The 72,089-nt window shown below is 41.5% G+C and overlaps 1 protein-coding gene across 4 annotated transcripts; it reads right to left on the bottom strand.

Annotated features, from left to right (window-relative positions):
* Positions 1-25,439: 25,439 nt before the first annotated feature.
* On the bottom strand, positions 25,440-60,386 carry PCDH10 (protocadherin 10). 4 transcript variants are annotated; one of them, XM_059843785.1, is made up of 7 exons: positions 56,716-60,386; positions 55,225-55,283; positions 54,560-54,666; positions 45,139-45,468; positions 31,533-31,628; positions 29,317-29,391; positions 25,440-27,046 (listed from the first exon to the last, which is right to left on the bottom strand). In XM_059843785.1, exons 1-6 carry the CDS (start codon positions 59,311-59,313, stop codon positions 29,357-29,359), a joined length of 3,225 nt encoding a protein of 1,074 aa, XP_059699768.1. In that variant the 5' UTR covers positions 59,314-60,386; the 3' UTR covers positions 25,440-27,046; positions 29,317-29,356. The 4 variants fall into 4 exon arrangements, with proteins under 4 accessions (XP_059699768.1, XP_059699770.1, XP_059699771.1 ...); XM_059843787.1 differs by having other exon boundaries at positions 45,139-45,444; positions 56,716-60,385; XM_059843788.1 differs by lacking the exon at positions 31,533-31,628 and having other exon boundaries at positions 56,716-60,385.
* Between the last annotated feature and the right edge of the window lie 11,703 nt (positions 60,387-72,089).

Genomic DNA, 72,089 nt, shown 5'->3' with positions numbered 1-72,089 from the left:
TACAGGAAGAAACAGAATATACTATCTAGACTAACAATCTTCTTCCACCTCTCTCCTGGCTGCAATAAATATTGTGTCATATGCATCATATAATTGTGGTTAGAATTAATACTGATATATTGATATAATAGTAGAGAATTAATTACTATAATAATAAAATCAGCCCCCTTATTGTTATCTGCTCTTGGTTGACAGTGCTGAGGTTGATCAGAAGGGCACCAGGGTAATGAAAAAAGGTCCTTCAAGGCTCTGGGTTAATTGGTTGGTGGAGCAGGAGCTCCACACAGGTGATGTTCTGCTCAGTCCCTTCAATAGCAGGGATGAATGATGAAAGCATCAGGAGAACCCACACTATCAATGAACAGCTGGAGTCATCAGCGGAATTCTGGGTTTTTTTTGATCATGGGGCAATTTATTTTTTGGCACCAGGCCTGCAAGAATCAGATGGCTCCATCTGCCTATCAAGGTCAAAAAGATTCTAGCCCACAAGTTGACTGAGAGGGCTTTAAGATAGGTTTGAAGGCAGAAGGGGATGCAAATAAGCTCTCCAGAGAAAGCCCAAGGGTGGCAAAAGCCAGAGTCGGGGTGAAATCAGCAGCCCAACTGAGGTGCCTGTGCACTACTGCACACAGCATGGGTAATGAACAGGAGCTGGAAGCCATGGTGCAACAGCAAAGCTGTGATGTAATTGCCATCACAGAAATGTGGTGGGACAACTCACGTGGCTGGAGTGCTGCACTAAATGGCCACAAGCTTTTCAGAAGAGACAGGAGAGGGAGCAGAGCTGGAGGGGTGACTCTGTATATTAGGGAGGCTCTGGACACTGTAGAACTCGAGGTCAGTGACAATGAGGTGGGCTGCTCACAGGTAAGAATCAGAGAGAAGGACAAAAAGGTCACCGTGCTGGTGGGAGTCTGGGACAGACCATGATTTAACCCCAGCAGCCCCAGAGTAGCAGGCAGGGGACTGACTGTCCCAGGGACTGACAGACAGACACATACAAATCCCTATTTCCTGGATGAAAAGCAGGCAGTGGTTCTGAGGCTCCAAGCAAACTGAGGTTCAGTGTGCTGAGGAATGCTCATAATTCCAGCACCTGGAATTCTGTCCTCTCTACTGCTCAGAGTGCTGCACAGTCCATAGCGTGGAACCTAAGTCCTTCAGAGAACAGTGGAACAAACTTGCTAAATCCTCTAACTCTCACCTGCAAAGGGATGTAAATTCTTTCATGTGATTATTGCCCAGGATCTGAATCCCTAAGTACCAGTTTATCTCCTGAGACAGCAAAATCAACAAAACTGATTGATCCCAATATAGAAAAGGGGGCAGCTAAGCGAGGTGTAGGCATCCCACAACCTTGTTTGCTTCTGGGCAAGCCCTCAGAGGGTACCTGGTTAATCCATGCAGCTGCATTTGAAGGGAAATGTTGGTTTGGGAATCAGTGGGTGCATGAACCTGCCCCACTACTCCTGCCTCTCACTAGAGACACAGCTCTCATGTCAAAGATAAGCCAGCCTTACGAGTCAAAGTGAAAGGAAGGATGGTTTGTCAAAAGCAAATGAGGATAGGAGAGATGAAAGGGATTCCAGACCTCAGATCTAAGTTTAATGTTGCTAAAAAACAGTCAGAAAAATCAGAATGGATAAAGATAGCTTAAGAGTTTTATAACTGCTTCTTCTGCCTACAAAAATCAGTCAAACAGTAAAATTACCAGGGTTTCACTTCAGTCATCCAAATCCAACTCTTGCCCATTTATTCTGCAGCATCTGTAAGAAATGGGAAGAAGTTCAAAGGATGAACAGCACACCATGTGCTACAGGTCAGCATCTTAAGCCTTGGGTGCATTTGAAGTTAGTCATATTCAGAAAATTATTTTAAACTTAAGTATCTGCAAACCCTGGGACTGAGCCCATTGGAGACATTACCCTGCAAGAGGGACCTGCCACCCACCTGTTCATATTTTGTTGTAAGAGGGCAAGGAATGAAGAGCTTCAGTCTTGACACCTTCCCTTCATATCTACACAGTCAGTTCTCCAACACTGATTTTTCAAAGAAATAAATCACTGGTGAGGGAGATACAACATACCAGCCCACACAGCCATCAGTGTGGCATCCCCAAAATATCAATGTAAAGCAGTCTCAACAACGAAAAGGGTGGAGAAAGGCTGCAATGATTAAATCACTTTTGGAATCTTCCAATGGCGGGCTTGTTTACCTACATCTGAGTTCACAAATGTAGTGAAGGAAGACAGATATTAAACAAGAAGTGGGCACTAGGGAAAATAATTTCCTTCCCAGCAAAATTAAAGGCATTTTTACAGAAAAAAAAGATTTATAAGAAGAGGTTTTATTGTATGCAACAACAATAATGAGGTGCCTTATAGACAGCAGTATGAAATGCAATTTCTTTCAAATTAAGTGAGGCTATTTCCATCAGAAAAGTTCAGAGACCTCACCATCTATGAATAAAAAAAGAAATCTGTAAGCAATTTAAAAGTAGTCTTTTTCTTAAATAAAAAATACAGGATTTTTATGCATCAAAAGACACAAAGCTGCCTACATAAAAAAAAGTGAATGGTTACGTATCTGTAAATTAAATTTCCAAGAAAGAATCTTTGCTATTGAAAGAGAGAATCTCCCATTCCTCAAATCAAATTTCTTTTCCGCATTAAAAGACCATGTTGAAACAAAATCCATGATCATACAAGGATTTGAGCTCAACAAACCTTGGAAGCGTGGCTGCCTCATCCTTTTATGCTTCTTCCAAGAGAACAGACTCACAGACTCAATACATTACAATACAATACAGTATTGTATCAGAATGCACCCAGTTATCCTTTTGCAAGGCAACACATAAGCAGAAAAGAAAAAAAAAAAAAAAAAAAAAAAAAAAAAAAAAAAAAAAAAAAAACCCAGGGGGTTAGGAGAAACATTTCTCTCCCTCTACTCAGATATGAAATAGGGGTTGGGGTCCTTCAGAGTCCTGATTACCAGCCCAACAGCTTTCAGCACATTCTCAAGTTGAGCAGCCATCAGACAAATCTCTCTTAGGTCTTTAAAGTCTGTCCCCTGCTGCAGCTGAGCTCCCTGCTGAAAGCAATATCTCCACTTGCTGCCTTTCTCATTAGCTCACCACTTCACTTTGTCCTCCAGAGCCTTCCTCAGTCTGAGAACACCAGGAAAGGAGCAGTTTCCCCCTCCTTCTTTGCCATGGAAAGCAAAATATGTCCAAGAGTGCAGCAGCTCCCAGGACATCAGTTATAGTTTCCCTTCCCTGTGCAGCCATGACTTAATATTACACACATTTAATATTACATTCAGCTTGCCTGATCAGCAATGTATTTGTCATGCACCCTGATTGCATTTCACTCCAAATGCTAAGCAACAAACCTATTCCCTGAAATTCCACCTGAACTCAATGCCAGTTTGCATGATAATTGTCTAAATCAGAACCATGATAATTGTCTAAATCAGAACCTGGGTAATGAATAATAAATAATTTTAAAAAAGAACTGGTATCCTTGTTTCAGTCAGCATTCCCTGCCAGTTGACTGGAGAGCTCTGCTGTTCAGGATTTCCACTCTGGAATCCAGTTTTTAACAAGCTCTACACACTATATAAAGACTTTGCAGTGAATAAGATTTTGCTTATTCCATGAAGCAGAAGCTGTCAGGAGCCACACAGTCTGCAGGCATCAGCCTGTACACATCAGCTGAAAGATCTCAAAGAGGTCAATAGGAAGAGTCAGCACACTGTAGTGCCCTGCAAAAACACTAGTGCAGGTCCCAGAAGTAAAACAGCAGCCACAGCACTGGTTTGGATCTATTTTGGGGAGCAAGGAGGAAAACTCCTCACTGAGGGCAGGATTTCATGCTGGAGACAGCTGAGCTAGGCTCAAGGATCCCTACATGTGTTAGAGTGGACATGCAGTGTTTTCCCTTTTGATTCCAGCCCTCTAAAGCACACCCTGACCACACCAGCTGGGTTTTGTGAGGTTATGGAACCAATGAGCTGCTGAACATGGAAATACTCCTTTTAAATTCCTCATCTTTCATTTGATAGACTGAGGGAAGCTACTACACATTTGCTGGGAGCAAGAATTCACCTGCACAATTAAAACACACTACCTATTTCCTTCTCATTTCCATGAGGATTTTCCTATGTGTTAATCCAAGGACACTTAAAAAAAAAAATTTCCTTAACTAAAAGCAAAAAAGACAAACCAAGTATTTCCAAGATATGAGATCTTTCCAGAAAAATATACTTCTCACTAAGCGCCCTCTCTCTTCTTAGTGCCAGAAATTTGTTGGTTACAGGGTATTGTTCATGGTGTTCTTGTAACTTTTTTCACTGCAAAAGAACAGATAGAAGCAGGGAAAAGAAATAGCATCTAAAAATGCAAGCAGAACATATGCCTGAATTTCACCAACTTGTGTCCAGTTTCCCAGAAATTAACAGGTCTTGATCTCAAGATCCCTTCAAAAAAACTTCAAATATTCAAGATTTCAGCTATTGCTGCAATCTAAAAACTTCATTAAAACTTGTCTTGCCTTTCAGAACTCCAGAAGCAGTTGCAAGATAAGATCATAGCAAAGGGTAGAACTAGGTTCATTGAGTACTTCCAAAAAAAATTCAGTTCTCACTGCCAGAGAATTTGAATTAAGATATTTATGACCACACGAAGATGATAATCTAGTGAAGAATTTGAATACAGAGAAAGAGGAGAAGGACATGAGCATTTCAGAAACAGAACAATGAACTGCACAGTCATAAAAGCATTTCAAATTGTGCCATTGCTTGTTTCTACCACACAGTTGTGTTACTTGCTCAGCTATAAAGATGCTCTAAGTCAGGGGTCCCCAGAGTGGGGTGCATGCACCCCAGGGACTGTGCAAGACAATCCACTGGTGTCCAGAAAAATATTTTTGTACACCTAATTTAAAAAATATCTTTTTTAAATAGGATTTTTTCTTCTTTACCTCATCTTTTGCCCTTTCCATTTTTGTGTAGATTTTACAATGTCCATAATAGCACAGTAGTGCATATGTATAATTTATAATACATACATTTTTCCTTTTTACAGACACGTAGACAAAACATTTGGGGAGCTGCTCTAAGTGGTTCATCCACCCAAGAGTAGCAATCTTAATATCTGTAGGGTATTTACACTATTCTCAAACATCCAGAACTACCACAATTTTCTATTCCATCTCCAAGCCATTCCAAACCACAAACAATTCACTATTAGCACCATTTAAACACATACAGCTATAGCACAACTCAATCCTAGCTCATGTTCAGTCTTCTCACTGATTCTTTATAACCTCTGAACTGAGATAATCCATTTTCAAGTACTTGAGGAAAATGAAGCTTTCTGTTATAGTCTTCAAACCAGCTAGATCAAGGCAGTGGCTTTCTGTGGATATTGAATGAAAAAGGGGGATATTTCTAAAGCTTCTACACAACCATCACCACTCAACCATGGCAGAGAAAGTTTCTCAAATTCTTACACTTCAGCCGGTCTTTAGCTGAGGCAAATCTCCTACTTCTTCACCCTTAAAAAAAAATAGCATTTATCAATATGCATAGAGAACTTAAAGATACTGAAAATATTACCTCTAGAGCAGCTGTTTTCTGCTCAGCTTTATTTCATCATTTATTATACCTTGATTTTTTTAGTATTTTTTTAATACTAAAAGTAAGCAGAGAACTGAGGCTGGCTTTTGTCAATCAAAAACAGTATCCCAGTTTTGAGGTTCAATATTTGGTACTGATTTGAAGGGATATGCATCCACAGTAATGCTCCAAAATACCATCCTACAGTGCTCCAAGCCTGCACCAGCCTTCTTGAGGCACCTTGAAGGGGTTTTGGTGGTGTTTTGGGAGGTTGTTTGCAGGTTTTAAGGCTTGTGTAAGGACAGGGAGCCTCTGCAGTGCATGAGCACAATGATCTGGCTATGCCAGACACAGCTGACCCAGCCTCCTCAGCAGGGGAATTTCTAGCCCAGATGCCATCTCATCAGCCCAGATTTCCTGCTGCCACTCTCTAACCAGTCTTAATTGCCTTTGAGCACCAACACACCACAAAAGAGCACAAAATTTCATCCACAACAGCTCAGCACAGCTGCCCAGGGACTCCAGGGATCTCCCCGTGCCTTGTCCCAAGCCCAGCCCACAGCCACAAGCTCCCTGACCCACCACCAACTTCACTCACCTCTGCCAGACCCATAAGTTCTTCATAAGTTTAGACCATGGCTGCAGCAGACTCCCCACCAGAAATTTCCTTCTCCCCCTGCTTTAAAGCCCTCACCTCACCTCCACACTGCCCCTGCCCAGGTGAGCCATTAACCCTGCCCTGCCTGGCTGGGGCAGCTCTATTGAACCAAGGGCTGGCCAGAACACTTTAGGTGCTACTCAAAGTAGAGTCACTTCAAGTTAAGTTTTTAAAAAGCTTCCAGCAGAAGAATTCACTAGATCAAGTTGCTCTAAGCCCCATCCAGCCTGGGGCTGAAACTTCCAAGGATGAGACACACACAGCTCTTCTGGGCAACCTGATCCAGTGTCTCATCATCCTCAGAGAGAAGAATTTCTTCCTAATAGTTAGTCTAAATCTTCCCTCTTTCAGTTTAAAGCCATTCCCCTTTGTCCTACCCCACACCCTTGTAAAAAATCCATCTCCACTTCACTCCTTTAGGTGCTGGAAGGTCTCCTCAGAGCCTTCCCTTCTCCAGGTGGAAAAGTTCCTTCTCTCTCAGCCTGTCATGAATGGAGGGAAAAACCCCTCCATCTTAACAAGGGCTTATAGGGCAAGAGCAAATGACCTCCAGTTTCTCCAGGAGAGGTTTAGATTGGGTATTAGGAAAAGTTCTTCACTGAAATGCTGGTCAGGCATTTGAACAGTCTGCCCAGGGGAGTGGTGGAATCACCATCCCTGGAAGTGATCAAAAATGTGTGTATGTGGTACTTTGGGACACGTGGGTTAGTGGTGGATTGCAGCTTCCCTGGAAGTCTCCCTCTCCTGCCTTACTCAGCCCCTGCTCACCTTTTGCTATTAAAAAAGGAAAATATAAGGTGATAAGCTGTCCCCAGGCAGTGTCCCTGTGCCACCCAAGTTTTCCTCTGTGGCTGCAGAGATCCTTCTAAAAGTTGCCAAGAGGTGTTGTGGCTGTGTAAGGAGCTGTTCATCCCTACATCTAATTTTAGGTGGACATACATGCCATTTTCATTTCCTTCAGCTCAGCCTACCATTTGTCCTTTCATGTTCTCCTTTAAGCCACTGGGAATTCAAAGCTATTTCAAAGCATAATTATAGCAATCTGCATATAAAAGGCTGTATGTCCTACAGAGGGTTCAGCTGCATTAAAAAAAAAAAAACAACTTCTTCCATTGAAGAAAAAATCAGGAGTTAATCCCACAAGTAAGATTCAGTAAAGTTACTATATTTTTCACCTGATGTGAAGAGCCTGTGGATTCATAGAGCCACCAGAAAATTGTCTAAGCCAGTGCATTAAGTCAGTCTGAGTGGATAAAGGAATTTTAGGTGCTACAAGGGAACCGTGGCTCTAAAGCTTGCTGCAGGCTTGGCTGCTCAGCCAGGCTCCCAGGTAAAACCCAGTAATGAATGGCCTGACAGTATCATATCGTACTACTGTTTAACAAAATTGAGATACAGGAATTATAGCCACATGCTGTATCACAGAAATCACCTTTTCATCATATTCCTTACTTTGAAGATGCAGAGTTAACCTCAAAAATGCTGGAAGTCGTTCGGGTGTTTTTATTCACCTTACTCTATTTACATACTTAAAATCTCTCTGATAGTTAGGAGTACTTATTATTTTAAAGTTGAGCTGCAAAGGGTCGCAGGACTTGAGGAACATCATCAACTGAAATTGAAATATTTTCAACATGAGGGCTGGTAGTATTGATTTGCTGGGGTTATTTTCTACCACATAGCTTGTCTTTCTAACTTTCCCTAACTTTTTTGGGGTTATGCTTTTTGGGAATTATGTCTCTGGGATTAGGTTTCAGAGGTGTTTCCCTACCACACATCTTTTTCTTCTAATTTTCCAGTCTCCTTCCCCACCTGCCCCCTACTGAACTGTCATCAAACTCCCCTTCATGCCAGTCACTTTTCAGTTCTCCTTAGGATCACACTCCTTCATCACCTCCTCTTTTCTTCATAAGTTTGGACAGTCTGTAGGGACTGTTTGCAGAGGAGAGTAAAGGCAGTGGGAAGGCAGCTCCAGCTGAGCTGCCTTTTGTCTTTCCCACTGCCTTCTGCCAAAGCAGCCAGCCAGGCCACCCTCCCCAAGTGACACACTGCAGGCAAACCCCTGCCTTTCTCTTTTTTTGGGAAGAGCCTGGTAATCAATGTTTGGTTAAGAAAAGCATTGCAACAAGTTAAAACAAATAATATGAATTATACCAGAGATTCAAGAATTTGCATCATGGATATTTAGAAATGCAGAGATTTATGACTTTTCTATAAAGCTTTGCTGTGAAGAGACAGGAACAGAGGATTTAGTTTTAAAAATGGAAAAGATATCACAACAACTTAGGGAAATCAGTACAAAAAAAAAAAAAAAAAGCAGGAACAGTACAACTAGCATTTCTAGCATAGTATTTATTGCTTCTTAGAAATAAAAGGCATGTCCATTAACGTTTATCAATTTTCATTTTTCCGTTCTTTGAGAAAGATATTGCATTGATTTCTAAATTTTAAGTAAGGTGTTTCAATACAGGTTCATCTCTAATTAGTTTTTTCTGGGCCAAACAGCAGTAGTGAAATTAATACAAATGCTGCTTTACTTATAAACAAACTTCAAAACATGCTTCTGATTATAGGCAGTTCCAATGTGAGCATGTATTGGTAAAGTTGTGTAGTGGGCTGACCACAGCCCCTGGCTCTATGCCAGGAACCCACCAGAGCCACTCCATCACTCCTGTCTGTAAATGGACAGGGGAGAAGAGTATATGAGGGTTCATGGTTTGAAACAGACTGGGAGAGATCACACACCGAATATTGTCCCAGGGAAAACAGACTCCAATTGGGAATATGAATTAAATTTATTAATAACAAAATCAGCATAAGGAAAAGTAAAATATTAAAAACACACCACCCCTCCTTCCTTCCCCACTCTACCTCCTCCCCTGCAGCTGAGAAGAGAGAAGGAGGGAGTTTAAGGTCAGTTCATCACATGTTGTTTCTGCTGCTGCTCAAGGAGTGGAATTCTTCCCATGCTCCAGAATGGGGTCTCTCCCACAGAAGACAATTCTCCACTAACTTCTCCAATGTGAGTCCATCCCACAAGCAACAGTTCTCTGCAAACTGCTGCCACATGAGTCACTCCTCCCGGGGGCACTGTCCTTCAGGCATGGCCTTCTCCAGTGTGGGTCCCCCACAGGGTCACAAGTCCTACCGAGAAACCTGTTCTAATGGGGACTCCTCTTTCCAGGGGTCTGCAGGTCCTTGCCAGGAGCCTGCTCCAGCATGGGTCATCAGGGGTCTCCAGGGGCTGCAGGTGGATCTCTGCATCCCTGTGGATCTCCATGGGCTGCAGGGGCACAGCTGCCTCACCATGGTCTCACCATGGACTGCAGGGGAATCCCAGCTCTGGTGCCTGCAGCACCTCCTGCACCTCCTTCTGCACTGACCTTGGTGTCTGCAGAGCTGTTCCATAAGCTCTCACTCCTCTCCTCTGGCCACAACTACAACTGCACTATAACTTTTTTTTTCCCCTTTCTTCTTAAATCTATCATCTCAGAGGTGCTACCAATACTTCTAATTGGCCCAGCCCTGGCCAGAGGCACATCCATTTGCAGCCAGCTAGCAATGGCTCTGCTGATCATGGAGGAAGCTTCCAGCAGCTTCTCACAGAAGCCACACCTGTAGTGTCCCCTCCTCCCCCCACCCCACTACCAAAACCTGACCCAATACAACAAGTATTACAAAAAATAAAATGCTGGGAAAGTGTTTACAAGTAGGAAGAGAGGATTTCTCAGAAGATTATGACAGGCAGCATTCAGTCCTGATTAAAACTGTTTTCTTGCTTGTTCTTTGCAAATGCCATAATTTCCCTCTATTTTAGAATCCCGTATATTAAAAAAAAAAAAAAAAAAAAGAATGACTTCAGGCTTTTAGCACAGAGACATTGAAGCATATGGTAATCCCAGTCCCAAACACTAAAATGTGCCTGTCTGTGCCAAGTCTTAATTACCAGCTCATTAACACTCAGGTGTCAATTGCTGATGGCAAAGGCAGTACTCAGTTGGCCTGGTTTCTGTCATGCACAATGTAATTAAATTGACCTCGGCAAAAGGAGCCCTGTAGTTGCCTGATACCACTTGGACACCCATTGCCTCACTAATCACAATCGTGTAATTTAGTGAATCACAGAGTGTAATGAGGGAAAGGCTCTGGAGAGTACCAAATTGTACTTGCATATGTAATAATGACTTTAAGGACAATTAGGGAAATAGTGGCTGCTCTGTTTTCTTCCAAGCTAATAATGAACTGCAGTAACTACTTGAGTTTCTATTGTTGATTTAAAACTTTAGCTGCTATTTTCTGGTTTAAAATAATGGTTAGGAGTAACTAAAATGTTAAAAAAAAAAGAAATTAAATTTTCTGCTGCTTTTGGTTGGGGTAGAGTTAATTTTCTTCATAGTAGCTGGTATGGGGCTGTGTTTTTGGATTTCTGCTGTGAACAGTGCTGATAATTCAGTGATGCTTTTGTTATTGCTGAGCAATTCTTACAGAGATGGACATGTCACTTCCCCTGGTAAGGGCTCCAGCTGTGGCACCAGCATCTGCATGTGACTTCACCTTGAGTATTGTGTCCAGTTTTAGGCACCACAAGGTAAGAAATATAAAAAGCTTTGTCCTGGTTCTGGGTTAATTTTTGCAGTATCCAGGAGGGGCCATGGCTAGGATCCTGAGATTATTTATTCTGTACCACTATTTATTCTGTGTATTTATTCTGCACAGGGGGTGGGGAGGAGGAGGAAAAGGGTCCCTTTCAGTTGTCCCAGTGGTGAAAAAAGCAGCAAGGGTAGCCCTGGGTTCTGCGTGGTGAAAAATCACATGTGAGTTTTCACCTCTCTTCTACACTCTGGTATCATTATTGTTTCTCTTATGTTTGGTTTTACTTCATTGCTGTTTCCAGCAATTGTTCTCATTTCAGTCCATGATCTTTGCCTTTTGTGTCTCCATTTTTTCTCCCCATCCCGCCACAGGAGAAGGGAAGGGGCAGTGGGGAGCTGGCGAGCAGCATGTGGTTGGAAGCGCTTCACTGGGAACACTGCATTGGGGAATATCATTGCTGAAGCATGATCAGCTATGAGAAAATATCCAAAATATGAAAATGGTGAAGAGTCTTGAGGAGAAGCAGCTGAATTCACAGGGCTAACTCTCCTGGAGGAGAGGAGGCTGAGGAGACTGCAGAAGAGAGGGTCTTGTAGCTGTCTACAGTTTCCTGACAAGGGAAAGAGGAAGGGCAGGCACAGATCTCTTCTCTCTGGTGACCAGTGGCAGGACTGCTGCAAGCCACCTCTGGGGCAGGGCAACCAGGTTCATTGCTAAAGGATCCCTGGGATGGATTAAAGCAAAATGATGTTAAATAACAGAGCAACAAATTTTATTAGAACTGCTTTGAAACTGTAGCTGGGAAAGGAGAGTAATGGATTGCAGAAGGAGTGTATAGCCATCCTGGGATGTATGGTCACCATAAGAGAGGAAATTGAAAGGGAGAAGTAGGGAAAGAGAGGTAGAAGAAGAGCTAGAGGGATATCCCCACCCTTGGCACCAGCAATGAGTGGGTGATTGTTGTCTGGGGTTGCAACACACCGTCCAGGTCCATTTGGGGTGGGGATCGATGTACACATCAAAAATTGGGGTTTTTATAACCCTGGGGTTTTTCCAGTAAACACCCCAATACCTACCCCAGAAACATTTCTGGGCATGCATCTTCTTGGGAGACTCTGGGAGTCTGGAGGCATCAAGGGGATGGGGGGTCGTGTGCACGTCCATGTGTCCAGATGTGCCTGGAAAAAGCTTCTGAACTGCCACTGTCATATTTTCTGAAAAATCCCTTTGCCAAGATTTCGTCTCCTGGGAAGCTGAGAAGCCTCAGAGAAAAAGGAAAACAATAATTATCTGATTTGCTTCTCCTGTGTTTTGCTGCTTTGGAATGTGGTTGGAGATTGTTTATCCAACATGTGAATTGTTTTTACTTAATGACCAATCCCAGCCCAGTTTTGTCATGACTGTGGAATGAGTCACAAGTTTTTCATTATTATCTTTTAGCCTTCTGTAAGTATCCTTTCTCTATTCTTTAGTTTAGTTTAAGGGTATCATTCTTTAATATAATACCATAAAACAATAAATGAACCTTCTAAGAACATGGAGAACATTCATCATTTCCTTCCTGCCATGAAGGACTCTGAAAGTACCACACTGAACAAAGTTCCTGAGTAACTTCCTGAGTTTTGAGGCTGCACAGTGCTGGCTCAAGGTGTGGGAAAGAGACAGACATGTCAACACTGCTGCTCTTCTGGATCTGTTTCTTAATGACAGTTTCAAAACCAGCTGGTTCAAAGCAAAGTTCAGCCATAAAGTCCAAGTGGATTATTGCAAGGACACAAGGGAATGGCATGAAGCTGTCAGGGGAGGTTTAAGCTGTTTCTTCACCCAGAGGTTGTGGGGCCCTGGAAGAGACTCCCCAGGCAGTGATCCCAGCACCATGCCTGACAAGGTTCAAGAAGCATTTGGACAATGCTTTCAGGCACATGATGTGATTCTTGGGGTGTCCTGTGCAGGGCCAGGAACTGGATTTAGATGATCCTTGTTCGTCACTCCCAGCTCAGGATATTCTGTGATTCTGTGATCTGAGTGATTTGTAGGAACTCAATTACTTGGTTAAGCCAATATTTAAATAATGATGCTTTCTCTGGCCAATGCAGAGCTTCTGAACTCTTCAGAGAACTTTCTGCCTTAGGAAGATGAGGCTTTTTAAGACTGAGTTCATTGTATTGAAGTTTTTGTGCCTAAATGAAGCCATCAGCAGTTGAAGTCTATGTAATCTTGACCTGCTTCTTGGCCAGGAACCAAGCAGCACCACCAGTCATTTCAGTGCTTCTTCAATTTTAACTTTCCCTGATACAATTTTCTCCTTCCCTGTATTATTTAGCAGCTTACTGCCATATCCTAATGGGGTCATCTAATGCTGATGTCTAAACTTGAATGGGATCAATCTAGGCTACGACATGCAGCAATTTAAACTTGCAAAGTTCCAAAAGGTCAGACACACCTAAACTTGAGTATTTTGTCTTCATTAGTTCTGAAGGCTAAGAGTCCCCAGATGGATCTTTGTTCTTACACAAGTAGTGGAATTGCAGAATTTCTATTTTGGTGAAGAAAAGCTCAAATTTTCTGGCTTTCTCCATCCCTGCTTACCCTCTGTCACTGGGCCATATTTCCTACACATCTTTTATGAAGTACAGTTGTAATTTCAGTGCCTCATAGATTGGGTTCCCACTTCTCATTGTTGAGTTTTTTTCCCCTGTAGTCCTTTTTTTTTGGTTGTCTAAATCCTGCTACTGCCTTTAATAATTAAACTGTTACAACTGGGTATCCTATGTACTATTTTTTTACAAAGATTGAGAAACAAAAATCTGATGTCCACACCCAGAATGGGTAAGAAAGGATATTTTGTCTTTGCACTGATTCATTGAATGCATTTCATTAATCAGCAGATCACACAATATGAAGCAGAATTTTTATGATACAAGTGAATAACCTTTTTATATATACTACAAAATGCCAAATGTATTTTTAGGGGGAAATTGAAAGGTGTCAATTTCTAACACATGCTGAAATGTAAAAATTCAAGACTCTGCTGCAAGTATTTTGCATACAATAAAAAATTTGCATCTTAGATCTTTCTTTTACTCTGACATCAGTGGGATATCTGAGCCCTGGGCTTGTGTATGATTGATTCAGTTTCACAGTGAATGGTTAAAAAAACACCACCAAAGAGTGCAAGCCATCAGATGAAGAGTTGCTGAACTGGGAGAAGAACAAAGGGAAAGTAAAAACTTCAGTTCTCCAAGAGTGAAGTAAATACATATGCTGACAACTTTATGCAAAAAGGAGGAACAAAATTTCTAGAGATGTTACAAAATCTAAAGAACAGATGAAAGCATTTTGTGTGATGATGTGTTTATTAAAGATTGTGAATTCTGGAGAAGTGATCCAGCCAACAAAGAGAAAGCAATGCTGTGCAGAGATTAGGAACAAAAGGGAAAGATCCTTCTTGAAGAGTGGCAGGCCATCAAGGAAATATACTTCCCAGTGAAGTGCTAACAGATGTAACACATGAGACTCTATCAGTTGAAAGTTACACAATCTACAAACAAGTGGAATTCAACATTGTTTCATGCATAAGTTCCTACCTGCAAAATAGTGCTCAGCATGGATTGCATAAATATGCAGCTAAGGGAGACAGAAAAATTCATGGTGCCCTCCCAGCAGACACCTGTAAATGTGCCTTGTGTTTGTCGAACAAAGAAATCTTAATGTTGAAATAAAGATGATGGAAAGGCTGCACCCATAATCGTGGGAGAAAGGAAGTCAGGCTCTTCCTTAATGTAGTGACTTGCTTTTGAGAAACGTTGAATATTCCCAGCACCCTTTGACCTGTGATTGCTCAGAATTTTTTAAATCATTGTTCAGGGACAGTGCCCTGGTTCCAGCCAGGACAGGGTTAATTTCTGCAGTATCCAGGAGTGGGGCACGGCCAGCACCCAGAGGGTGTTCCATGCCACCTGGCATCATTTTCAGGGGACCCAGGGGAGGAGCTCCCTTACAGTTTGGGGTAGAGGGCTGTGGTTGGGTGTTGTCAGGCTCCACACGCTGCAGTGGTGAGCATTTGCATGCAATTCTCAGCCCCTCCCCTCACACTTCTGTTATTAATATTGCTGTTGCTGTTTATTTCCTTATTTCATTGCTGCTTCCAGTAAGTTGTTCTTATCTCAACACATGATCTTTTCCTTTTGTGCCTCCAGCTCTGCTGTCCATCCTGCTGCAGGGGGAGAGTGAGAGGGAGCAGAGTGAGCAGCACAAGGTTCGGAGCGGTTTCAGTGGGAAAACTAAACTGGAGGATACCCCCCTTTAACTGCCATGAAGCACTTTTTGATAAAAATTACTTTCAACAGATGATTTGTTTTTGGCTGTGAGTTACGAAGGATTCACTCTTCAGCCTGAGTACAGACCAAGGGATAGTTTTGTCAGAATAATCCCTTTTTTTCTCACCTAGAGATGGAGCAACTGAGAGGCATTTTAAAAACTTTCATTCCATTTTCAGTCTCATGAGAAAGGTGAGACAATGCAGATGTTCTAATTCACACCACCACAATCAGAAGCCAACTATTTCCTAGTTACAATACACTATAAGTGTTTCTTGGCCTATCAGCTTTAGCCACACCATGCTATAAATGCATTAAAGCCAATCATCAAAAATTAACCCTCGTGGGTCCTACTACAATGCATCTTTCATAGTTCTACTTGTCCAAAGTATCCAGTCTCATTTGAAAGGCCATCCTTTGAAACTTGTTTCCAGCTCCATTTCTCTCTCAACAGTGTTTGTCCTATTCCATGGCATTTCTAAGTCAGCATGTCTTCTCTCAAGGTTTGCATACAGGTGCATACTCTGTGAGCCTTCAGTCAGGCTTTGAGAATTTTCTACAAATCCATGTCCCACACAGTTCCACAGCAGGAATGGCCTGCTCCCCAGCTCATTCAAAGAAAGGCAGCCAAAGGCAGGCTCCATGCTGAAGTCCCCGCCAGGTGAGCTCACTGTGCAAACAAGTGGATGGTGTTATCCCCCAAACAGGAGAGTTAGCTGCAGCCTCCTGAAACTCCACACTTCTGGTTATGGTTGTACCTATTGCATGACATAAGCACACATAAATAAACCTAATAAAAATGCCTAATAAAATGGCATTTAAAGCACTTTCCATTCAGTTTTTGAGAGGCAATACGCTCCACTGATGCAGACAGAAGTACTGAGATGTGAACGCAGAATTTTCCCCATATTCCTCAAACAACATTGTTAGTTACTCATTCACCACCTGTACTATCCATACCACTCCATTTCTACTTTGTTTTGCCTTCCCTTAAGGAAGTAAGCCCTAAATTTTGTCTGTGTATGTTTATCCCCTCCAACCCAGACTCCCACACTTTCTGATCATGACAGCTGCTGGTGATTTAACATACAAATGGCAGGCAGAAATGAGCAGGCCACAGGGTGTCATTTTTTATGCCATTTCATCTTTGATTCTGCCCATTCTCAGGGCAATAAAGAGAAAGATGGTACTGATATAATTCAGGGTGATAAGCAGACCCTTCTGACTTGAACAGGCTTCTTGTGATCTTCCATATTATTTAAGGGTTCAAAGCCTACTACAGTTTTGATCTTTTAAGAAAGACATTTTCTCCCAATTTAGCTCCTGTGTGTTGAAAAAGTGCAGGGGGAATACAACAGGGTGTTAAAATACAAGATCAGTCCAGAGAGACATTCTCACCAGCATCAAGACAGAAGTGTCTGTTGCTCTCCCCTTTCCTCTTTGAAAGCCCTAACGGAGCACAAATCCTGGGAATAGGATGGGAGCAAAAAGAGACCTCTACTTCTAATAATACAATCTGGAATAATAAAATCTAATGTAGTCTGGATGGCTGATGACAAATTGACAAATTTCTAGAACAATCAGCCTATCTCAAGAATGCAGAGTGATTCATTCAGATACCTTTTTATATTAGCTCATTTCTTCTTCCCTGAATTGTGATCTCTGTGCTGCACCTTGGAGAGGGACAACCCCACTCCTCACTGTTTAATTCAGTTTGCAATTATGTTTATTCATTCAACTATAAAATTGTAGCTCTACATAGATATTTGGTATTTTGATTAATGTGTCAATTTGCCCTCTTTACCATGGAATGGACCTGTCAGGGCAAGACGTTGACCTGTAGTGGGCTAAGAATCTACTTTTATGCTCCTTGTTTATTTGGATGAAACTGGAATCAAAGAATTTACCTCCACACCAACAAGTGCACGAAATTCCTCAAATGAAATTCTTTTCATATATCTCCCATTATCTTACTTTTTCAAAGTACTTGGTCAGGCCAATTGAAATGTCTCAGAAGGGAGGGAAGTTGGGGAAAGGGAAGACAGAGCTCTGTTACATGTCTGCAAGGTTTTCCTTTGTAAGAGCAAGCCAGGACCAAGTATGTAAAGCGAAGACCACAAGTAATATTAGTGACAACATGTGCACAGGTAAGGCTCTTGTTGGATTTATTTGAAACAACTGATAGTTTGCAATCTAAACTTGCATTTCACAATAACAGTGTCAGGGAAATAATATTATCAAAACAAAGCTGCATCTCAAAATGATATATTCTTTTTCCACCATGTTTGGGATCTCCCTTTCACAATGGAGGCATGTCATGCCTGCTTTATTCCAGTCTCTAGGAACAGGTAGGTCAACCTGTGTTGGTAATGGCTTTCAAAGTGCTGATCCTGAGGCAGGGAAAGAGATTTGGGAGCAATGACTGCCTCATGTCAGGGTGCTTAGGGGATGGGGCCTCCCCAAGGGTGGCAGGACAAGGTCTATCCCACTCTCCCAAGCAGAGAGCAGGCAGAGACAGCCCCAGCCCTGGGCACTGAGCACCTCCCTGGGGACAGGACTGGGCCAAGGAAGGGCTGAAAGACTGGCTCATGGCAGAGATCAGCATAGGCCTGGTGGGGAAACCAGGGAAAGAGGCAGCCTTGGGGAGTCTGAGGCCATCAATGGAGTCCATGGAAATCTGAGGGGTGGGCAAATCCTCTTTTTCTACCAGCAGTTCTGTGAGCCACATTCTTACTTTGTATCTTGTCTGTGCCTTTGCAGTTTATGATGCTGGGGTGCAGGCACTTGTTCCAGGGAAACAACTCAACTGGAATGGTAATCTTGTTGTCATCAACAGGATGACTCAGGACAGACCTTGCAGAAAATGTATTCAATTGTCCAGAATCTCTGAACATTTGCTGGGTAAATACCAGGTAAGTCCCTCCCAGCAATGCATTCTCTTATGTAGGATTTTTAGACTGCCCTTGCCACTGTTATGTCCAAATATTTTCTGGTAAGCTATTAATCTACATGACCAGAATTTCAGGGGTGGTTTGTTTTTGATCTCTACCTTTGGAAGGAGAGAAGCTCTCTGTTATACTCCTACTGCCACTCTCTGTGCCATCTACAAATAGCTACTGAGCAAAACTTTTTGCACAGCATCACACACTCACTGGAGATGAGTCTGTATTTAATCAGTGGTAAGCCATGGGAGGTGGCAAGTGTGCAAGAGATGTTTCAATGCTCTTTCAGACTGCAACAACAGAAAAGGAGATAATCCTCCAACTTGCTGTTTAGAAATTCTTCCAGGCTGGGTGTGGATGCAGAAATTCCTCTAGGTGGAAAGAACTGAATACAGTTTTCTCACATCCTGGTAAAATATTCCAGAAGTCATACCATCTACCCAGGAAATCTTAGGTATCTAGTCTTTAACATCTTAACAAACATCTTAACAAAAACAGAATCCTATTTTTTAGGTGTTTACAGAAAAAAAGTATTGAGCAGAAAACTGCCAGACAAAGAAATGCTGTCAGAGGCCTTTTTTATGCCATATGATCACAGTATTTGCTCATAATCTTGGCTGCTGAGGACAAATTCTTCTTTAATATGATGGGCTCTAAACCCAATTTCCTTTTCCCAACCCTCCCTAATCATCAAATCCAAAAGGATTTAGGCTCTGAGTGGAAAGATGAAGAGCTCTTCATTTTTCTCTTTGAAGCTGTCCCATTTTGAAAAGAATAATTATATATTCTTTTGACAGAGAGACCAAGGGCACCAAATTGCATATTGCTCTCTAGACTGCTAGTTAGCTCATTAACCTGGATGTGGGGAGAGCCCAGCATGGTAGCACCCATGTGATTTTACATTATTTTCTTGCATAATGATTGTTGTGGTGTTTTTCTCTCTTATTTTTTTGATTTAAGAATTAGGTTCTGTTCCCACCTCTGCAGTGTGAAGTTTCTCAGTTATGCCTCAGGAAAATAAGGATAATGATGTAGGCATCTGTCATAACACTGGAGTATATTTTGGTTACTAATAAAGGATACAAAAGCACACAGAAAAGCAGCAAATAAATCTATCTTTAAGAATCTATCTTTAAAAAAATCTATCAATAAAAATACCCACCCTAAAAATAAATATTTTTTTCAATTTCCATATATTTTCCAGTGCTGAAAGTTATATTTGGGATGAGAACATAAGATGGTTGAGTTTGTTTTTTTTTTTTTTCCCCTGAAGCTTTAGATCTGTGAATATCAGCAAAATGTTCAGTAAAGCAGTAGATTTAAATCTGTGAATGAAGAATTAAACACCTAAAAAATTTGCATGCAAATAGTGGTTTCCAGTTTACTCCAGATAGAAAGGAAACAGGAAAGCAATTTTCCCAGTCCAGTGAATCAAAGTGCAGACTTCAAATATTTTCTGTTACTGCATTTCGTGTCCTTCTTGAGCAGTGGTAGGTCTGGAAATTATTTATATAAAAAAGAAAAACAGCAAGCTACTTGATTTTGCCTCAATATTTTCCTAATTAAGGGGTACTTCTTAGATCAGACTTACTAAATAGAGCAAATTTGTATTTCTTTAATAATAAAATTAAATTAATTCCCTGTGTTGTAACACGGGAAGTGACAACAGGAATCAAAGTAGCAAAATTAAACCTGGGAGCCTTAATCACAGTTTCTATATGATAAGGGCTGCTTGAACTCAATCTGTAATTACAAAGGAAAATTTAAGTTAGACTGGTAATTCTACTACTTAACTATTCCCAATGACAGGGAGCCATCAAAAATAGCTGACATAAACAGTCAAAAGAACAGTGAAGTATCATCCTTTAAAGAGTTGTATTTGAAGAAGAATATACAATAACACATCTGGAAGTAAGTCTATAAATTCTTAAATTTTGACGATAGGATGAGGAATGTTCCAGAATGCTCCTGTCCCCAAGGAAGTGCTGGATGCCAGGATTGCCCCTCTTCCCATCCCCTGGAAACAGGTGTAAGAAAAATAGGATCCCTCCCATATACACCTCAGCCATTTTATTTCAACTTAGCTGTAATCTAATGTAAATGTGTACCTGGAGTGCCAAGAAAGAGATTTATTTTTTGTTTTGGGGGTTTTGTTTGCTTGTTTGTTTAATTTTCAACAGATCATTTCAGGCAGCTCAGTGAGGTTTAATGATGTTATTACAAGGTATATTGCATTTTCCCTCTAGATTATATTAATTACCTATCTTTAACTTCCAGCACAGTCTCCCTTTTCTTTCTTTGTTGACAGCCAGAATAGAAATCAAGCAGAGCCTCTCTCAAAAACTGAATGACTGTGAGCTCCAAGGGCATCATTCAGCCTCATCTTCAGGGGGTTGAGAATGAGAATGTTTGCTTGCATTCTTCCTTTTTTTTTTTTTTTTAATATAGCACAAGCCACAACAAATATATTGCTCTCATGGTGAAATCCTTCTCCTTTTGTGATATTTATGCTCCTGAACAAAACGCTATTTAAGTATCAATTAATGTTGTCTGTGAGAGCAGGAAGAGCAGAGAATGCTCTCTTTCTCACTTTCTCTTTTTTTTCCACACAGGAACTGTGCCACACCACTGCTTTTCCATCAGCATCCCAAAACGTTTCAGTCCTAAATTATTCTGCTACCTGGTTAGAAAATCTGTAGTGATGGGCATGGAATCACTAGGCAATTTTGGCATCAGGCTTCATCTAGGACTTTTTTCCAGATTATTCTCAACAAATGAGAATACCCTCCTTCCACTGAGGGGAATGTGCAATCCAAGGATGTTAGACCAGCAAAGATGATAGAAAACATCTTTCAGCCAAGTCTGATGGAAGATAATGTTCTTAGGATCTGTTACCTTCCAGAGCAAAACCTTCTGAAACATCCATGAGGTTGAAGTTGAATTTTTTTTTTTTTGCTTGTTTTGGTCACATTTTCAACCAACAACTAGGGCAGTGTAAGAATACTCTGTTCCAATAAATGTTTAGTTGTCTGAACTTCTGCATAATAAAAACATGAATCTGTCTTTTCAGGACTGCATTTCTGTCTTTATCTTAATAGAAAATCTAAACATTTATATCACTTGCTTTATATCCTGTGTTATTTTGCTTTGAGATAAAATTATCAGAAATGTCTGTTTTACACTGACACATAGCCATGTCCAAAGTTTCAAATATCCAAACTGGATTGTGCAGCTTTTTTAAAAGCAAAGCCAGTGAAGTTTCCCTTTTTCTGATGTCAAATAATTTTATTGCAGGCTGCTCTTGCTTAAAAAATGCATAAAGAAAGAAATGAAAACTTCCTTTTGCTCTCCATATCACTGCAACTTGGGCCACTGCCTTTAATGGAATTAGGCTCTGATGCATATAAAATACAGCTCAGTTTTTCAGGCTGAATGTCTGGATCCAAGACTTCTAAAACTGAAGGTTGGTTTGGTTACATTCCTTTTATCATGTAGTGGCAAGACTTTGTCATACAGTACATCACTCTCCAGGGTAAGAGCAAATCAAAGATGAATTACCCAAAAATATGCTTCTAAGTTGAGCATCAGATAAACTTTAATCTTTGAAGTTCATGTATTTGAAAGCGTTCTATTTTCTTAAATGTTTGACTTAACTGCTTTTTCCATATTGTATGCTATAGATCAGTATTTCAGTATATATTCACCTATTTGCCTCTGTCTCTCTTCTGCAGGAATGGTAAATACTATCTCAATCCTGCTTGCAATTTTTGATATCTTCTGCTTGCCTAAAGTGGTTACCATCCAGAGGACACTTTAATCAGTGCTGACACAGTGAACAAGAAAGCTCTAGCACAGCATCTTTCATCTTGACTCAGCAAGATTTCCAGCAGTTGCATTTATAGAGTTTTTTGACAGAATGCTTCCTAAGTGAAGCGTTTGCCTTCTGGAGAGCTACACCCACAGAGATTTCATTTTTCTTGATGTCTGTCAATATCATGAACTTTATTAACAAATTCAAATTCAAAAACAATTTCAGTTCAAGAAATCTGTCCAAGTTAGCTCTTGCTTATTTCTTACATATGAGGATATCTACAAAAACACAGATGCTCAACAATGGATTGTAACGGCTGTGTATATTTGTTTTTATATATATATATATATATATATATATGTGTCCATTTCTTAGAGACAAAATAAAATGAAGGAGCTCTTAAGAAGAATTTGCTCTATGATTGTAGGGATCAGTGCAAAGGATTTGACTCACAGTTTCAGAATTTGTCATAGCACAGTATTATATTAAAGTCCTACTGGCAGTCTTTTACATTACTGCAAACAGAAGAGAATCAACAACTTTCTACCCTTTATAGACATCTGATGCCAATTTTTTGCAATCAAATTGCAGTAACTAAATGCATATCAAAGATGCTTATTTTGGCCCCTACACCTTTGTATAGGCTTTAATTCACAAGTCCAAATGCCATAAAACTCGAGACGAGAACATGGAACAGCGGCAGGTTACGATCGGCTTTCTCCAGGTAAGACATACAAGTATTTAACAGCCTTGCAAAATTGCACTGAGTTGAAATTTATCAGCCTAGGAAGACTATCTATTTATCCACCCTTTACCCTGAGGAATGATATTACTTTAAAAAAGAATGAAAAAAAAAATCCTACATTTTGGAAGTAAAAAAAAAAAGAGTTGTGTGCTCGATTGTGGGTGTAACACATGAAGAAGGGGCTGAATTTATTCTTGAATGCAAAACTACATTCTACTCTAAGGACCAAGTCTAGTTTTGTAGTACCCTACCATGTGTTTCTACCCTTTTTGTTTACATTTCCTGATAGGAGCTGTAAGAAAAAAATCCCATGGCAACTTCCCAGAATTTGAACTACAGTTACACACACACACACACACACACACCTGTATCTCCCCCACAACCATATAAAGGCTATAATGCAGGCATCTTTACAAATTGTATTTAACTCTGCATTTTCATTTCACCTAATTTTGCAACAACACCAACAACACTAGTGAAAAAAACCAAAACCTACCTAAATCACTACACCTTGTTTCAGTAATTTAAAAATATGTTCATAGAAATACTTTCCTTCAATAGGCATGTTAGCAAAAACTTGCTTAAATAAAATTTGAATTCAATTTCAAGTAGTGAAATGTTTTAGTATTTCTAAGTTTTGGAAGAAACTGAAGTCTGATTTTGAAGAATTTTGATAGGCAAGCTGCTTAGAAATCTATTGCTACATATCTAAATCAAGAGTTTAAAAAAAAAAAAAAAAAAGGATTCACAGACCTGACTCCATATTGTTATCTTTTATAAGACCCTGTCTTCTCTGCTTGAACTCTAATTTACTCCAAAGACAGTTACTCTCACAGGCAGCTTGTTCTATTATGCTCATAAATGGTAAATTGAAACATTAAATATTGCTTCAAATAACTAATTGAAGGATAGAACATTCTTATCCCTACAGCTGTGCACAGATTAACTCCTCCAAAGCTCAGCATGCCCCACCAGGAACATTACAGACCAACAGGACTGAGAGCCTTCTCTGTGCTTTTCTTCTGAGGCAAGTTTAAGCACACTTTTATCACCCCTTACAGGTGGTTTTTTTGCACCTTGAAAACCTACAGTGAAGGAGATTCCAAAACCTTCCTCATCTCAGTTTTATGGGCATCCCTCTTTCCCCTTAATGTCCAACCTAAACATTTCCTGATTAGTTCAGTTCAGTGTTGAGCCCAATATGAAGGTGAGAGTCCTTCAATATTTGCATCCCCTGCGCTCAGAGGAAGAGGCACACACACTGAGAGAGGTCTGAAGGCATTTACAGACCTGTCCCTGCACCCAGCAGTGTGATGGAATAGTGGGGGAAGCTGAACAAGGCAATTTCAAAGGCAGGTGGGCAGCTGCCCACTAAAACAAAGAAACAGGACAAATTGAGCCTCTGCACTGCCCAGTTTGCCCTTCTCTTGGGACAGCAGCTATGTACTGGGATTTCATGTGTCCCAAGGCTTGTGCCAGCAAATGTTGGTGCACCAAAACTCACAGTGAGCAAGGGAAATCAGCAGGAGCTACAGCTTCATCTCGAGAACTCAGGCTGTAGTACTTTAATTCTTTTTTTTTCTTTGACACTTCTGCATCCTACCATGACTCCCTCTAGGACTCCCCCAGTGAACTCAGAAGGATTTCTGTGTACACATGGACCAATGCCAATGGTCTTTAACATTAAATAAGAATAAAAAAGATTAGTAAATCTGTACGTATACCATACTTGATGGAAAGAGTTCAGTTTTGGAAATCAGTGAAGGGAGATGATGTTGTTACTAATTTTTTCAGAAAAAAATGGCATGCAAAATGTGAAGAGAGGTTCATTAAATAAAAACACTTTGGCTGTCCATGAAATAGAAAATAAAACCATTTCCTTTTCCTCCCAAAGACCAAAAATCAACCATAAATTGCAATATATGTCTGTATTAAAAACTTACTTAGATAAACAGGTTTCAGAATGAAAAGGCCTTTCTTGCTCTAAAAGCAGAAACAAGAATCTACAATTTCCTTTAAATGGTATATTTGTTACAAATTCCATTGCTTTTCTTCATAAAACAAATGAAGCCTGTAGGCAACTAAAAGGTCTGCTACCTAGAGCAGGGGGAACATTTCACTCTTGTATTTCCTCAAATCAATAGCAATTGAAGTTGTTTGGGAGATTTTTGAATTAGGTTTTGTATAACACACATTTTTAAAAGGATCTCACGGAACAATTTGTCATTATACAAACGTGCTAGATGGGCCCATTAAAGTGTTTAATGAGCATATTATTTTGTTTGGAATATTAAATCAACAATGGCAGGGCCCAGTCCACTAGTTGTACAAAGAACACATGGAATTTGATCAGGAATGCTGGATTCCCTGTGCATATTTGGATCCACAGCAGGATGGTTTTCATATAGCTGATTTATATACTCCTATCTAATAGAAACTGCCATTAGAGAGAACAAAAAAAAAAACCCAGCACCAACAAACAAAAATAAGAAACCCAAATTCTATTATGACATAGCAGAACCTCTCACACATTCATCCCATGGCAGCATTGGTGGGGACAGAAGAATTCCTATCTAATGGCAAGATCCAAATCCCACTGCAATCAATGAAACATTTGCTCTTGTTCAATCATCAGCAGGAAATGGTTTGAATTTGCCTAGGCATTGGCTGGCAACAAGGTGTGCTCTTATTTGCTTTCATTATTGGATGTAGCAAAGTACAGTGGGGGGAAAAAAAATCACAGCACAAAAAAAAAAAAAAGAAAAAAATTTTACTAGATTTTTACATTTAGTAAATGGTACTTAAACTCCATGGACATGAAAGTAGTTTTAAACTTTACCTTTGAAATTTTACTTTTTTTCAATATTTCATAGAAAAGAAACGCTCTAAGATACTGTTTCAGACCACAGAATTATTACAGAACATAAAGATTATATGCAAGGGCTTAATCCTTTTCCCAACAAAGATGGTGGCCAACACCATTTGAACTCCCATGGGACAGGGGTCAGCTGAGAATGTGCCATGTTCCTAATTGGAAATCTCCTTTGTGATAAAAGAGTCTGGCATACACTTTGCCTTTGTAATTTGAATTCTATCAACAACTATTCCTAGCCACAAGAGAAATATTTTTAGGCAATACATTTGTATAGTTTCACAAAACTATGTTAAAGAGAGATGTGTGGGTGTTTGTGTGTGTGTGTGTGTGTATGTATTTATGTATGTATACATATTTATGAGCTTGGGATGATTTTCTTAAAATACTTAACTTCACTTACATTATATCTTACATTGCAAAATGTACAGACACCCAGTGTTCTTTTTAACAACATATACAGGTGAATTTATAGAGCCTTAGAAAAGGTTTTGTGATTTCAAATTAAAAACCAGAGAAACATAATCAAAAGAATGGAGAGTGGTTTATACCTCTGATAGTACATAGCGCTCATTCGGGTAATATTGACAGCTGCATCTTTGGCATTGAAAATTCCTTACAACTTTTTAGACAAAATGTTGTTGCTTACAGCTTTTTTTTTTTAAACAAGAAAAACAGGATCGACCAAAATACGAATTTTGGGGAAGTACTATTAAAGGTTTATTTTATTTTTGTTTTAAGCAAGGATAGCTTAGGAACCCTGAATTATCTTCTCGCTTTAGTGTATGGTGTAGACTGTATGAGTCCATTTAAAAATCAACTAAGTTGTACCACGTTTTTCGGAAAATTATATATAATATAATATATATATATTTTATATTTATTTAGAAGCTTTGAAATAGTACAGTAAACACTTTGCAACACGGTGTATAAACTACAGAAATGTCTTTGATAATTTTGTGGGTCTTCGGATTAACAACATTTTTATGACCCACAGGTGAAAAGAACATGATCACAATCTCTCTTGTAAAGTTGGAATAGTTTGGGGAACACTTGATCACACAAAAATAATATAAAACAGTCAAGTTTAAAACAGTGATATTGCATTTATAATGCACATCTCTTTTATCTGTACGATTGGCTTTTTGTGGTGAATATAAACATCTAAAGGGCTCAGTGACATTTTGGAGAGAGAAAGATATATAGTGCTGTAAACAGGCACACACTGATCAGAGAGGCAAGATCAGTTGCCTCTGAAGTTTCTACAGTTCTACACATTTCAACTCATTTCTCAGGCCTGCTGAGAGCAATTAGGTCCTATTGTTGGCCAGGATGTCTCCAACAGCACACAAATCCTTCAGTTACACAGAACTGGATGGCCAAGATAATGAAGTTGAAAGCTGATGCTTTTTGTTGGTCGACTTTCTTTTGTGCAAATCATGCTGCTTCAGGTAAGTCCTGTAGAAGTGACTAGCATATCCTTTTCCGTGCTGCAGGAAAGAAAGAAAGACACTTCTGAGAGGAACAAAAACAAAAAATCAGTCTCCAACAGTTCTTAGGTTTAGGGTTTCTTAGGGTGTAGAGAAACAATCAAAGCTTGTCACAGATGGTGGAAATTCCCATTATAGCAAACAGTTTAATGCTGATTCACTTTTCAGAGAAAGCCTCTTTTTGAGGCTTGATAGCCTGAATACCAAATTTCATAGGCTATTTTATTATTCTGTATAACTTGTCATGGCAAATATTCCAATGTGCCTGTACAGAGTCAGTATAAGGATAAGGAAAATATTCAGACTTACAGGTGAAGTATTACTCAAATGTCACAGGCTAATTTTTCCCTAGTTCAGCTTGTTTTTTTGAAGCAAGATCTAGAATGCCCCCTAAAATTCAGAAACTAGTTTTCCTCCTCTTTCAAAGTGAACCATTATCCTCATCACTAAATGACCCTTCAGTTTGGTTTGACAGATGAAAAAATGGTGCATTAGTGCTACAATTCAAATTTCAGCATTTACTGTCAGGCTGAAAATTAACTCAAGTTACACAGATGAAGAAGGTCAATGCATTAGCAAAGCCATATCCTAATCCACCAGCTGCAGTAGCTGTATTACCTCAAGACTCTGGCTAATTTAACTGTAATTGGGAGCAAAAGTAACAAATGATTTGTACCAGCATTCAGGAAGACCCCAGGTTAAATTCTGATCTCAGTCACACATTAAACCAAAGAACTAACTCACTTGCTCGAGTATTATTATTAGCACCAGCACCATTCTTATCTGCTAAAATTTATAGGGATAAAATCAGGTGTTACCTTGGCTCCAAATCAACTAAATCCCTACCTGAAATTCAGTCTGCTTCTCTGTGTGAAGTTTTACAGCTGAAACAAAAAGGAATCTTAACTTTCAAATGAATCTTTGAATCGTGTACAGGTTGATGCTTGCTTGGTTGGTGGCACATAAACACATCCAGTCTCCATTCCATTTAACATGAATATATACATTAGCCATACTTATTTCCTAGATATATTTTCACCAGTAAAGGTATGAAATCTGGGTACTCTGGGTATCACAAGGAAGTTAGATTGCTTACAGGAAAATGTTACTGTGGGTGTTGGATGTTTGTCTAATCTAGCCTGCCTATGCTACAGGGTGCACACAGAAAAATGTGAAAATCATTTCTGCATAAGCTATCTGTTCAACATACACAAATTTGCCAGATGTGTTGTTAAAAATAAAACATCTAATGGATGAGGTTTTCAATGTTTCAGTTCTGTAGCAAATTAGTAGCAGAATTAGAAAGAATTTTTAAAATGTTTTTTAAACAATGCTTTTAAGAATGATGAGATCAGAACCTTCATGATGCAGTGAATGATCAGATTAATTCAGTATCTAGATATCTTTTAAAGTATATTTTTTAATATTACAAGAAACAATAATTCCAATAGTAGTAGCAAAAATAATAAAGACTTATATTGGATCTTAAAAACTTTTTTTCCAAAGTTCAGTCATAATTTCAGTTCTCTTGTAAATATTTAGGCATAGCTGTCTAGATTGCTGTCTGCCACTGAGGAACTCATGCTGCACTACAGACACAGGAGGACTTTGCTGGGAGAAAGATAAACAGAGATGCAGCTGGGGCAATCACTGCTTTTATGCAGCACCACTGCCCCACTCCTGTCTGACACAGTGTACTGATGGGGCACCATCTCCCAGAAAATGCAGAGACTGAGTTACTGGCTGTGTCTGGCCTTTTGCCATGTAAATTGATGCATTTTGAAATTTTTACTCTCCAGTTAACATGCTTATATTTCAAAACAGTCAAGCCCTTTTATAGCAATAACTAAATATTATGCATCAAAGCTGCAGAACTACTGCAACTCTCCCCAGCTCCAAAAATTGTTGTACCAAATCTTAAAATATCCTCTGCCAACACATAAGAAGCATTGGATTTTAAAGGCAACTTTTGGGCTCCGTGTTTGTTTGGCTTTTTTTCTGGTTCTGCACAGAAATTTCTGTGCAAGCAAATCTCTGCGTGTCTATACCAGTTTCCGTCTTTTTACAGATGGGGAATATAAATCAGAGAGGTTAAATGGAAAGGAGGATGGACTCAACTCAAAAAAGAGAGCAATGAAAGTTCTGACATCTGTTTCCAGTTCTCTGTGTGTGCATGCATGTGTGTTCATAAATAAGCTTTTAAATAACAAACACTAAGCCTCTCTGTATCACAATTTCTCCATCTGTAAAATGGGAATAATAGTGCTTACCTATCTCCTAGAGGTGCAGGAAGGTTTAAATCACTATTCTTTATAATCCACTTTGAGATCCAGAGATGGCAAGTGCTATAGAAATGGAAGTATCACAGTCAGTGTAAGAGCTGGAACAAGAACACCATCATTTCTGGTGCCTAATATCTCCTCTGAGATCACAGCTCTCTCTTTCATCCCTATTTTATCACCTGTTCCAAACTCTCAAACTAGTACACAGGGAACCTTCAAGTCTGTGTGAGCATGGGTAGTCAGAAAAAAGGCTTTAATCACAAGCAGATCCATAATTCTGATAATGTAATTATACTAATTGTACATATATGCTAATAATATTTGAGGTGAGCAAAATGATTAAAGATTCACAAGCATTACAATTAAAATTCTTAGGGTACAGGATCTGTGCTGCATCGATCCTTCCCGGAACAACAAAGATTTTGAACATTACAGTAAGAGTACTTAATGCATACAATTTATATGGAATAAAATAAAATAAAATAAAATAAAATAAAATAAAATAAAATAAAATAAAATAAAATAAAATAAAATAAATAAAATAAAATAAAGTAAAATAAAATAAAACAAAATAAATAAAATAAAATAAATAAAATAAAATAAAACAAAATAAAATAAAATAAAACAAAATAAAATAAAACAAAATAAAATAAAATAAAATAAAATAAAATAAAATAAAAATAAAATAAAATAAGAACTGGCAAAAATACATTAAGATTCAGTGGTTGCTCAATACACCCTAATAAGCCTCCCATCCACAGTGAGGTAAGTCTGTGTAGACTGATAAAAGAAGACATGTAAAGACATCATGGGTAGTTGAACAGAAAAAGAAATTAAAAACACTAACACAATAAACAGGAAAGAGAAAGTAAAGTATGCAGCAATTATTTCTAGCTCATGAATCAGAAATGAACAGAAAATACTGTAAAGCCTCTGTCTCTTCAATAAATCTTCCTTTCACCCTGCAAATCATCCTATTGCGTCTCAACTTGATGTTGGATTACTACTTTATAACTGTGAGTACTGGCAGCAGTATTTCCTCTTATTGAAAAGCCTAGAAGGGATTGCCTGTGCTGGGAATACCTTCAAACTCTCCAAATCCAATTTTACTCCTCCTTAGCAGTGCTAGGTACTCTAAAGGGGACAGAGAAAGGGCTCAGTGCTTCCCTCCACAGCTGGCAACCCAAGCAGCAAAAGAAAACCCATACTATAAACTCATCCCATACCTTTTATAACCATTGTCACTTTCCCTCTGGACTATGTTTAAGAGCTCCATGAGCTCCCACAGCATTACTTCTGCTCTTAACAGAACAACTGCTGAGTCCCCCTAGAAGTGCCAACAGCCTAAAGATCCAAAGGAACTGCTAGACAATCAGATTTCCAAAGAATATAAAAAACCAGGCATGCTGTTGCTGTTACAGATGGACTCCTGATCTCCCTTCACTTAGGAGAAAGATGACATAAACCCCTTTCTTTTAAATCAAAACACCCCTGCAACAGCAGAACAGGGGTAAAGCCACTATGTAAACTCTTTTCTTGTTTCAGATCTGCATTCCTTAAGTTCAGACAATATCCAAGCAATTTTTGCCCTTCACATGTGGGCTTTTGTGCAAGCCCTCAGCTCACTGCCTTCTCCTGTGGGTGCCCTGTACAAACTGTGTGCATCACCACAGCACCCAGACCAGGCCTTCCCCACAGAGCACAGCAAATGATGAAGGAGCACAGGATGCTGTAATCTCCTGCACTTCCCTCAGAAACAGCCCAGCTACTCTGGCTTCACTGGCAGTGAGCAATAATTTAAAAAAAGGAGTTCATCACCTCCTATGCATTACGGCAAGGTTGGTTTTAAATCTGCATTGTTAATTTTAACTTTATATTTTGATGGTTTGCCTTACAGTCCACATCTTAACTGTAGCATATGAAACATGGCTCTTCACTAAGTCCCATCAGCTTCACAGAGCCAGAAAATGATAATTCCAGTGATCAACCAACCAACCAGACTGCAAGTTCAGTGTTCCTGCTCTCAATCCACCCAAGCAAATAGAGACCAAGACCTAAGCAGTGGTAGAATGTATTCTGTCAGAAATAACCTGGCTGTTCCAGTCAGCTTGGAGTTCAGGAGCTCAGATAACAGCAAGTATGTTTTTTGGAAAGAGGTCAGCAAGTGAATGGGAATGCAGAGTGAACTGCCATAGCTCCCTCACCCTTCGTAGTGGTGCATCCAGGTAAAGGGTGAGACACACGGCTGGGGCTGGGGCTGGGGGATGTAGGATGGGGATTACTCTGCTGCCACCCATGTTCTGTGGATAAAAAAGCATTCCAGTCACTGCAAGTGTCAATTCAGTATATTTTGCAATCCAAAAAGTCTTTTTTTTTTTTCTTTTAAAAGTGATCTATTAATTAAAGAAGTTTGCTAAAGCATTGCTAATAATCTTCTATAAATATTTGATTAAAGGCATTATAAAAAGAGAGTGTCTTATCCAGGCCAATAAACTTTGATACACAAATATAAAAGTAACATTTAACTCATATATCTTTTCCTCATGAATTAGTTTAAGGGAAAGTTTTTCCCTTTTCTTTCAAGGCTTCAGCGCAGAGATTTTGTCCTTCAAATGTATTTATTCTGTAGAGAAATCTTGGATAAAACACCTTACATTCCAGATGCCCATGTTTAATTTAACACAATTAATGTGGGGTTAACTTTTTACACAATTCATGTGGGTTTAATTCTTTACACAATTAATGTGGGTTTAATTTTACACAGTGTGATACTTTTGAATTCTGCATTATATCAAATAGTTTGAGGGGGAGGAAAAAAAAGAAGGAAGATGGAACATAGTTTTGCATTTGAAAATATAGATAAATAATTAAACAAGATCAAATCTCTATTGTCAGTGAGTCTGCTGGGTTTGGTGGCCACTGTCTGTGTGCTTTAGGAGTGTGTCTGAGGGGTCCTGAAGGCCACTAAAGGTGTTAGGTGACAATGAGACCACGTTCTGCCTGTCCCATTATGGCATGTGACAGGACAGGCAAGGCAGGAGCAGCTCCTGCACGTGAACCTGTAGGTTGCCCCAGGGTAGAATTTCTCCCTGATAACAATATGGCATTCAGTTTGGCTGAAATGTTCCTTCTGGCATCTGCAAAATCCTAGATATAAATATTGTTTCTAAAATAAACCGACAGCATTTGGACTGATGGGTACAATTACCCAGACTTCATGTGAAACAAGAAAACCAATTGTGAGCACCAGGTCTTCAGGCTGTGAATAAATTAGAGTAGGCCAAAATGCAAAAGTTTTTATTGCTGCACTGAAAGTTTTCTGGAAGCAGGCTTGATTTTAGCTAAATAAATAATCTCCACAGGCCATTAAAATCTTTCCTTCATTTACTTCTGGAACAAATATGATTACACACACAAAAAAAAAAAAAAAAAAAAACAAACCTGTCTTTTTTTTAAGAAAACTATGTAAGCACATATATTGTGCTTCCTTTCTCCTTTCATTGAGTGCATACATTTCCATGTCCATATTCATTTAAATCAGTTCAAGAAAGAAGGATTCTCAACCATGCCAAAATCTGACAGTGCTGGATACTGCACTGACCATAATGCATTAAACCTGACAAGTAGTGTTACCTACTCCAGGAAAAGGGGGAGAGAGGTTTGTCCTTTGCACTTAAGTAAAAACCTGCCACTTTTCACATTTGAACATCATGTTCCAGGCCAACAACAGATTATCATTATTTTTAGAAAAACATTTTTGACCAAATTGCTGATTTATACATGTTGCCAATTCTTTTAGCTTTGAGATTGGAAAATACACACTTTAAGGGTATTTAGGTATTTTCAATGTTTGGAACATGCAACTATTTTGATATGGCTAGTGAGATGCCTGACACAAATGCTGACACATCATCACAGCCACTGAAATAATGTTTCTCTTTGCTAATGGGTGCTCTGAGATTTATTTGCTACCTGGACTTTGCTAACCCTCTGGAAAAGAAAAGGAATAAAAAAAAGAAAAGAAAAAAAAAGCTTTGCAGTTTTTAAGAACAGCTCCCCAATTCCCAGTTCATGTAAGCAGTGACCTTAATCAACATGTGCTTTACATCAAGCACATGACTAAGAGGGATTGACTTTTGAATCAAGCCCTGGATTTTGTCATCAATGTTCTGCTGCACACAGGATACTTTCATGTGCATTTGATTTTCTGTTCTAAATGCAGAGAATTTTTCTTTTCCACCCCCAGCAACAGCCAGAGGCACAGGAGATGTCAGATTTGATTTATCTCTGGTTCTGATTATTTACTACCGAAACAATGCTTTTTAGTTACTACAACTCAGCAGAGAAAAGCACTAAGCTGTATTCTATAATGTACCATAAAAACACAAAAGACCTTTTTTCCCACAAGATACAGTGAGAATAGAGCTTCTTTGTCTTTCTGTACTATTATAACCATATTATCTACCTGAAAACACTGAAGATAATACATGACATCACCATTAAAGAGAGAGAATCACAGAATATTTAAATTTGCAAGAGTTCTTATAATTATGCACTGTGTTAAGGCCTATTAAATAACTCCCAAATTCCTCCTGAAGTATGTCAAACTTATAGCACAGAGAATATTCCCTAAGAATATTTCCAAATTCTCTGCAACAACTTATTCAAATTGCATACATGTTGTAGTACCAATTCACTATAAGCTAACAATTTTGGTATCATGCTTAGTAAAACTCCTATTTGATTCCTTTCTTAATTTTTTTTTCTAATAAAAATTACTTATGTGTATGTATGCAACAGTAATTTCTTCTCCTCAATCTTCTTTTCTTTTTTCTCTATTTGTTTTTGTCCCTTGTTTTTCAAAATTCACCACTTTTATTGCCTTCTTACAAAATCTGCAGTACACATTCCTTTCAGCTGACAAGCCTGAAAATGAACATTTCAGTTTGAGGGTTAACCAATGCAGAACACATTAAAGGCCAGCTACAATGTGACTTAAAATTTTCAGAGCCCTGGGGAGGAGGGATATAAACCATTCCTCCTAAATTGCTCATAAGTGCCTCAGTTCCCTACAGATTCCAGGGAGAAGCAGACATGTAGATCACCATTTGGTGGCCTTCAGAGGTGTCTAAATTATTCATGCAGGGTTTGGCCTGAAAGAATTAAATTTACTTGTTCTTACATGAAGTAACATGCATTACAGCATTACATCAGCATCACACTATGAATTCCTGTCCAATTTATCTTTGCCATGATGTTTTTTCCAACATTCCTCTTTCCTAGCAGGGATTAGCTGGCATTAAGACCTGACAAGTATGTTCCCACTCTTTTTCTGAATGTTTTATTCTCTGTTTCTAAAGCACACTGCTTGTCATGAGCAGCACACCCTCTGATTTCAGGGAGTCCTTCCCAGTTTACCAAGATAACACACTTAAGTGTATCAAAGGCTTCTCACAAGCCTTTCAAAACTTCTCTTTTTCAAAATCACATATTGGCTTGTTTCTATCCATAAATGAAGTTTGCCCATCACCATTCTTTAGACTTAAGACTACCAGAAAGGAATGATTTATACCCACATCATTAAAATTTCTCAGCCATATCCAGCAATCTACGTGGGCCATGGCATGTGAACGTATTCAATCTGCTTTCAGGAGTGGTCTCTGGCACCATGTCCCAGACTTTTTAGGGAAAAAAGCTGCTTGATCCAGGTTAAAGACAGGCCAGAGAATGTGAGAGTACAGACCATGACCTTCCAGTGGTGGTAAAAATCCTGTTTAATTCATTAGAGTAGCCATAAAGAAGAGTGGAAGTACAAAGCACACAGTCCTTTATCTCAAGTGGAGCAGAAAAAAAGTTATTACTGCATCTCATTTGGAAGGTAGAACTTTTTTAGATCTCAGTTCCTATCAATACCCACAGCTGTGTGCAGCTCTATTCAATTGTCATCTAAATTCCAATTGAGCATAGATGGATGTTAAATTAAAGCCCAAACAATCAACTAAAAAAGTCACAAAGTGACAGAATTTTGCACTGACAAAAGATGAATTCACACTATCAGCATCTATAAAATCCCTTATGAATAAAGAAAGGTTGTGTTCAAGCAGTTTCATAATGGATCTTTTTCCAGGGCTGAATGCAGCTGTGATGCTGAAGGTGAAAAAGATAAAGTCAGAAGACTCAGCTCACTTGCAAAACCAGGAGTCTGTCATCCCTGTACTTCTTTGGGGGATCTACTCTGCATCCTTTATTTTTTCTTTCTAAGCCACATTACTTCTGAAAACCTGTAAAAATGTCATGTAAAATGACAACCTTTACAAATATGAGATAGGTTCACGTGTATGCAAAAAATGCAGATTTACTCTTGCAAGTACTCATACAAGCATGTGATTTTCAGGCAGGATCTAGGAACCAAGTTCTGAAAATTTGCTTCTCCATGTTCACTGTATTTTTTGCAACAAATAAAGACCATTTTCCTTAAGAAAGAAAGAAATCAAATTACCTCAGAAGAGTTTGGATTTTCAGGGAATCCACATCACATTTAGTACTTCCAAAAGGGATAGAAGGTAGGTATCAGGTATTGAAGTTAAAAATAATATTCTTACTGTATCTCCTACTTTCTCTCCAAAAAGGTACCCAATACCTAATTTTTCACTCTTCTGACCTCACCATACCGTGTTTCTAAAACAAATATATTCACAGCTACTTCCCAGCAGCAGTCATCAGACTACTAGCATGGAAATGTGGATTCTCAGTGGTTAATGCACAAATAAAGCTGTTTACAGGCTTGCCAGACAAACAGCAGCACCGATCCCCACGGCGTGCTTGTCCAAACGTGATAAACAGATGCACTTCCCCATCTGACTGCTTATTTATTGCATTCTTTAAAGGGTTTTCCCAATATTTCCCACTTAGGTCAAGGCAAGAAAAAGTAAGAAAAAGGAAAGGAAACCCTATAAAAATTAAAGCAGTGGAAATGACCATGGAAAATCACAGTTATTGTGTACAGCCAAAGACCCAAAGCAAGTATAATTGCCTCTGCTCTGCAGGCCAAGGAGTTCCTTGGGCAGAGGCATGCAGAGAGGAAAAGATTTGCTGTGCACAGACCCAGGATCAGGCTCACACTCAATTCTCCAGCTCCTGACTGTCACAGCAAGAAGGTTTTGTACTTTGAAGAACAGCATTTATTTATAATGAATAGAATTCTGCCTATCAAAAATAAATAACTTCAGTGCCTTTGAAAACTTTAACTGCAAACATCCCCATGCTTCCCAGAGGGACCCATGTCCCTAAGTGGCTAAATTACTTTTGGCATAGGATGTAAATTGATGGGACAAGAGGTATTTTGGAATTTTAAACCAGCATGGCACACTAATCTTAAAAATTACTCTAAAGTTTCAAGCAACCTTTCTGCTAGGTTTTTCAGACTTCTTCATACTCCACTGGTAGGAACACAGAAAATGGTATCTCATTAATTTAAAAAGAAAAATCTCCACAGATGGTATATGCACAGCACACATAAGCACTGCCAAAACTGACCTAAATGAATAAATATAGCAGCAGTGTGACATAGCTGAGATACACAAGACTTCTATGCAGAACTGGCAAATACAGATTTTTCAGCCATTAGAAGAAAACAAGCAGTTGAAATTCTGTATTTTTAAGACTAATTAAAAGTATAATTTTCTTTCAAATAAAACTAACTAATTTTTTCTAACTTTTTCAATTACTTTCCTGCACTGTAGCTGGAAAGAGCTCTAGAGTTATCTAAGATAAAAGACATTATGTAAATTCAAGGACGGGCACAATTTTTAATCAGTATTTTGTACAGCACTGGGTACTGTTAATTTTTCTCCAAGACCACAGTTACACAAACAGATTGAAGCAAATAGCATTTAATAGCTATCACCTGTGCTTTAAAATTAAAAGAAGAACACATATTACACTTTCTTATATTCATTATTTCTAGAAAAATTGATTAAAATAATTTAATTTATAGGCTTTATTGGGCCACAGCCAAGTTTTCTTTGCACATTTATATATTCCTTTCTGATCTGGCTTTCTGAAGTATCCATTTCCTTTCTATTGCTGCAATAATGCTCTGTAAGTGTTCTTCCCCTTGAGCAGGAGCTGCAAGAGTAATATATTCAGAAGAAGAATGTGAACCAGTCGTGAGTGTAAGATAAAAATACCTTTCAGAAGTTATGCAATAAACACTGAACAGTTGAATCATCAGAAGTGGTTTACTCAAGATCATAAAGAACCTATTATTATGAGTAAAAGTACATCAAAGTCTTGCTCTCACTCAATTATATTGTAATTAGCACACACATTTAAGTTTTATTTAAGGTGTAGGAGGTTTCTGGTAAGATTTATTTACCTAACAGGGATGTTGGATCTGAAGTGGCAAACTTGGGGTATGAGGAAATAAATCTCAGCATTTCAAATACAGCAAATATGGGGAATGCTCCACTAGAGTTTTGAGAAAAGAAAAAAAATTCCATTGGGTTTCTTAGCATTATTTGATGGTGGCCCTTCAACTCATCCTCTGTTCCTGCTGAGCAATTCTGCACGTGCAAAGCCATTCTCATCTGTGCAGAAATCAGAGCTGTGGCCTGTCCCAAGGATTAACCCCTGAACAGAAGTCGGGAGCTTCACTGTGGCAGGACAGCCACATAGTTTAAACTCTTTTTGACCACAAAACTGTGTTATTCACAAAGGAACAATTCTTTGACTGTGCACATATGACTTGTTTATTCAGGCCATTAAAAATTGTGTTTCAGCACAACTTTTTTTAATCCAGCATGATGATGTTTTCTTCTTAGACCAAGAATTCCAAAATGCACATGCAATTTACTGGAGCTAATTTCTTGGGGTTTACTTCTGTTCCTTTTTACTTCAAGTGGGTGCAAAAAATCACAAATTGAATTTAAAAACCTATTAATGAAGGGATCAGACAGCTCACAAATTTATACCTGATCTGTATTAGAAATCACGTAGGCTAATTTTAAAAGCAAAAAAATGCAGGCAGGCCTCATTTTTTAGAATTAATCAAGTGTCCCATTCCAAAAAGCTCTTATTGATGTTTATGTAAATGGAAACTATCGTGTCCGTCACAGCTGTGATAAAACTATCCAAATAACTTCCAGAAATGAGATGCAAGTAAACAAAAAAGTGAAAGAAATATCTTCTTCCATGATATTCACTGCACCAAAGTGTAATTTCTCTTTTTTTTTTTTTGAAAGTTGTTTCAAGACAGTGAAGACTTCTTGCTTAAAACATCTTTTCAAATATTTATGTTAAACATCAGCAGAAAATGTTGTGTTACAAATTCTGGCATACAGAATTGGGCCTTTATGATCCCAGCTAGATCAAAATACACAATAAATATTTACATGCACTTTTTTATTCCTTTGAAAAATAATCAAAGGATTGTGAGGCACTTCTTGTCCTGCTATAAATACATGAACATTTTTCTCCTCTAGGTCATTTATTCTAATCTAATTCAAGGATGTGGATAATTTAAGCTAGACTGTGCTTAAAAGGCTTTTGAAAACTTTTAAATTTCATTTATAAACCAACTTGAGATGGATAGATCAAGTTGAGCAGGTGAAAAATATTTTGTGGGATGAAACCATCATATTTCACATGCACTTTTACAGAAACACAGGGACTTGTGCTGGCACCAAATCCTGTTCAGACCCTCCTGGCATCTCTGCTGCAAAGGGACTCAGTAGCACCCCATGCAAAGAAGCACAGGCATGGGATGAGGCCAAAGTTACACTGAATTTCTTTGGATGACACTGAGAAATCTCACCCAAATCCTCTGAGTCTGCAAGCCCAGAACTATGTGCACCTATCAAAGGGAGTGCTGTTTAGAAACCATGCCACACAAATCAGAATTCCCAAAGAAAGGCATGATTTTCCCTTTTCCAATTCACCTTGCTTAGACACCAGCTCTTTAGGTAAGAGACCAGCTTTTTTATCCTCTGTGTCTAACCTGATGTGATAAAATCCTAACTCATACATGAAATATGTGGATGGTGGTGGCAATACTTTCTATGATAATGATACCTTTTCATCAGTGACGATGAAAATGCCTGAGTGTATGCAGAAAATGTTGCAGAGCTAAAGAGGGGGCTACTTTAGAACACAATCATTATTCCAGAATGTCTCCCTGTATAAACACTGTTATTTCATGCAGGAAATTGTGCCCTTATGTAGTTTATTTTAACCTGCTTTCAAAGGAGATTAAGCTTTGCCAAAGTAATTTTTTTTTGAGCAAAATAAGCATTTCTACATAAAAAGTTCAGGTGTTATGGCAATTTTTGACTGGTTTTGTATATCGAAAAATCCTAACCTTTTAATAGGAAGAAAAATTATTCTGTTGCTAATGTCATTATGAAACTTCAGGAAAGCTCTAAAGCATTATAATATTATTGCCCATCTAGAATGAACCAAAAGTTATATTTAAAAAAATGAAAGCTATTTCTTATTAATTATAGACCAAAATACTCCTGAGGTAGATTTAATGGTGCTGTTTCCACTGCTATCATCTCAGGACTTTGTTCAAAGTATTAGAAATAGAGCAGAATCAGACTGATCAGGTATTCATGTGGAGATAGTCTCTGTTATATATCCTGCAGAATCTGGTCCAACAAAGTTTGAATCTTGGATTAGGGGTTTTGATAACTATAGCAATATTATTAATAAAAATATTGTCTGATATAACCACCACTGAAAGAAAAATTTGCTATAAATGGTTAGAATTGAAAACATGGGAATTCTTTAAAAGCTAATTTTATTTTCCGCACCAGTGTTATTTCACTTATTTCATTTTCTCCAGAAAGTTCAGAATTTTTTCATTTTTTATGAACATTCAAGTAATTATAAAAATTTCTGAACTGTCTGCAGAAATGCAGTGTTCAAACCATGGGGATGAACGACAAGAAGTGTCAGTTGCACAGCAAGAAGAATATGCAAGTTAGGAGAATCCTGGAGTCACTCTAAGAGGAAACAATTTTCAAAAATCCTACAATTTACTGAACCCATCATAACTTTATAATTTTTATGTATAGCATTAATCTAAAACTTGCAGAAATAAATATATTCTTCCAAATATATTATTTAAGTATGTGGAAATTTACTTACATTACATTTTTTTCAGAATAATACATAGAATATGTATGTTTATGTGGAAATTGGTGTATGAGCAAGTCCAATGGCTTAGACCAGCAAGGTGAAAATTTGATGATGGAACAAAAAGAAAATATGAGATTTGTATACTTTTCTGCATAACAATTTCTAATACAGCTGCTGTTTTCACTTAACCAAGCAATGGAACCTCCAACCACAAAGAACCAAATTCCCACTACATTAAACCTTTATTTTCAACCGTGCTGCATAAATTCAACAGGTTACTGTAATTTATGTCAAATTGGCATCATTTTATCAAATGTGTATGACCTGTGTGTATTTTATCAAATGGGGATGATCAGTTCATGACCCTGTTGCCCTGCAGTTGTTTCTCTGCCTTGCTGCTCTCTTGCTGTTGAGCCCAGCAAACAAAAGCAAGCAGTTTACTTCCTCAGTTCTCATGCAGCCTCCTTCACTTCCCATCCCCATCACAGCTTGCCTACAGTAATTAGTCCTAAGCTTTTGATATGACTTTGCACAGAGTTATTTTCAGCATTGTTGCTGCTATGCCATGTGTTTCTATGGAATGAATAGACTGTCTAGAGGAACACAGTGACACGATCTGTGTAGGGGGTTTGTAGCACTTTTTTCAGTGTATTTTCAATTCAATTCCCTTTTTACAACCCGGTATTTTATTTCCTTCTTGCTGGGATTGTGCATTGTGGGAAACTTCTCAGGGAACTATTCCACCGTCTTCTTTTCTCAGGATGAATCCCAATTTCTCATGCTAATATGCATCACCTTCTTGATCTTTTTGAAGGTTCTGCACTGAATGTACATATTGGAGGAAACCCAGAGCAGACACACTCCTGTGGCACCATGAAAGCCCCACCTAGAGCTACCATCTAACCTCTGGAGCCATTGACTAAGGGCACAGCTCCAGGGACTGAGCTCCTCAGCATTCCCAGTGTGCTGGCAGGGCTTTGCAGCTTTCCATTCCAGAGCCAGCTACCTGGGAAGCAGAGGAGGTTTGCCAACACTTCAGTGCACATCAGGGGTATGTGCTACTTGAGAGCCAGTGCATCCAAACCCCTTCATGACATCTGCAGACACTGCCCCATTTTTCTGATTGCTGTTTCTAGGTAATTATTTTTTTTTAACTCCATGGATTTCTGCATAAACGCTTGGTGGACTCTGCTTCTGCTGAAATGTTCCATTTATCCTCAAGATTTTTTCCTCTTGGGCACAGAGTCTGGTAATGCTTTGCCCTATGACAACACTTGATTATTTTAGGAGCTTCTTCTACTACACAAAAACTGTGCTAAAGTTTTTTTTTTTTTTTCTTTTGACAGTTCAAAAACACTCTATTGATTAATTCTCACTCTATCAAAATTCTAATAGATTGACAATCTTCCTGCATTACTTTCCTGGCCAGATGCCAGCTACCTTGTTCCTAAAACCCCTAAATTACAAATGTATATCCTGTGCTGAGGCTTCTCACTGGTCTCTACCATGTTTTCTAGTACATTTTTAAGTGACAAACATGACTCCTGACATTCTTTGGTTACTAGCTCTTGTTAGAAGCTGAAAATTAACAAAACACATGATCAACTGACTCCTTTCTATTTGCTTTAGTCAATTTTTTAAACAACATCCTCTTCCATTTTTCACACATTTATTTCAAATGGTTACCTGGGAAGGGTGCCTTCCTAGGTATGTCTGCCTTTCTCTGTCCCTCCTCAGGTAAATACAAATGCAAAGACACAGTTTAGAACCTCTGCTACGTCCTTGTTCTCACTAACTGCAGCTCAAGAGACTCACCAGTTCTCTCCTACCTTGCTACACCTGGTATCTTGAAGTTGTGTAAATTGTTTGCATGCCTTTGGCTATTTGCTCCAAAGTATCCCTTTTATGTTCATTAATTCCTATCCTCAAAGTCACCAGCCAGAATTTCTGCTCTTGTCTGATCATTTAGTTTAGAATCTATTTTTTTTAGACACCTTTTAAATTCAAATATTTTTTGCATTCTACAATACACTTTTTATTCTTTGCTGCGCATTTTTCATATGATCACTTTCAAACATGCTTCAACATTTTATACAGTGTTTTTGCTTAATAAGAGGGTTCTGTTTCATACATTTTAATTATTTCTTTTAAAAAGTCACTCTGCTGACAAACTGATTTTGACATGGCCTTCTGTGTTAAGAAGATGAATTTAATTTTATTTTTCATTGCAATTACCCAGTGAATCAACTAAGGTTCCTTCTAAATCCACTTCCTTTTATATACTTTTCTTACCTTATTCATTTAACATATTATTAATAATAAATTATTTACTTATTTTTATAATTAGAGCTCACTTTCTTTTTGTTGTTCTTTGCTATAAAATTATAATCTAAAATATTAAAAAAAAAAAAACAAAACAAAAAAAAACCCACCAAATAAGGGAAAATAAACCAGAGAAGCATTACTCTTGTTTTATAGAAATTTTAGTTTTAAGGTTCAAGAAAAAAAGCAAAACTAAATCTGGATTCTCAAGTTTTCACTTAAAACTTGAGAATTAAGTGAAAACTTAATTATTATGCACTGACACTCATTATATTGGTTACTTCTGATATTTTACTTCCAATCGCTTATGTTCTTGTGCCAAAAAAGTGCAAAATGTAGATCAATGTGTCTATATAAAGACACTGTTCAACAAAACTACTTATGTTAATGTTACAAAATTTAAAATCTCTAAACTATCAATAAAACAGGTATGTCACTGCTATTTGAAATTAAACTCCCAGGCCTAGAACCAATCAGAGCAGAAGTACAATTGTGGTGTCACCAGATGACAATCATCACTGCAACATCCATACTGCACCAGAACTCTGCTGTGGTTAGACCATCTAAAGATGCTACCAAACTTGTGAAATTAAAATTATATTTTTGACTGAGGTGACAGTGATGAAATCAATGCTGCTAGATGGTGCCTTAGTGCTGAAAAATGTTTTGTAGAAATAAATGGTGAAAGATCAGTTCAGCAAAGACTGAAATTTGTTAGGCTGTACTGAAATTTCACACCGGTCTTTAGAACAAGACTGGATGATTGGCACATGATATTTTAGCCCACACAAAATCAGCTGATTGTCTCAGGACAGGTTTATAGGAAGGGCTTTCACAGATCAGAACTGGTAGTCAAATTTAAAGTTGTCAGTAAATTGAATCTAAAAAGTAGAGTGGTAAAAAGACCTCTCCTAAAAGAATGAAAATACCAGGACAGCCAATTTAGAAGGGAGAACTGAGCTGTCTGTGCTAAGAATGATCTGTACCAAAGATCTTCACATATCAGACTGCCAGCACACCACCCCTCAGAGCAACTAAATGACTTAATAAATAAATAATACCATTCAGAGAGATTATTTCTCTTTTACCCCCAGTCTGCTGTCCTAAAAGGCCTCTGTTGCTTTAAAAAAGGGTCAATATTGCAGTGTTAATGTCTTTGGCTTATATGAATGAGATAAACATCACAAATTCTCTAAGTCAAGGAAATTACAGTCTCTAATAAAATACAGAATGCATCAAATAGAATGAAAAAGACAGATCAAAGTGCTATTCAAGGGTTCTACAGCTGGCTCAGACTCCAAAAGGAATTATGAAGGTCTCCGAGATCTATCACACTCTTTCATGCCACATAACCATAGTCAAAAGGTGACTAAAGAAAGAGGCAAGATTTTGGAATGAGACAGAAGGCCCAGAGGAGCCTGACAAGAATCAGTACTTCTAGGCTGAAAGATGATCAGACTGAAGGCTCTTATTTCCAAACTATTTAAACAGCCACTTCAAAATAATATACATACTGTTTATTCACAAGATACTTCTCAATTATATAAAGAAGCTCCTAGTAACTCTCTCAATTTAACTCTAGTCATAGAAAACACTAGCCTGGCAACACTAATTTTTAAACCATCTACTGAAGAAAATTTTGGAAATAATCCAGCATCAGAAAACAAAACTGAGCAACTCCCCTGTGGCATTCACATTGTCTGAAAAAACTCCTTCGCCCAGGATTTTTCTCCTGGGAAGCTGAGAGGACTCAGAGAAAAGGAGAACAATTCTTATCTCATTTGCTTCTCCTGTGTTTTACTCGTGTGGAATGTGTCTGGAGATTGTTTACCCACAGGTGATTGTTTCATTGGATTCTGCTGTGAGTTATTTTGACTCTTTGGCCCATCAGGGCCAAGCTGTGTCGGGACTCTGAAGAGAGTCAGGAGTTTTCATTGTTATCTTTTTAGCATTCTCTAATTATCCTTTCTGTATTCCTTAGTATAGTATAGTATTCTTTAATATAATATAGTATCATAAAGTAATAAATTGGCCTTCTGACAACATGGAGTCAGAGACACCATTCCTGCCTTTGTCGGGGCAACCCTGCAAATACAATAACTTCCCCATTAATATTAGCTGACACTTTTGTTGGTGACAATGATGTAACACTAAAAACAAGAAAGATTTTGTCTTTTTAAAAAAAGCACTGAACAACGCCTTCTTCACTGGTGCCTGAATCCAACAGAAGCCATCTCCCCCCCATTCCTAAGATTGTGCTTGTATTATTCCTAACATGAAAAGAAGAAAGAGCTAATTTTTGTTTCTGCAAAGGGAACACTCCCAAGGAGCTTTTTGAACAGTACTTACTCAAATATGGTGGTTTGTAAGGCGCTCGTGTATTAGACAGCAGTCCATCGAACTCCTTCCTCTCCAGACTGTTGTGAAGGGCCTTCTCTTTGCCAAAGGTGGAGAAGGACCTTTCTGCCCCAGGCTGGGCTTCTGGTGTTTCAAACACTTCAGTGTCTGGAACGGAGTCCATGCCAGGTACGTGCAGATTGCTGCGGTAATCTGCAGCTTGGCGTCCATCGGATGGAACAAAGGAAGGCATCCAGCACCGATCTGAGTGGCCCAGTGCTTTACATTCCTCTGTGCAATTGGAGAAGAGATCCATGCCTGCAAGCATGAAAGAAAAAGAAACTACAGATATAAGCTTCAGCATCATGAACAGCTGCTGACAGATAAGAAAGATCATGCCAAGGAAAGAGAAGCGGAAAGAGAAATGCCGTAACAACTTCTTCCGCTAGTTTCATCCCCTCAACAACATCATGAAAAAAAATCTAGTTGTCCAGTCATCAGATGTCAAAGACACCTTGTAACACACATAAATAAATGCCAGAATGTCACACACACAGAAATGCCACTAGAAAAAGAGCATCAGAGGCTCTGTCTCAAAGTAACTTGCAGATCTCACTACTTTGAACCACTTCATACAAGGTTCAAGTCCGCTTGCAGGTTGTTATCTGCAGTTCACTGGTTGAAAATACCTGCTTAAGAACATGCAGGAATTGTTTCTACATAAATGGGTTGCTGACCAAAGAAATTGAAAGTCAGGACTTAGAAATCACAGATTTCATTTATGAAATGAAACATTAAAGAGTCCTATAAAACAACTCTCTGTGCATACATCAGTATAGAGATGGAACCTATTGATATTAAAAGCAGATGTTACAAAGTAGGAATTGAACTTTCAAGTGATCAGGAGAGCTTATTCAATCATTACATCACTCTTTCAGAGACAGTTTTCATTGCTGCTGCAGTAGTCCTTGCTATTATCAAGTCATCCAAGAAATGGGACAGAACCCTATAATAAAATACTGCAATTAGCAATACAAAGGCAACTGTAGTCCCATGTGATGTGGCTGTGGATACTATCAAAAAAATTGTTAATACTTCCCCTATATAAGCAAACAATTATCCATGCTAACACCAAACTGTTTGCTTACAAATCCTTTAATGCTATTAAGATCTCAAATGACAAGCTATGCTGCTTTTGACCACTTTCAGATCAGCATTCCAAAGGAGTATTTCCTGGCTAAGAGTCATGAAGTCATTGCATTATACTTGAGAGGAATAGTGTAAGAAACCACAGGGACAGAGTAAAATAAACCAGCATCTCCAAGTTGGTTTGTCCTGTTTTCGGGTGGGATAGAGTTCATTTCATAGAGTTCCTAGTAGTTGATACAGTGCTGCATTTCGGATTTAATATGAGAATAATACTGGTAACACAATTTTTTGGTAGTTGCTCAGTAGTGCTTACACTAAATCAGGGACATTTCAGTGTCCCATGCCCTGCCAGTGAGGAAATGCATAAGAAGCTGAGAGGGAGCATGGCCAGGACAGCTGATGTGAGCTGGCCAAAGGGCTATTCCATACCAGGGAGCATCATGCCCACTATATAAACTGGAGGTGGCAGAGAGAGACCAATCACTGCTCAGGGCTGGGCTGAGCCTCAATCAGTGCCTGGTGCAAGTATAGTGTGCATCATTTCTCTTCAATTTCATTCCTCTCTCTCCATTTTGTTATTATCTTTATTTCAATTATTAAGCTATTCTTATCTCAGCCCATGACTTTACTTTTTTCTGATTCTCCTTCACATCCTAGGAGAATGAGCAAGCGACTGTGTGGTGCTTAGCTGCTGTTTGGGTTAAACCAACGCAATCTTCAGCATCATACTAAAAAGCAGAAGAGTAAAAAAAAAAAAAAACCAAACCCCTTTTTTCTTGTGTTTATAAAGAGAATCTTAGGTGTGTATCAAAACTGAACTAAATCTGTTATAAACATTGCATTTACAAGCACTTCATTAGAATTACAAAAAAAATAACACTACTTGTAACAGAAACAGGAAAAAAAATTGAACAGCTGTAATATAGAAGAGAACACAGCCTTAAGCTGTGCCAGGGGAGGTTTGGGTTGGACATTAGGAGGAATTTCTTCACAAAAAGGGAACAGGGTGGTGGTGGAGCCACTGTCCCCTGGAGGTGTTTAAGGAAAGACTCAAGGATGTGCCTTGAACTTTAAGGATGTGGCACTCCGTGCCAGGGTCTGGTTGACAAGGTGGTGTAAGGGCACAGGTTGGACTCAATGATTTCAAAGATCTTTTCCAGCCTAGTTGATTCTTGTAATAAGATTCACGTAATGTAGCTCATTTACCAGGGAACATTGTAGAGAACTGGATTAGCCTGATCTCCAGTGTGAGGATTAGTATTAAGAACTGAACCACAGTTTTGAACTCTAATTTGAATTATATTAATAATATTTATGTAATATCTCATACTACAAAAAAAACCTATCTCTTCAGAAAGGAACAATGATTACGAGCTATCAACAAGTGCTTGAGTAAGAAAGGCAATCATTTAGACAGAAAAAAAATCATGAGGAAATGAGAAAGAAAAGGTTTTTGTCTCAGATTAATCTCACTTTATAATGACTTTTTAATTTTAAACTAAGCAATATACAATACCAGGTCCAGTTTCGATTAGAAGCTTGCCTTGATAATTGGCATGCAGAAGCCTGAAAATAAATTTCTGATCAGTGAACTGTTGAAGAATGCAAATGTGAACTGCAGATATGCTTAAGGAATCAGATGAAGATCATCAGGCAAGGAGGAAAACAGTGCAAATATAAATTCTGTAGTGGTAGGAGCTATCAAAGACTGAAAAGAAATATTTAGATGTAGACTTTCCAAAAAGAAATTAGTATCTTACAATATTTATAAAACTCTTTGTGTGTATCTTATGTATTGAAATATCTGAGAAAAAAAATTTTTTTGCCTTCCAAAGATTTAAGGGACAATAAACATGAAATAGTTACAATTTGCAGACTTCTTGGCAAAGCTACATGTAAAAAACAAATAGCCCAGCATTTAATAAGAAAATTATTACAGTTCCATTTTGCTGATAATGTATCACTGATCATACTAATCCAACATTTCCTGAAAGACAGGAGGAGAAAGAGAAACTTAAGGGTAAGCATTAAATTATATTCTTTAGTCTATGGGGAGGGAAAGATTAGAAAAATATTATTTTAAGTTTACACATTCAAATATATACCCTTTTCCTCCCTTTATGGATCTTTATTTCACCTGGAAAATTACCCTCCATTTCACTAGTTTGTTCTCACATCAGCTGCTAAACCACAAAAGATTTCTATCCAAATATATTTTTTCTGTTCCCTTTTGAATACTGCTTGTCTACTGCAGTGCACTGAATAGTATTATATAACAGCTTATTATAAAAGATGTTATAGCCACTATAAATCAGGATTCCTAATAAACAAAGAAATGAATGTAGGGGATATAAAATGTGAGCTTGTACTGCAAACTTCTTCTCTCTTTGAGAGGAGAACTTGTAAAAAGAAATAAACCAAATTATATACATTGGAATTTAAATATACCCTGCTAGAACACCTAGCTAAATGTATATGCTTGTTTAGAATAGGAACAAAATGTTCAGAGAGGCAAGGGTTAGGAATTGTTCCAGCTTGAAGCAGTCAAACAGTCCCTAAGAGTTTAACAGGTGCAGAACCAAGCCCTCGGGTTTAGTATTTTGACAGAAAAGAAATTCAAATTAGCAGCTTATTTTCAAAATCCCTGGGCAGCCATGCAATTTGCACTGCCTGTGGTATGAATGCTGACTATTCTTCCCCACCTTTTTCCTGTGGGTCATAGTATAGAATTTTCTGGCTCTAATTGAAAAACATTTAACACACGGTTGGGGAAAAGTAAGGGCTTTTTGTTGCTTTGCAAGGAGGAAGGACATATCATGGCAAAGAAGTGAGACACTCAGCACAGAACTCCTTCATACCCCAAGAATCATGTTCTTGATTTAAAACAAAATGTGCAGTAGTTGAACACTTCTATCTCATTTCCCTCATAAATCTAGTTTTATATATGTGATCCTCCTGAACTATCCATCATACTTACAAGTCCACATTAAAGAAAAATGCTCTGTATTCTTATTTTTCCCTTAGTTATGCTGTTAGACCTTGCGCATACAGACAAACTGAGATTTTAAAGGTGACTCTGAATTAGGGATTTCAAATGCCTTTTGTGGATACAAACAGACAGCACAGTGCACTGAAGTTCTGACAGGGATCAGCACTGCACTATTCCAAATGCAGCACACACAGAACAACTTATGGCAAAGGCCACCAGCTCATTCCTATTTTATTACCAGGGGGGCTAGTGGACAATATGAGCCCTCCCACAACTGTGACTTTGCAGATTTTAAATGAAAGCAAACCCCTGCCCCTCCCTCAAAAGCTGCCAAAAACTAGGAAAGGTGTTAAGTTTCATGTCTGAAGTACCTGAACTCAGGTGCTTTGAATCACATACTTGGCAGCACTTCATTTTCAAAGCCTGCTCCCAGTTTCCTTCCTTTTCATATTTCAAAAGGAGAAAATCAAAATTTCTCCATGAGTTTTAATTGGTTTTGTCAAAGCAAAAAATTAGTCCTAAACCCATTTTTAAATAATGTGTCCTTCCTCAAATTAATTAAGGAGGAACCATACACCATGAGCAAAAAGTGAACACTTTCATGTGCATTACTCAGTAAAAGATTTAACAAAAAAAAAAAATGCTGATGAAATATTTTTTGCAATACCATTATTGAAAAGGGTTTTCCCCAGTGTGTGGATGTTTTTTTTCCCCAGAACCTTGCCTTTTACTTGGAAATAAATGACACTTCTGTTTCTCCTGTGCTAGTTAGATTCAAAATAGCTCTGAGAAGATCTGGTTCCCTAAATCACACCTCCCATTCCCAGAACAACTATCCATTTGGTTAGACTATCAATGAGCAAGTATCTCATTACCCTGTGATTCATGTTTTCTATTGGTAAATAAGGATAATGATGCTAACCTACTTGGTAGTTATCTACTGCAGAATTGGACTCTATGAAACAGTTATTATCACTCTTTCTTGCTAAGTAATTGGTATGCTGCCTTGGATAAAACTGACTTCATCTGCATCAGAACATGAATAAAGACTCAAATATCTTCAATATTCAGCCCTTCCAAATCTCAGCTTCAAAGGCCTATCTGGACCACTGAGATGAGAACATTATTAAGCATGCAGGCCAAGGAAGAAGAGGGGAAATAAAAAAACACCAACAAAAAAAATAGAAGTAGCACTTAGCTTCAGTCAAAGCACTTTTCTAAGCCATTTTCATGTTCACTCTCACTTTATCTGAGATAGACTTTTTGCCCAAGTGATCTTCAAAACAGGATTTAGCTGTCAGTCTGCATAGGCTCAGAGGAAATACTGGTTTTCTCTGTCCCTTTATCACTGAAATTCTTCTTCTGACCTCTCTTATTCTTTTCCTTATGGACACTGAAATATTGCAGCTCTTCTGCCATAATGAACCCTCTTGGCATTCAGCTAATCTGTGCTGAAAAGGTGTGAGCCAGTGTTTCACCCTGTGCCTTTGCATTAAACCCTTACCAATTCCCTTCAAAAAATCCAACAGGAAAAGCCTAATTTAAAGTTTCAGCCAGTCACCAATGTAAACTGTCCAAAAAAACAGGCAAAAAAATGCATTTTATAGGATATACAAGGCAGGATATTTTGGTGCATTTTACAGGATATACAAGGCAGTGCATCTACTTGGCTCCTCATTTTGGGCATTCCTCCCTGAAGTGCCTCTGAGATACTGTGCCAATTCCATGAAAAAAAGGGTAATACTGTGAAGGACTGTGCTTGGGAAAGCCAAGTAGCTAGTGAGCAACCATATGAAATAAATTGATGGCACGAGTCCAAATCTTACAGGACAGGTGTCTAATCATACAATTTAAATGTACACACATGCAGAGCATTAATTGGCACCCAAGCTGGCAGTTTCACAAGGGAGGCCAAGAAATTAATCAACCATGGGAAATAAACTAACCTCGTGCTTGAGAATTACTCCTAGAGAACACAGCTGAAATACAGTGTGTTAGTAAGAGGTAGAAGTGTTGTGTGAGCTGGGTTTGCTCTATCACAAGTAGCAGCTTTGCTCTCAAACATTTTCAAAGGAGACCACAGGTCATTAGAACCTAGAGTTTGAGAAACCCCTCCTCTGTTGGCCAAAATCCTCCTGCACTTACTTTTTCACCTTTGTAAAGTTGTCTTTTTCAAAAAGCTCAGATTACTAACCCAGTCAATGAAATAACTATTCAATCCACAAAAAAATTAGGATCTTGAGCATCTCACTCCTTGCCATTCCCTGCCAAAAGCAGATGACAGTACTTTAGTACTTCATCAGTGTTAAGGTAGGTAAGAATGTGGATAATTATGAGGCATTTATGTGTTACTTTAATGGGAAAAATATGAATCCCTTACATGCATTTCAGCACATTTAAAACATGAATAAATCACTTTTAAGAAAACATTTTGTGAAAAGGTAAACTATGATCTAATTTCAAAACTCAAGAAAACATTTTATGGCACGTAGAGCAGCATAGCTCAGATTTTTTACTAAATTCTACAAGATAAAGCTGTGGCAGGGTGATGGATTTACATCCTACATGTTTTCCTTCCCAATTAATAACTGACCATGACACCACAGCTTGGATTGCAATGGACTACTACAGAATAGCTATTTCTGTGCCACAGGACTGCTCACCAGTGACAGAGGTCCTGTGCTGAACAGTAAAAAGATGTTTTGCCAGCAGAACACGCTGCTGACTAAAACTGGTGGGGAATGAGTTTTGTCTGCCAGTGTGAATTACCTACTAAATATTTTTATCTGCTTTTGAAAACAAATATGATGCTGTGTAGTATCAGGTAACATCTTGGGGAAAAAAAACAGCCCAAACTGCTGACATGTTATCAATCAGAGTGTTTTCCTTCAGTAATTTAAAAATAATTGATTATTTTTCTGATGCTTAATTGATTATTATTCTGATGCTCTAGCATCAGAATAACCAATGCAATTGAGAAGGCATTCCCTCTATACTTCCTCTAGCCACTTAAGACCAAACAAGATTTATGCTCCTTTTTTCCCCCCCAGAAAATTTATCCCCAAAAGCTCATTGCAAGAGTGAAGACTTATGTCAAACTGTCTTGTCATTGCTGAGGTAAAAGGGCACATTCTTTGCATTAAGACAGCATGATTCAGCCCAAAACTTACAAGAACAGTAGATAATGTGTATAGAAGATTAAGCTGTTTCTACAGAGATCTGTATTGAAATATTTATCTGGGACTAGCATTAAAAAAGTGGTGCATGCAAATTATTCTCAAATCTCAGTACTAGTATATGAAATTGGTGCATTCTGAGTTTTCAGTTCAAGCTACTAATTGTGAGTAGACCAAGCCTAATTGTCAGCTTTCATCACTGACTATGTGATCACCACTGAAGATACAGAAGTTCACAAATCACATCAAATTCTTAAATGATTTGGAATTATTTCAAAGTACAGAACAGTTTTTCTCCACTGTTTGATAAAACAGAAATGAAGAAGAATTTACCCCACTAAGGATCAATGCCAAATATGACAAGTATTCATAGTCTACTTTTAAAATGGAGGGAAAGCATAAAGAACAGAGGCACAACAATAACAGCACAGAATGCATCTAAAAGAAAATAGCTTTCAGTTGATGTGCAACTACATGATTACATTCCCACCATCAGTCAAATCCAGCCCCTTCTGCAGATGTTTATTCTTTTCTCTCCTGTTTGGTTATTATGGTTCATTATGTTGAGGGACTAAGCTGATTGAAATGTTCATGGAGATGACTGCAGCAGTAAAATGCGTAAAAGAGGAGAAAAAAAAAAAAAACAGGAATGCAGGGAGGGCAGGAGGAGAGAGAGCTTTTTATAACTCAGTAGCCCTGATTGCTGCATCAGAAACAGTGCAAAAGAAAGGGTGGGGGGAGGCTAAATACATGGCTTTTTCGAACAATAATAAATCATACGCCATATATAGGCCAAAAATGAAAGAGGCTCTGTGTTCAGATGTAAACTTCTGGCAAGACCTGGTTTGTTGTCAGGTTCCCAGACACAAAATAGACACTCTGTTCACTTAGCATGAAGCCCTGCAAGAAGCAGGGAGCTCCAGAGACTCTTGGCTCTTCTCAAGTCTCATTAGGTCTGCATATTAATGACTTGCAGCAATAGAAAGAGGCCCTGTGGCAGCCTCCTCTTCCCCTGGTGCCTGGGTTTCCCATCGTTAAGGGCACAGGGACTACAGCAGCAAGAAAATAGAGGACATTAACAGAGCAGGAGGGTGAGGCAGCACTGCTGTGACAGCACTGGGTCCCCTGCCCTGGTGCCTTTTAAGGTGGGGGTCGGGGGGAATAAAAAAAAGGAGAACTGACAGTATTTTGTATGACATGGTTGTAGCAAATCTTGATACGTGACAGAGCACAAAGGAAACAAGGGGAAAGGCAGCACTGTGTTCCACAAAGATGTACCAGACCTGGGGAGGCTGCAGTAGGAAAGAAAGCCCAGCATTTGTAGCTAAAATGCAGTGTGAGGGTGAGCGTGAATTCTAATGCACAGGCTCTGAACAAATGTTCCTTTCAGAAGCAAACTGACAGTATGAGAACTAAGACAGCAAGCCCTACATATGGGCATAACACTGCAATGTGTGTATTTCCTAAGTGATTCATAGCCTTTTAAAGCCTTTCTTTCCTCTGTCAAGAAAATGTATTTAATAATATCTTATTAACACGGAGACCACTTGCAACATACAGTGCCTCAATTTGAATTAACAGACAATCCTCCAAAATTCGAAGGTATTACACATTCAGAGCACCCAACGTGTCTCTGCTGATCCCCTGAAAAAAAACCCCTCACAGTCTGGCTGTCATTCAATCACTGGGTTCATTCTTTCCCTTGGGAACTCCTCCTTCACTTCTCATTGCTGTGCCAGCTGAAGTGCCTGCTAAACAGAACTGCTTAATGCTTTGAAATTCTCTAAATCTGCCATAGAAGAAAATGTGCTATAAAATGTACCAATAACTTTGTTTTAATGTGCAGGAAGTTTTCCTACAGTGAATGATACAGTATAACACACCAATTCCCATCCCCAACCACATGAATAAAGTAAATTCTGCCCTGAAACCATAAGAGGTTCAAAACTGCCTCCTTGTCCAGGCAATTGTAGCAGCAAGCTGATGTAAACCCAGACTCCCAAGAAATAAATATGCTCACCTTATTTATGCCTCTCTTGTATTATATTCCTATAAGTAACTGTTCTTTCTAGTCTCCCTACTTAAAGATCCAATATTTCCATTCTCTTATCAGACTTACCGGAGGATTGACCTCGATTAGTGGCATCATGATCACTGTCTCCTTGCTCACTGTCTCCATGACCACTGTCCTTAGAGCTTACTATGTCTGCTTCCTGGAATGCAGAACTAGACACAGAAACATCTTTACATTAGAATAAACATGAAAGAAGAACTCGTAAAACATTCTTCCGCCATCACATGGCCAAACACGGCGCTGCATTCCCCCCGCCCCCACCCCACTCCTGCCTGCTGCACGGTTTCCACCGAGGTGCCCTGCCCACCGGGAACAAAAAGAGCAATTTTCAGACCTTGCAAGGGCCAGCAAGGGTTATTACTCCTCCTGGCTTTCACGTAGTCCGTGAAAGTCATTTGGAAGCATTTTCTTTAAGCCGGGTAGCTGAACTTTAGCTCAGTGAGACAATGTTTTCTGGGAGACCCTACAGAAGCATGTTATTAAGTATTTGAAGCACGTTTTAGACCAATACAATCCGAGATTTTGTTCTCTTTTCAGTCAGTTTGGAAACCAGTTTAGAAAAGCCACAATTCAAACTTATTTAGTGCATCTACATCCATTCGACTTCCCATTGCTTTACTACCCAGTTATATCTGTAGTAAATACATTTCTGCACAGCATTCAGACTTGCTAAAGCATACATGAGGAAGCCAAGGCTACAGAGCTCCTACCTGTTTACTCGTCGGGGTCTGTCAACTAGATAACTGAGCTCAGCACGCTGATGCTTTGTCTAGGAGAAAAGAAAGTATTGGGAGATATTTTAACTCTTGATATTTCCGTAACCAGCAGCAGAAAATATACAAGGGAGCAGCTCACCATAGTCACTATAAATGGTAATGCTTAGCTGCAAGTAGGCCTGCAAAATCTGTTTCTAGAATGGAAGGGGGGAAAAAAAATCAGCTCTTAGTCACACAGATGGGAAGGCACAAGAGATTTTTTTCTGGAGTTCCTTGAGACAAGACTCTGACGTTTTCTCACTGTTGAGCATCACAAGGACTCCCACAAAAAATTAGCATAACTATTTCTAGAGTTGTGGACTACTCAGATGGTACTGGTATTGCACCATAAAGAAAAAAAAAAACAACATTGAGATACCCTCAAGTCATTAAAAAGGCAGCAGAAGCCAAGAGTTCTGTAGACACTTTGAGGCAAAGTCAGTATTACAATTGAATATTAGAAATTTCACTGCAGAACTTAATGCCTTAGAATACACCATTCAAACCACCTTTGTCAGACTGGACAACACAGGTTTCAGTAGGGTAAGAGTGAATGTGAGGTTTTGACTAATGCACAGGCAGAGAGGTGCTGACAATATATATGAGCTAACCCAGTACAAAATGATTAATGGGGGAGTGATACGGCATGGTAAATTCTTCAGCAAAAATTCTCTGCACACCAGGTAACACAACATAGGCAAGATTGCAGGGGACATTAAGTCTTAGCACACGATTTTACAGAAACTCTTTCTTGCTGCTCTTTGCAAACTTTGGGGTTAGAAAGAGCTGTGCAGACAGAGTCAAGAAAAGTCAAAACCCCTAATTCACAAATTAAAGCTCCTGCAACTACAGTGATTGTCACAGTCTCAGAGGGGGTTTCCCCCAAAGTCTTACTTGCACGTGAAAAGATTTCAAGACAGAAAAAGACACAGGTTTAAAGCCTTGCTCCAGAGCATCCTGTGATTACACCCCACGTCACTTCAGCCTTGTCAAGCGGAGAGATTCTGCAGAGAGCTGTAACCCCCCCATCTCCCAACCCACCGGCAATCCACTCACAGCTACCGCAGACTCGGGGGCATCTCTGCGCCCCGATACTGCCCAGCCGGGGCCAGATTCCTTCAGAAGCACCGGAGGGGGGGGAAGGGGGACTCAGGGGGAACACGCTTGGCTGCAACAGCTGCTCAGCCCGAGCGATGAGAGTGTGTGTGTGTCTCTACCCCGCAATAGCCTCTGAGACCCCCGCCTGTCGCTAAAACCTCCCAAAGAGGAGAGGGCAAAGGGCGGAGAGAGAGCGGACTGATTAAAGGAGAAAGAAGCAGGATTAGGAATGCAAAACGCCTTTCGCGACGGGAGAGGAGGAGGAGCGGGATCTTCAGGAAGGATGCTCGGGGATGAAGTCTGAGGGGGCTGGGGGGATGTGGGATGCCGGGGGGTGCCGGTCCTTACCTCGCTGGACAAAATGCTGCCGTTGGAGATGATGTCGGGCTGCTGGTCGGCGTAGCCGGTGACGATGGCCCCGCAGGGGTTGTGCTCGGCGTCGGTGCTGCGAGAGGGGCTACAAGGCTTGAGGAACATCAGGTCGGTCTTGGCGGACTCGGGGGTGAGGCAGACTTGGTAGCAGTAGTTCTGGTTGTGGTGGTGGGAGCCGAAGCTGCCCGACTCCTCCACCGGCACCTGCGCGGGATTGCTCGGCACGTTGGAGCTCTGCACCAGCATGATGTCCGACTTGCTGAGCTTCTTCTTGCGGGCCCGCGCCTGCCGGCTGCAGCAGGGGCAGCAGCAGCAGCAGCCCAGACAGCAGTCGCTGGCCAGGCAGGTGTAGATATTGAGCTTCTTCTCCTTCTGGCAGCGCACCGCCAGGACGATCATGGCCAGCAGGAAGATGAAGGAGACGGAGCCCAGGGCGATGATGAGGATGAGGGTGAGGTCAAGCGAGTTATCGCCCCCGGAGCGGCTGGGGCGATGCTCGCCGGAGCCTCCGCCGCCTCCCCCCGCCCCGGTGCCCGCGGCCGGGCCGCCGCCGCCGCCGGAGCGCTCGCCCGCGCCGTCCACCAGCACCACCTGCACGGCGGCGGTGGAGGAGAGCGGCGGCTGCCCGTGGTCGCGCACCTCGATGACCAGCTCGTAGGGGCGCTGCGGGTCGCGCTTGGCCGGCACCCTGCGGGCCGTCCGCAGCTCCCCGGAGCGCCAGTCCATGCGGAAGAGCCCGGCCTCGTTGCCCCGCGCGATGCTGTAGGTGAGGCGGGCGTTCTCGCCGTCGTCGGCGTCCACCGCAGCCACCCGGGTGACCAGGTACCCCGGCTCGGCGCCACGGGGCAGCGCCTCCCGCGCCGGGGTGCCGTTGCGGCCGGGCAGGGGGCTGACGATGGCGGGGGCGTTGTCGTTCTGGTCCACCACGATGATGTGGACGGTGGCGTTGCCGGCCAGCGGCTGCGGCTCCTCGCCCGCGTCGCGGGCCTCCACCTGGAAGCTGAACTCTTTGAGCTGCTCGTAGTCGAAGGAGCGGAGGGCGTAGAGAAACCCGTTCTCGGAGTTGATGGAGACGTAGGTGAAGACGGACATGCCCTGGATCTGGCTCTCCAGGATGGAGTAGGCGAGGCGGGCGTTGGCGCCCTGGTCGCGGTCGGTGGCGCTGATGGCGTAGATGTAGGCGCCGGGCACGTTGTTCTCGCTCACGTACACCTGGTACACGGGCTGGCTGAAGCGCGGCGCGTTGTCGTTCACGTCGCTCACCCGCACCTGGATGGACTTGCTGGTGCTGAGCGGCGGCTCGCCGTGGTCCCGGGCCACCACGGTCAGCGTGTAGGCGTCGCCGCCCGGCTGCTCGCGGTCCAGCGGTCCCTCGGTGACGATGGTGTAGTAGTTCTTGAAGGAGCTCTTGAGGCGGAAGGGCGCGTCGCCCTGCAGCAGCTCGCACTGCACCTGCCCGTTCTCCTCCGAGTCGCGGTCCGAGACGCTGAAAAGGGCCACCACGGTGCCCGGCGCCGCCGCCTCGCTCACCGCCTCCTTGACAGTGGAGAAGCTGATCTCGGGCGCGTTATCGTTGGCGTCCAGCACCCGCACCAGCACTTTGCAGTGCGCGGGCACGGCGTTGGGCCCCAGGTCCTTGGCTTGCACGTACACCTGGTACACGCTGCTCTCCTCGTAGTCCAGCTCGCCGCTCACCTCCAGGCGCCCGGTGCGCGGCGCGATGCCGAAGAGCTCTCGGGCGCGGGCCGAGATGTGGCTGCTGAAGGAGTATATGATCTCGCCGTTCTGCCCCTCGTCGGGGTCCGTGGCGTTCAGCTGCAGCACCAGGGTGCCCGGCGGCGAGTTCTCCGGCAGCGACACGGTGTAGACGGGCTGCTCGAAGGCGGGGACGTTGTCGTTGGAGTCCAGCACCCTGACGGTGAGCAGGGCGGTGCCGGTGCGCTGCTGGGGCTGCCCGCCGTCCACCGCCGTCAGCACGTAGCGGTGCACCGCCTGCTGCTCCCGGTCCAGCGGCTGGTCCAGCACCAGCTCGGCGAAGCGGTTCCCGTCGCCCTGCGTCTGCACGTCGAGGGAGAAGTAGCTGTTGGGGGTGATCTCGTAGGTGCGCAGGGAGTTGGTGCCCACGTCGGGGTCGAAGGCGCTCTCCAGCGGGAAGCGGGTTCCCGGCGTGGCGCTCTCCGAGATCTCCACGGTCAGGTCGGGCTCCGGGAAGGAGGGCGGGTTGTCGTTGATGTCCAGCACCTCGATCTCCACCCGGAACAGCTCCAGGGGGTTCTCCAGGAAGACCTCCAGGTGCAGCAGGCAGGAGGGGCTCTGCTTGCAGATCTGCTCCCGGTCGATCTTCTCGTTCACGTAGAGTACCCCGGTTTCTAGGTTAAGCTCCAGGTAAGGGCTGCGGGAGTTGGGCGCCGTCTGGAAGCGCCGAGCCGAAAGTTTTGTAATGTCCAAGCCCAGGTCCTCGGCGATATTCCCCACGAACGTGCCATGCTCCTGCTCTTCCTGCACCGTATAATGGAGCTGGCAAAAAGCCCCCTCCACCATCCAGAGCAAGGCAAAGAGGAATAGCACAACCATCTCCAGACGGGGAAAGAGATTCCCCCCTCCCCGACACCACCGCTGCCTCCTCTTCCAAAAGCCACCTCCTCCTCCGAAAATACCCAGTACAGTGTGTGTGCGTGTCTGTGTGTCTGTGTGCGCGCGCGCGTGTCCGCGCTTGCAAGCGTGTGGAGAGAGAGGGATCGGGGGAAGGGGGGGGTGGAGGAGGTTGGTTTGGGGGGCTGAGGGGGATGCTAGATACTATTTCTTCTGATGCATGTTAGGATTTTTTTTCTCCCCCATCTCCCTCCTTTTTGTTACGGGGATTATTGTTTCACACGCTGACCAAACGAAGAAGACAGGCGTCCCCACTTCATCTGTGATCTTCGAAATGTACGGCCAACTAAAATAGCTATTAGCCGGCTGTAGCTAGAGACACACTGTAGCCCTCTTTTATTTATTCCGAGAGTCTTGGCACTGCACCGCGGCAGCAGCAGTGGCGGCGGAGACAGCAGCAGCAGCAGCAAATTCCAAGGAGGAAATTTTTGTATTTCAAGATTGTCCTCGGTTTGTCTTCCTGGTGGGAGTTGGAGGGTAGATGCTGCTGGAACAGCCGGTGGGCATGCCCTCTTTGGATGCAAGGAAAAGGCAGAAAACCGCGAAATTAAAAAAAAAAAAAATTACCCGCAAAAAGATTTCATATTAAAAAAAAAAAAAAAAAGGCAGAGAGCAGCTTAGCTACCCAAAACTTTCATTCCCCGATGTCCCTGGTATTTCCTCTTTTTTTTTTTCTTTTTTTTTTTTTAATTTATAGATTTTAGATTTCTCTCTCGTCTGTCAAAGGTCTTTCCTTTTCTTCTCTTATTGCTACGAGTACGTTCATCATCATCACTCTGCTTTTACGGCGGTGCCGATCGCGGTGGGGATTTTTTTTTCCTCTCTTGCTGCTTTCTCGCCTAGCCCCCGTGTCTGTGTGTGCCGCCGCTGTGCTGCCGCTGCGCTCCCGTCCCGGCTCCGCTCCCGGCCCGGCTCCTCAGATCTCTGCCAGCAGTTTCTGAGCGGGCAGCGCTCGGCTCCGCTGTTTTTGCGCAGCGCCCGGCTCCTGCCAACCAATCGGCGTTCAGCACCGCCCCCGGGGGCGGCGCCCCATTGGCCGCGTCGCGCGTCGAGTGCGCTGCGTCACGGCCGGGCCGGGCCGCGCGCGGGCTGGGCGGGCGAGGCGAGCCGAGCCGAGCGCGCGCCGGCCGCCTCAGCGCTCCCTGTCCGTGGATCCCTGTCCGTGGATCCCTGCCCGCTTCCCTCCTTCCCTCCTTCATTCCCTCCTTCCCTGCCTCTCTCCCCTCCCCGGGTGATGGTTCCCCCGCCGCGGCCGCTGGATGGGGAGATCGCCGCTCGTGCCTGGCACACGCACACGTCAACAAGCCCCGTTCCTTGGAGAGGGAGTTTCCACGGAGCCGCCACCAACTTTCCTTTCCAGTGGAGCTTTTTGGAAAAAAAAAACCAACAAACCGTAAACAAAGGGAAACTTGCGGTGGTTGTTGTTGTTCCTTTCCCCTTCCCCGCCCCTTGTTGTGTTCCACAGTGGAGAGAGCAACTTTCCGTCATTTACCCGTGCAGTGTTTGCAGCTCCAGCCAATTTAAGGCACTACGAGCCTGCGCCAGTATTTTCCTATTTCCATTTTGGAATTTCCGCTGGTGCAACAGGAGACCGTCAGGGGCGGTGGAAAAGGGAAAAGGAGGAATGCTGCTTGTCATTGGGTGCTCAGGGTGGTGAGGCGGATATCCCTGGAGTGGGATATTCTCTCAGGGATAACCAGAGGAATCCAAGGGAAACGCTCCGGTGCCGGCTGTCAGTGCTGGCTGAGAGATCCGTGTCCCTAAGGCTGCCGAATGAATAAAGTAAAAGAATACAATACTTATGATTCTTGTGGAGGGTTTCCCCCCCCAAATGTTGCTGTTCTTGAACAGCAGCACAAAGCAGGGACCTGCACCTCCTGCTCTAACCCCCTCACTAATCCACCACTCAGCAGCGGCTCCGTCCGCACATCTCAATGAACTACAGGTGCGTTTTGTCACTCGGCATTAAATCCACATTGGGATGGATTTAATGCAGGAATCCACATTAGGATTCGGAGGCCCCGGCACAGCTTTCCCCGAGACGCTGTAGATGCCCCATCCTTGGAAGTATTCAAGGCCAGGCTGGACGGGGCTTGCAGCAACCCGTTCCGGTGCAAGACGTCCCTGCCCACGGCAAGAGGGGCTGGAACCAGCCGGCCTTGAAGCTCCCTAGGAATCCCCAGCAATCCCAGCCATTCTGCCGTGTCCAAAGCCGAGCCCCCCGCGGGCTCCAGCGCCCGGAGCCGCGGGCGCGCCCCCGCCCCGCCCCTCCCCCGGCTGCGCGGCCGCTGTGGCGGGCGGCGGGCGCCCCCCAGCGCCCCCAGCGCCGCACTGCGCCCGGCAGCGCCGCCGCCGCCGCCCCGCGGGGCACACAGCGCGCCCCGCTCCGCGCCGGGACCTGCCGCCCCTCTCCGCCCAGCGCCGCGCTCCCCTGGCCGGCTGTGCGGCTGCGGCAAGCGGCGCTACCTCGCTGCGGGAGGGAAGAGGCAGCCGGCGCGGCAGGCAGGGAGATGCCCACTCTCCCCCAAATTGCATCCTGTTCTCCCCTTCTGCGTGGCTCCCTGCCCACCCCTGGGCTCTGTGGCAACGCGGGGAACAGTCGGCGGGGCGATTCCGGTGGGTGTTTTGCAGAAATATTGAAAAATTTCGTCAGAATGCCCCGGCTGCTCCCGCTTCCCGTTGGATGCGGTCGGGGACCTCGCTGCCTTCCCTTCCCATGCAGAAGCGCCGCCGCTCCCTTGCCCGTCCGCTGCCGCCAGCTCCAGGCGCGGCCGGCGGAGATCGTGCCTCTCCTGCCTAGGGGACCGGTGGATGCCCATAGGGAAGCGGCCGCTGCCCGGCACTGAACGCGACCCGGGGCAGCCCGGCTCTAGCCCTTCTCTCCCCGCCGCCGGAGCCCCCGGAGCGGCCACCTCTCCTGCCTTCGAGGAACGCGGGCGGCCCGGGCGCAGCGGGCGAAACCCGGGAGACCGAGCCCGTCCGTGTCCGTGTCCGTGCCCGCCTCTGTGGGCCGGAGGAAGCCCCGGAGGTAGCGGGGGGGGACACATCCCCGGGCTCGGGGCGTTCCCCACGCGCGCTCGAGGCGCGACACCCACGCGAGGCTCCTGCGGAGACGGCGTGATCCGGGGGGCAGCAGCAGCCACGCGGGAACACACACATATTTATATCCACACACGTGTATAGGCGCGGGGGGAGCCGCCTCCCGCCCTCCCGGGGGGGCCCGCAGCCCGGGGATCCGATCTGCCCCCGCGATTCCAAGCGCAGCCGGGTCTCCATTTTGGGTCTCCGAGCAGTGCCTGGGAAGCGGCAGGGATCCGCGGCCGCCCTCCCGCTAATGCCGAGTGACAAATCGCACTTAGGCGATACATGAACGAGAAAATGATTTATGGATTTTCACGACGGTCTGAGCCGATGAAGGCGACGTGAATTATCCATCCTAATGTGCAATATATCATTTTCTAATAACACTGGGTTGGTCCTAGCGCTGTGCGCTGCTCCCTTCGATAGCAGGTATCGATTCGGCACAGTCCGAGCGCCGGCTTTCTGCCGGACACGTACCTCCTGCAGCACCAGCTGAGATCTGTGTATTTACCTCTTCCTAAAGCCCTGGGCTAAGGACAGACTCCTGACACCGTGGCCTTTAGTTTTTCCATCTGGCATCATTTAATTTGGCCATTACTTTGCCGAATGAAGACTAATCTTTCGTATCACTGCGTTTCACTCTGTGCTGTGATTTGGAGATGGAGAGAGAGGATGCCAGGTTTGTAAATGCTCCGTGCTGATGGGGATGGCACCTGGGTGAGTCAAACCTTTCCCCCCTGCCAAATCCTCCTTGGCAACCTGAGTACAACAGGGCACTTTCTAACAAGGAGAGCAGATGCTAAATCATACTTCTGCTCACACAGAGCTTCCCTGGCACCTCCATTTACCAAATCTCAAGGATTATTTTAAAGACAAAATTTTTGCTTTTAACTCATACACAGGAGGAAGGTGAATCATCCACACACAAAACTGGATGCGTGTGCATAAGAGGGGGAAGAGTTGTAAGGTCTGGAGGGTGCTCAGCCCCAGGTCCAGCTTGTGCTGGTGCCCCAAGGCCAAGGGCATCCCCTCTGCCCCAGCCAAGTTCTTTTGCCCTTCATCCCAGAGTTGCAGTGAAATCATGGTGACATAAACTATGAACAATCCCAATTATTTATCTAAATGGTTCCAAGTCTAAAATATCACTTTCACATTGAGAAGGACAAGCAAGTTCTGGCCTTCCATGAGACAAAAAGCAGAGATGGGGAAGATGGAGATAAAGGATTAACGCATTCATTTGGAATAGGGCATTAAATTAGTGATTACTGGGGAAGAGGTGAGGAAATGCTTCATTTCTCGTTAACCAAGTACAGTTTTTCCTTTGCTCAGACACTAAAGGAGTTACATGTGTAAGAGAACATCCAAATGCTGTGTTCTGGAATAAACAATCACTATCCTAACCTGCACAATCATATGTTATGTTGTGGAAAGCTAATCCACGTAGTTCAGTTGAGTCACCAAAATGGATGGTCAGGTTCTATTTTAGGTTCAGTCTTAGTTTCAGGCTGTGGAACACTGTGGCCTCTTTACTATCTGGATGTTAAAAACACATCATGAATTGGCCTCCCTTGTCCCTCAAAGGTCCTAGATTGCTATTCCTTGTTTTAATATGAATTATCTTTGTTAAAAAAAATAACCAAACAAAACCCACCCAGGTTTTCCCTCAAGGAAATGACAGGTCATGGTGCAGGAAAGATGACTGGAATCAGTGATAGGATTTGGATTGTAAATAAGAAACAAAAGAAGCCTGCTTCCTAAGAGGAAGATGTATATGTACTAGTGATGGGGCCATAGGATGAAATCCTGCTTCAAAGCCAGGTCGATACAGAACAATTTCTCAAATTAACTAAGAGGCCTGGTTAAAGTATCAGAGGGGAAGGTTCACTGCCACCACTCCCTCAATGGATTTCTCTCTTAATTGCCAATGAGGAGACAAAACAGGAAGGCTAGACAATCTGGCTAATCAATAAAAAAAGCCTGTCTTCATGTTTGCCTCAGGAGCACTCTGTATGTCAGATCGATGTGGAAGCCACCAAAGTTCTTGCAGGGGTCACCAGTGATTAAGACATTTTCTGATGGTTTTTAAACAACCCCAGAGACTAGCATCTGCCACAAGGTTGAAGATATAAGCAGAACTAGAGATACAATGTTAATCATCACCTTCACACTTCTGGGAGAGCTCCTGGTGATGAAAACAGCTTGTTGTATTTATGACCTCAGACAGCTGTTTTAATAAGTGATGATCAAATATGACTTCACTACATGCTGTATACTCCACCAGTCATCAGATATGATGGAGCCTCTCCAGGAGGTGCCAGGAGTCTAGAACAGAATGACAGTGGATGCATCCTACAGGAGTTTCTTAATGCCAGCTTCTGCCTCCTTTTCTTTGCCTGCCCCCAAACATTCAATACACATTTCAGGGAGTCTAAACTCAAGCAGCAAGAAGCTGTTCAGTGTGAAACTGTAGATTGGTACAGCCTGCTGCTATTATCCTGCCTTCTCCAGCTTTCAGAGTCTATCATAATGTTTATCACAAAGAGAGAAAAAAAAAAATCCCAGCCTGTTTCAATGACTTGTGATTTTATCTGATTCAAGTCTGCATTGAAATAAATAGAATAAAACTATTTTTTCCACAGTTAAGCTCTGAGCATTTTCTATCAGTCAGGCCTTTTACAGTGTCCAGATCAGAGCAGCCAAGGTCCTGGTCACTTCAAAACACTTGTTTCTGTATGCATGGCTTTGCACTAACATTTGGCCTGATTCCTATAAGCTTGTTTCATAAGCTTGTCCCATTACTATTAATGTAATAGCCACAAATTTGGCAACTTTTAACTCCACTTTTATTGTCGTGCTGCAGATACATTATAAACGAATGAAAATGACTTTATACAAGGTGATCACTCAAAAATACTGAATTTTATCTGTTTACTTGCGGAAAAGAGGTGACATATGTATCTAACATCACAGAAGATATTTCTTAACAAAAGATTTTCCAATAAGGCAAATTACTTACCATCTAGCTAGAATTTTCAGAAAGAGAGTTTAATCCATATATAGAAACCTGGTACTGAATCAGATGAAAAGCAAAACATGATCACATTGATCAGGAGAGGCATCATATATTTTTTTCTCTATAAATTTCTTTTTCTATGGTATTGCTCAATCAGCTGCACCCATTTCCTTGAACTTCATCAAAATACAGTTGACCTGTATCTGAATTCAACCAATGTTGCTAAGCTTGAATGATTACCAGAGCAAATGAGGACAAAAACTACAGTGGAAAACTCCACTTGTTTGATACTCTGTTAAGCTTCTTATATTACACTCAAAGCCATAGGTAGATGTAGTTGCTTCTGATAAAGAAAATTGCACTGTTGATTTTCTTTTCAGCAGCAAGTTCAAACCTTGAACTAAAGCACAATTTGTTTTGAGGTTCAGCTTAAAAGCAGTAGTTCAAATACAAAACTTCTATTCTTAGGCATAACAATCTAGTGCTTGACAGAATAAATACAAAAAAGCCCTAAACTCTAGATTGTTTGCCCAGAAGAATTTGCATTCTTGGGCCTCAGTGTTCCTTGTATATATAATTTCTAGATGATAATTCTATCATCTGAGTCATCATGCCAACTATGCAGCAGATAACAATAGCACCAGCTAGGAAGGAAAAGAAACAAGATGACAAAAGTGATGTTATAATTATCTAGGCACTTAGGAAGAGTGTGCACATCTGTATTTTTGTGGAGCTACTTGCACTACCAATATTCAAGACTGTATTTTTTGAGGTTTTCCTTGGTAAGATCATATGCTCAGGTGCCTGCTTTTTCTTCTAAAATTGCATCTATCTAGGGAAAACTTTTCCATAGTCTTACCCACCTCAATTTCAGAGGAAGTTCCACTTGGAAAGCAGTTTAGTCTCTTATGCGGCAATGATCACAATTTTTTTTTTTTTTTTTTTTTTTTGGTCTATGCTAAAAATATTGCAATACTCAATTCAAAATCTTACCACCTCCACATTTTGGAATAGTGACTTTAGCAGATGGAGGTCTCGGGAGTACTTGTTGCCATTCTCAGGAAGAGACACCACAGGGAAAGTCCTCAAAACTTCTTCCACAGAAGCTGTTCCTTGAAACACTTCCACACACTCAGAAATTTATAAGTTGGAAAATCTGTGCTAAAAGCCTCCTCTTATAACTGCTTAGTGGCTGGACTGTGTGACAGAAACTGGGCAAGTTCATGTGTTCCACACAACTGCTGTGGAGGATGAACAGAGTTTTTCTCAGAGTAATTATTTTCAGGATTCTGCATAGCTGGATGTAGATCTGAAACATGTGCACACTTACCCATACACTTGCTACTCTCAGTGGTGGTAAGGAAGCAGGAGAAGGTGGAAAAGGAAAAACATCACTGTAGAACCACAGAGAACAGCAGAAAAGGATGATCATAATTACTAAAGGATAGGGAGATGGCTATAAAAGTATAACTGCAGCAAAACAAATGGTAAGAAAGAAAAATTAAACAAAAACAAAACAAAACAAAACAAAAACCCTCCAAAAACAACCAACCAACCAACCAAACCCCCCTTACATTTAGGCTTAAAAGCAAAACAAATCAGGCTATAACCACAAAGCGAAATACCCTACCAGACTTTTCAGCAGGTTCCTAAGTTCCTGCAGCCTAACAACAAAAGTTAGTTTCCTTTCCCTTTTCATTAGCAGGTTTTACATATGCATGTGGAAAAGCTCCTAACTGTGAGCTGTTACTTAATTAGGTGAAGCAGGAGTAGTCTGTGCTATAGATTTCAGTGGTCCACACTATATTCATTATGCAAGTTGGGGCCTGGTGTTGCTACAATTACAGTTTTTCAATTAAAAATCAAACCAGAAGATTGTCTCCCACACCAGAAGTCTGTGCAGCAGTGGGATCTCCAGAGGCTGAGCCAGCCTGGCTGCTGCTGCCTCACGGAGCTGCAAGGTTGCTCTGCTCAGCAGGATCTCACAGCTACAGGGCACAGGGACAATACACCTCGCTCAGCAAAACGTTGGAAGCATGATTAGCAAAGTATGCAAGTTGCATAAGCAGACTTGGGAAATGTTGGGTTTCAAAGTTCCTGGTGTTGTTGCTTCTAGTGAGCCTGTAAATCACGGTGATCTGTTACTAAAAGATTCCTCTTTGCTGCCTGTCAGTCCTGCAGTTTGTGCTTTGGAATGAGGCACTCAAAAGGCACCCAGCTTGCATTCTGGGACAAGATCTTTCCCAAGAAATCTTCTTTTGCTGGATCAGTGCTCACCATGGGCACTGGTGCTGAATCAGAGCTGGTTCATACCTGCAGCACTTTGGCTTCTCGTGCAGTATCGGGAGGGGAGGGGAGGGGAGGGGAGGGGAGGGGAGGGGAGGGGAGGGGAGGGGAGGGGAGGGGAGGGGAGGGAAGGGAAGGGAAGGGAAGGGAAGGGAAGGGAAGGGAAGGGAAGGGAAGGGAAGGGAAGGGAAGGGAAGGGAAGGGAAGGGAAGGGAAGGGAAGGGAAGGGAAGGGAAGGGAAGGGAAGGGAAGGGAAGGGAAGGGAAGGGAAGGGAAGGGAAGGGAAGGGAAGGGAAGGGAAGGGAAGGGAAGGGAAGGGAAGGGAAGGGAAGGGAAGGGAAGGGAAGGGAAGGGAAGGGAAGGGAAGGGAAGGGAAGGGAAGGGAAGGGAAGGGAAGGGAAGGGAAGGGAAGGGAAGGGAAGGGAAGGGAAGGGAAGGGAAGGGAAGGGAAGGGAAGGGAAGGGAAGGGAAGGGAAGGGAAGGGAAGGGAAGGTTTCGGGAAGGGAAGGGAAGGGAAGGGAAGGTTTCGGGAAGGGAAGGGAAGGGAAGGGAAGGGAAGGGAAGGGAAGGGAAGGGAAGGGAAGGGAAGGGAAGGGAAGGGAAGGGAAGGGAAGGGAAGGGAAGGGAAGGGAAGGGAAGGGAAGGGAAGGGAAGGGAAGGGAAGGGAAGGGAAGGGAAGGGAAGGGAAGGGAAGGGAAGATCCTACAGCTGAAGACGTTGAATGCCCTGTGCTTAACATTTGTGTTACCATGTGTAACACGTCCTCAGTTCCTTGTGTTTAAGATAGGCTGTAACAGTGTTGCCAAATGTATTTTGTGTGAGTGGAGGAATACTTAGGAAGAACTTGGGCATGGTGAGAAGAGCTCTGGAGGTGATTATGATTTTAGAGGAAGTGGAGGGTTGGCACAATATGCTCTGAAGAAGTCTGCAGCCACATGTGACTGTCTCCTCACATGCCCACAACAAGCTGCTGAATCACACCTGCTTCCTTTAATACTGGTGTTTTCACATTTTGCAGGCTTTGCTATGCAAATCTTTTTGAAGTAACACAAGCATATACAATCATATGCATATGCTTACATGTAATTACATGAACTTTTGTAGCCCCACATTTCTCTTCACAGAGAAAAGCAAGGTACAGTTCTTCCCAAGAATATTTCTGAGATTCACATTGTCTGAACTTCAGAGAAAGAAAACACAATTCTTATAATTTGCTGTGCTTGTGTTTGTGCAAAAGTGGAATGCAACACGGAGATTGTACCACCCAAAGTGATGGTACTTTGTTTCCTTGGCCTATCAGGGCCAAGAGTGTGTGTGTGGGGGGGACTGTTGGGTGAGAGTCACAAGATTCTGTGCAGTGTGAGCAGTTGTGTGCAGGGTTGAGTGCTTGGCAGATTCAGTTTTAAATGTATAGAATAATATAGTATGATAAAGTAATTAATTAGCCTTCTGATATCCATGGAGTCAGATGCATCATTCTCTCTCCCCTTCACCGGAGTTGCCTTTGATTTGCAATAAACCTTGATGTCGAGCTTGGAGAGAAATGATAGTTCTGCAAGATGTGCAAGTCAGGGGAAAGGGGAACGTAGCTGCAATCAAGTTCAGCGGGAGCAATGGCCAGCACAAACCCGATCCTCCCTCTAGCGAGAGTCTTTTCAAAGCGCTTCTGAGCTCTCAGGAGAGGCTGATCAACTCAGCCACTGGAGACAGCAAAATGTTACCCCCGTGACTGGCAGGGTCACCCTGCTCCGCACGGAGCTGGATCGTGGCTGCTCCTCCCGGCTGCCAAGGAACGGGGCAGGGCACGGCTGCCGCGGGGAGGGAGAGCATCATTTCCCCAGGAGCTCACGGGAAGCTGCAGCAGCTGCTGCTGCTTAGGAAGGAATGGTCCGGCAAATCCTGCAGCTGTGGGAGGCAGCACCTGGATTCTAAACAAGCCGTGTGATGTCCATGCAAAAAGAGGAGCTGTGCTTATTACAAATCAAAGTGGAGGTGCAGAGTGCTGATGCTGTGGAGTCAGGAGGGGAGTGTCTGTCTCCAGGAAGGCTGAGAGCTGACTTCAAGAAGTGATCACTTGGGGAAAAAATATCACATGGGCGCTGCGAAAACTCTGTGTGAGCTAAGCACGAAAGTAATGAGATTTGCAGGAAAGGGAGGGAAAAGGAAGTGAAGACAGGAAGGACTCAAGTTGTGGGAAGTGTTAAATAGAAGAATGAGCCATGTAAATGTGATTTAGGGTAGAGTGGGAAGATGTCAGAAATGTTGTAGGAAGGCTTGGATTTTCTTAGCTCTGAAGAACATTTGAGACTTTGCTGGCTTTCAGTGCTTCTCATAGATTTCCCTGTAATTGGGGGAAACTTGGTGAAAGAGGATCATTGCTTCCTGTAAAAGCCAGTGTCAAGAGCAGAGTGGGAATATTTTGGAAGAAGTTACTGCTTTTACTGGTTGGGCTCTACTGCTGCCTTTAATTGGAAAAGCTTCTCCTGGAAGGATGTATTAGGAAGTTGTCTGCAGCTCTCCCTTGCTGCTGTAGTGCTGGGCAGTAGGGATCTGGGGAGCACTTGTGTCCCCCAGTTTCCACCACTGTGTAGTTTCCAAGAACCTGGAGCTGACCAGGAAATGAGGTTATAACGTTCAATTTGCTGGAAAAAAAGCATATAGACCCTTTGCTGTATTTTGCTCAGCGCAGAAAGGAACAAAAGCACAATTAGGAAGGAAGAAAGAGCTTTTATGGCATGACCAAGGTGCTGATAAATAGCTTTGGAAATGCAGTTCTTATTGCAAGTCAAGATAGAAAATCCAAATAATAATTGTATACATTGATTTAACAATGTAGCTGTATGGGCTTACAGGATAGTATTGAAGAATATGAACTGAAAATCCTCGACCAGAATTCAGAAAATTATAGCATCATCAGAAGTCCTTTATCTACAGAACTGTACTATGTAAAACTGTAAATTTTAGTGCCCCTTTTTAGAATTTTCAGCAGGTAATAAATAACCACCTTGTGTTGTGGCCTCAGCAGGAAGAGAGTGAATAATACTTGATTGGCACTCTGATCTGAGAAATCGCAAAAAATGGGGCTAGGAAAAAAGATGTATATAACTGCTTTTTTTTTTTTTTCCCCTGCCAAAATGAGCTTTCTGGGTAATAAAGTGATACTGCAAATTTCTAGAGGTGATTGCTGTAATAAAATGGTTTCCAGAGCTTATGTGCTTTTAGGGAATGGCAGAAATTGTCATTTGATGTAGTACCAATGTTAGAAGACAGGATTGTACTCTTGCTTTGCTAGTGGTGGTGACTTGGAAGAACTGCCTCAGTCGTTATGTGTGTATAATGGGCATAATATTTCTCCCCTATGAAAAAAAGTGAATTAAGGCCATAAGAAAAAAGATTCCATACAGGAATTGGACTTCATTATTGCACATGAGCCTGCTCTGAGAAGGTTTCTCTTTAAGCCTCCTTACTGAAATGGGATAGAAGCAGAAATGTGTGCTTTGGGCATCCTAACAGCAGAAGTTTGGGAGCTTTTTGTAGTAACTTGGTGTGGTTTGGCAGTATGAAAAATGCAGTGTTAGAGCTTACAGTGCTGCATCAAAAATGCTGTGGCCATGCCAAAATACAGACTGGTATAAACACATTTGGCTTCTTCAAATGTCTTCAGAATACAGAGAGAAATTAATTTTGTAGTGGCAGTTGCACTGCTTGTCCCCTGTATACTGGATTGTAGCTGCCATCTGTCCCAAGGTGGAAGAAGTCAGTAGATGTCCCATATTGCTTGATTTGTCTAATCTTCTAAGACTGGGACTGTCAGATTATCTGGAACCTGATGGAGCTTGTCCAGTTTGTTATTGCTGGGTGATGAGATAGCATGTCTATGATTTATCTATCCATGTATAGATTTTGCTAATCATATCTTTGTAATCTAAAAGTTTATTGAAGTACTTGTGAAATTAGAATACAGGTTTCATTTGTACCATTTGGTTGCCAAGTGTGGCATTAAACAATGATAGCTTTCAGTCTGTGAGAGTGGTAAAAAAAAAAATTTATGAAGTGGTTTAACCTTTTTGGCCATAAAAGCATTGAGACTTTGGCATCTGTTCTAGTCCCACCTAAATCACTGGAGTTTTTGACACAGTTTTTAGGGGTTTGGGTTTTTTTTGGGTATGATGAGCTCCTGCTTGTAGCCATGGCTTCATTTGTCCTACAAATCTGCGTGTGTTTGTCAGCTAGTTGACAACTATTCTTTGATCATGACTTTTTGGGTGTTGTTTTTCATTTTTGTCATGCAGGGACAAAAAAATGAATTTTCTCTGTC

This window comes from Haemorhous mexicanus, chromosome 4 (genome assembly GCF_027477595.1).
Source record: "Haemorhous mexicanus isolate bHaeMex1 chromosome 4, bHaeMex1.pri, whole genome shotgun sequence".
Classification (NCBI taxonomy): Eukaryota; Metazoa; Chordata; class Aves; order Passeriformes; family Fringillidae; genus Haemorhous; species Haemorhous mexicanus.
The sequence above is the reverse complement of the archived record's forward strand: the minus strand, read 5'-3'. Positions and strand labels throughout refer to the sequence as shown.

Excerpts from the sequence above, each read along its gene's own strand:
- PCDH10 (XM_059843785.1), bottom strand. The coding sequence starts at position 59,313 with ATGGTTGTGCTATTCCTCTTTGCCTTGCTCTGGATGGTGGAGGGGGCT. Across the intron at positions 54,667-55,224 it reads AGACCCCGACGAGTAAACAG|TTCTGCATTCCAGGAAGCAG; the intron begins GTAGGAGCTCTG and ends TTCTGTGTCTAG. Across the intron at positions 31,629-45,138 it reads TTACAAACCACCATATTTGA|AACATGGGTGGCAGCAGAGT; the intron begins GTAAGTACTGTT and ends TTTTATCCACAG.